The sequence below is a fragment of the Erythranthe guttata genome, chromosome 5 (assembly GCF_056151865.1).
Source record: "Erythranthe guttata isolate IM_541 chromosome 5, IM_541, whole genome shotgun sequence".
Taxonomy (NCBI): Eukaryota; Viridiplantae; Streptophyta; class Magnoliopsida; order Lamiales; family Phrymaceae; genus Erythranthe; species Erythranthe guttata.
In genome coordinates, this window is record NC_142537.1 from 9,704,425 (window position 1) to 9,776,513 (window position 72,089).

The 72,089-nt window shown below is 38.4% G+C and overlaps 1 protein-coding gene and 2 long non-coding RNA genes across 4 annotated transcripts in view; 1 reads left to right on the forward strand and 2 right to left on the reverse strand.

The window, feature by feature from the left end:
• The window catches only part of LOC105957280 (uncharacterized), a 3,359-nt gene extending 1,891 nt beyond the window's left edge, over window positions 1-1,468 (reverse strand). Inside the window, exons 1-2 of the mRNA XM_088817911.1 lie at window positions 748-1,468; window positions 1-644 (exon numbers count right to left, since the gene is read on the reverse strand). The exon at window positions 1-644 is cut by the window's left edge and continues 822 nt beyond it. Of these exons, the coding sequence (XP_088674037.1) occupies window positions 1-644; window positions 748-1,468 (1,365 nt within the window). The remainder of the gene's footprint in view (window positions 645-747) is intronic.
• A 22,242-nt stretch (window positions 1,469-23,710) lies between these two features.
• Window positions 23,711-25,036, reverse strand: LOC105960233 (uncharacterized). Of its 2 annotated transcripts, XR_016031410.1 has the most exons (4): window positions 24,661-25,036; window positions 24,328-24,470; window positions 24,126-24,139; window positions 23,711-24,022 (listed from the first exon to the last, which is right to left on the reverse strand). It is a non-coding gene; the product is annotated as an uncharacterized LOC105960233 (long non-coding RNA). The 2 variants fall into 2 exon arrangements; XR_016031409.1 differs by having other exon boundaries at window positions 24,126-24,470.
• Window positions 25,037-59,421: 34,385 nt separating this feature from the next.
• LOC148770576 (uncharacterized) lies at window positions 59,422-61,561 on the forward strand. Its single transcript, XR_016031411.1, has 2 exons — window positions 59,422-60,322; window positions 61,083-61,561. It is a non-coding gene; the product is annotated as an uncharacterized LOC148770576 (long non-coding RNA).
• Window positions 61,562-72,089: the final 10,528 nt, after the last annotated feature.

The following is a 72,089-nucleotide window of genomic DNA, read 5'->3' on the forward strand; positions in this document are numbered from 1 at the left end:
TAGCTCCGCGTCTCGTGCTACACCGTTGAGCGGTTGTGCCTTAGCGTTAACGGCCTTGAGCCAACCGTCTCGTCTGCTCCACCGTAGGCCAACCCTCTTGGCCTCGTCCTCGCTGATAAAGTTGTGGGTCGCTCCCGTGTCCACCATCACCTTTGCTGGGGTACCGTTGATGCGGGCCTCCACGTACATCAGCCCCTTGCTTGATGTTGCCGGCATCGGATTAGCCTTTAACGCGTTCAGAAGTTGGAGCGATCTCATGTTTCCTAGCTCCTCGTTTGTGCCTTGCTCGGCCTCTTGTTGTAAGAGTGCCGACAATGACCCCATCTTGGGACATTGTCTCATCGCGTGCGGCCCCTTGCACACGAAGCATCCTCCCTTAGGCACAAACGACTTCTTCTTCTCTTCAAGTTGTTGGCGTGAGGATGGCTTGTCTCCTCCCCTCGAGGTTGACGCTCGCCGTGGGTCTCGGTTATCTCGATGGTCCCGACCATGATTGTCCCGTCTCTCTCCTCCGCCTTTAGTCGGGTTCCACTTTTCTTGTCGCAACGAATCTCTCGGTTGATACTCGGTTAAAGACTCGGCAGCGGCAATAGCTTCATCGACGGATTTGATGTCTCGTCGGTGGAGTTCTTGCTTGGCCCAGCCTTGTAATCCATCGGTGAAGTGGAAAAGAAGGTCCTACTCGGAGAGGTTTGGGAATTTGAAGGGTGAGGGTGGTGAACTCCGTCACGTACTCGCGGATTGAACTTCGTTGCTTGAGTTCCCTCAACTTCCTTCGAGCCTCATAAACGACGTTCTCCGGGTAGAAGTGTCGCTTGAGTTCCCTCTTGAACTCTTCCCAAGTATCGATTCGGCAAATGCCTTTCTCGATATCGGCGTGCTTTCTACGCGACCATAACATAGCCGTATCGGAAAGATAAAGGGAAGCAGTTCTTACCTTAGTCGTCTCGTCGACTAGACCGATACCCTCGAAATATTGTTCCATCCTCCATAGGAAGTTCTCAACTTCCTTGGCGTCCCTTACGCCGTTGAATCCCGTTGGCTTCGGGCAGTCCACCCTTGGACTCGAAGTAGCACCAGCACTGCCGTTAGCGGCGGCCTTTTTGCACAAAGCCAAGTCGTCACGCATCCCCTCGATGCTCTCTTGGAGGGATTGGATGATGGCCTCCAATCGATCCAACCGTTCCTCCCGCAACGCCTCATTGTCTCTAGACAAATCGAGTTGCTCGGCGACGTGATTCTCCAACACTTCCGCATCGTGCTCGAGCTTCTCGAATCGTTCGCTAAGCTCCGCTATGGCGACGTTATTCTCGAGCCTCTCGAGTCTTTCGCCATGATCCATTAGCACGGCCTCATTAGAAGTACTCTCCCCACGAGCCTTGCTGTGGTCCCTCTTCTTCTTGTTGTTTACTTGGGCCTCCCTGCCACGTCCCTCGGTTACGTACGAAATATCTTCAACGTTCGCCATCGTTGAGGATTCGATCAACACAAAGCCCTTAGCCATGCTCTGATACCACTTGTCACAAACTTGTTCCCTTAACAAAGAACCGTGCGGCCTTAGCTCCTTCTCGCCCCTCGCGATAGCTAAGTCAGCCTCTCCCGAATTGTGTTGCGAATGCTAAGTGATGGAAACGAAGAAAGAAAGTAAGAAGACAAGAGAGTTGGTAGGAAAAGTACTTTATTGGATTTATTGTTGGATATGTTGGATAAATACAAATGAGGACCCTACCTCTGTTTATACAAGACCACCTCCTCAATGGACGGTGGAGATCGAAATGATCTAACGGTTGGGAGTGAAACAATCCCTTAAATGTCTCTACCTACCACCACCTACTCTACCTACCAAAGAATCCCTACCTACCACTATACAATTGAGCCAACTTGGGCCTAACCCTATTTGGGCTACATCTTGGACTCTTTAACCTCCCAAGGGAAATCGGCAAAGGGTTGGGTCAAAACTAGCGGACCGTGACAACACGGTCCAGATTTTTGTAAAGGACTAAAATAACCCCTCATACTTTAATATGCTCCAATTTCACCCTTAACTTAATTTAACCTCAACTTGACCCCAAATTTCACAAATTATTCAATTTTGACCCAAAACTTTTTTTTTTCAAAATTTTTTTATCCCGCCGGATTCCGGTGTTGACTTTTCAATATTTTTTTCTTCCAGATTTTTTTCGCCGGTTTCCGGCGTTGACTTTTTCGAATTTTTTTTCTTCTTTCTCTAACTATTTTTTTTCGTTTAAACAACAATATTGATGTGATTGACAGTAATATTAACTATATTACTGTAAAACATAGTAAAATTAACTTAACTAAAGTTTAACACAGTAACATTGCTATATTAATCTCTAGCACAATAATATTAACACAACAAAACTCATTATTATTGTGTAATAGAGTAATATTACTATGTTGACCGTTCAACAAATATAAACATAATAAAAAGCCAAAAGAATTAATATTACTATGAGTGAAAGTAAAATTACCACCAACCACAGTAATATTATTATAATAGACAGTAATATTATTACGTTACTCCGTGAATAACTCAAACAAACAAAAAAATCCAAACAAAATAATAATATTGATGTGGTTGACAACAATATTACTATAACAACAGTAATATTACAGTCAACCACAGTAATATTATTGTGTTTACAGTAATATTACAATAATACACAGTAATATTGTTACGTTACTCCGTGAATAACTCAAACAAAACAAAAAACCCAAAAAAATAATAATATTGATATTGTTATATTATTGTGTTTACAGTTATTTTACTGTCAACGACAGTAATATAATTACGTTGACTTGTCAACAAATCAAACAATATAAAAAAATGACAAAAAATAAAAAATAGTAATATTACGTTAATTTACTGTCAATGGCAAAACAATTACATAAATGTATTGTCAACGACATTACAATTACGTTAATTTACTGTCAACGGCAGAACAATTACATAAATGTATTGTCAACGACAATACAATTACGATAATTAACTGTCATTGACAATATAATTACGTTAATTTACTGTTAGTGACAGCACAATTACGGTCAACGTTTAGCGGCGGACGTAAAAAAAAAAACAAAAAAAAACTTAAAAATGAAAAGTCAACCCCGGAGATCGGCGTTGACCGCCAGTCAACGCCGGAATCTGGCGGCAAAATTTGTTTTTTTGAAGAAAATAATGTTTTTTAAATTGAATAATTTGTGAAATTTAGGGTCAAATTGAGATTAAATTAAGTTAAGGATGAAATTGGAGCATATTAAAGTATGCCAAAAAAAAGTCAAAATTGAATTTTTTTGGTCAAAATTGAATTTTTGTGGATAAAATTGATTAAATTGGGGTTACAATTAAGTGAGTATAAATGGTTGATGGTAATATTGACATATTAGTGAAAGAGATATAGTCCCTAAACCTAGAATATTAAAGATGCTTGGTTGATAACTTATGCACAAAAACCCCAACAATAAATCCTGATCCGAAAACTTTAATTCCAAATTTCGATATAAATATTCAGAAAAAACTAAAAGAAAAAAAATATAGGACTACGATTTAAAATAAATGCTCAACCACCATCGGTTAGCATTTATATATTTATTTATTTATTATTGATATTCTTGATAGAGATTAAATTTTGAAGGATCATCGATATTTAATATAAATCAGATTCTACACTCTTAAGTCTTAACTCTTAATAAATCACGTTGATTATAATTAGAGTTAGAGGGGTTATGGTTTATGCTGAGGTTTTTTTTTTTTTTCCAATTATTAGAATCCTAATTATGTTTTCATTTAAACTATCCATGTGTCAATCATCATATGGCATCCGATTTTCCTATTAAAACAGACCATCCAATCTAAATTTGCCCCATTCTTGATAATTACTCAATAATAAAAGAAACACGATACTGTTTAAAAAATCCTGAATTATGACATAATTTCTGTTTTTGCTAAGTCATTTGGGGTAATTTGCTATAGGTCCTGCTATAAGAGATTATATGTGTAAAAATACATCTAATAAATTATAATTTCTAGCAGATTTTATTATTTGTAATGTGTCAAAAGTACCCCTATCAATATATGGTCAAATAAATTCTCAAAATAAAATCTTCTATTTTTCTCCCCATTTTCTTTTGACCTAATAGTTACCAAATCTGCCAATTACTACATATCCGAAAATTAAAATTCCATATCTCTGGAAATCGATTTCTTCACCCTTTCTTTAATACCAAAACCAATGCACAAATTGTGATGCCTTCCACAGGTTACGTTGTCTGAGCGTTTGTAATTTACAAGATCGTTTGTTGTTTGGTTTGCTGAACAGGTTTGCCCAGTTTCCGTTCGCGATTTCTCAACTGTTTGTTGTTTGTAAACGACGGCTGGTGCTTAGTGTTTGCTGTTTGGGATGTATATGATGGTCAAAACACGATTAAGTTTTGGTAAGTAATGATCTTGTTAACTGTTTGTATGATTGGTGTGCGTTTTGAAGTTTTTTGTTATGCGTTTGCATGTTTTCTTTTTCTTTTTTTTTTTCCTTTTATTTTGCCTTTGTTGTTTTTTTTTTTATTTTGCATTTTGTTGTTTTTTTGATTTTGCATTTTGTTGTTTGCTAATTATTTCGAATATTTCGATACTAATTCGATAACCCTTTTTATTCCTCTGACAACAAAGGAGAATAATGACTTCGAATTCCCAAAATCAGGTAAAAAAATTAAGAGATTTGTTAACGTTATAACTTTGGTTATGTTTTTTTCTTAAAGAAAATGTAACTGCATTTTAAGTTACAATTTTTAACTTCTCCATAATAGAGGTTTGTTTGATGTTAGTCAGAATTTTTATGTGTTTTTTGAAACTGGGTTTGTATTATGCTCTTTAAAGTTTGTTACTCTGATTATGTATTTTGCTATTTTGTGGCTGAGTGTTGGTATTCATGTAATCAAAATTAGGAGGAATTACAGTTTATATCCCTAAACTTTACCACTAAAATAATTTATGTCCTCAAATATTTCAATCCACGAAATTTGTCCTTTAACATGCCACTTTTGCAATTTTTTTTTCTGAAATTTTTTACTTAGAAAAAAATATTTTAATTAATATTACTACATCAGATAGTAATATTACTGTTTGGGACAGTAATATTATGAATATTATTTTCCCGAACAATAATATTATTGCATGAGACAGTAATATTACGGTCGGAGACAATGATATTACGGTAGGAGACAGTAATATGGTCGAAGACAACAAAATTGTAGGCCACGATGATAAAATTAATGAGATATAACCCCCTCATTAGGAAAAAATAAGACTAATCACCTCACATTATTTTTAATGGGTCAATCCCCTCACAATTAACAATTACCGAACTACCCCCATAATTTCTAATAGCAATGACTCCCCACTATTTTCCCTAAACATGCATATCTTTAACCATTTCGTCAATATAAATTCTCCCAAATTTCCACTATATTTATGTCAAGGAAATCGCAAAAAAAATCTGCAAATATATCATATCGTTTCCTAGTCGCAACAATGCCCTAGTTTGCTACATTTCTTCAAAAAAAAATAAAAAAAAAATAACATTTGTGTGGGGATCGTTGAGAAATCCAGGTTGACAACAATGGTGAAAGGTAGCAAGAAGAAGACAGGTAGTTTCCTATACATCCATCGCTCCCCTCGACGTCTATTAACCTAATTTATGTACATTTACCACATAATTTCTGTTTTTGACACCCTTCTCAGCGACTCCGAAGGACAAATCGATGTCTCCTACATCAACAGTATGCAACGGTACGCGACGAGCATATGTGACGGTTTAGAATTCTTCCATGGTTGATTACTCCAAAATAGAGTTTGTAAACAAGCTTCTTTTTTATATCTACAGATCTATGGTCACACTATTTGTTGACTCATAAATATTTTTTTTCTATGAAATTTGTTTTATCAGAGTCCACAACAAGAAGAGATCATTGTTGTCGAAAAACATAAAATATTGTAGTCATCTACACTCAGAGTCAACTATAAAATCAGATAGTTCACTATATTTTTTCCAAAGTCAACTTTAAAAATTAGATAGTCAACTATAGAAACTTGGTAGTTAACTATATTGTTCCCAGAGTCAACTAAAAAAATTAGATACTCAACTATAGTTGTTCCGATGTGAACTATAAAAAAAATTGGTAGTCAACTATAATTTTTCCATTAATTCACTATATTATTTTTTAATTTAAGATACTATGGTGTTATAAAATTGAATACTCATGATAAAAATCTCATCTCCGGTGAAAACATGAATTTCATAGAGTAGAAAAATAATTTGATTTCAACGACCAAAAAAGTGATGTAGAAGAAAAGATAAAGTAGTGAGAAGAAATAGAGAAAAATAAACAGAAAAAATGAAATAGAAACAGACGAAAACAGAGGAAATGAGGGAAGAGAAAGAAGAGAGAGAGATGAGAGAGAGATAGAGAATAGAGGAGAGAGGGAGAAAAGAAATAAAAGAAATACGAAGAGAGGAAATTGGGAAAGGGAGAGAAGAGAGAGGAGAGAGGAGAGAGAAGAAGAAGAAGAAGAATAAAAGAACAACACGTCAAAAGTAAGGAAAAAAAGAAGAGAGATAAATGAATGGAGAATATTAAATGACGGATAAGAGAGAAGTAAGGAGAAGAGAGAGAAAGTAGGAGAAAAATATGGACAAAAAGGGTAGGGATGGCCATGGGGCGGGTACGGGGCGGGTATCGCAATCCCCGCACCCGCCCCGTTTAGAAAATCAAGCAACCCGCACCCGCCCCATACCCGTTACGGGTTGGAATTGTAGAACCCGCCCCCGCCCCATTTTGCACCCGCAGGTACCCGCCCCGTTTGACGACCCGTTTTTCTTTTTCTCTTCCATTTCAACTTTTCCTTCTTATTTTGAATATAAAAATCAATTCTAATTATGTTCCTAAAAAAAATAAGCTTTTTTTTTCCAACGCAAATATATATATATATATATATATATATATATATATATATATATATATATATATATATATATATATATATATATATACCTGCTAATTATTAAATGGAATTAAAATATAAATGCAAATCAACAATCATTTTATAAAATAAAATATTACATCAGAAATTAAAAGCAAACATCATTTTCTTTGAACAAGTCACCCGGTCACCTATGTTCAACAATAGTACTTAATACAAAATAAATAGAAAAATAATACATATAAGGGTATTATACGTAAATAAAAAATACGGGTGTTAAACGGGGCGGGTACGGGTCGGGTATGGGGGAAATTTTACTATACCCGTACCCGCCCCTTACCCGTTGCGGGTATAAATTGTAAAACCCTTACCCGCCCCAGCCCCAATCTCTAACGGGGCGGTTATTACCCGTCTAAAACGGGGCGGGGTGGGGCGGGTACCCGCCGGATCGGGTAATATTGCCATCCCTAAATAGGGGCATAATGGACATTAACATAAACTTAGGGGATCACACAATTCAGAAAATAATAAATGAGATTGTTTACAAAGGGTCAATTATAAATTGGGCCCATACTATATTATTTTACCTAATAAGGGGGTTGTCCCTCATTTTCTCTTAACTAATACAATAAAAGTACTGTCTTAGATAGTTAAATAACTGTTGGAGACAATAATTTAGCAGCCACGACAGTAATATTAATTAAAATAATTTTTTTTTAGAAAAAGCAAAATTTCAGAAGAAAAAAGTCAATTTACAGTTAAATTACTGTCTCCGACAGTTAAATTACTGACGGAGACAGTAATTTAACAGCCAAGACAGTTATATTAAATAAAATAATTTTTTAAAAAAAAGTCAATTAACAATTAAATTACTGTCTCCGATAGTAAATAACTGCTGAAGACAGTAATTTAGCAGACAAGACATTAATATTAATTAAAATATTTTTCTTAAGAAAAAAAAATAATAAATTAAGTCAACGCCGAAGACATCAACAACGGTTAACCTACCGGAAAAAAAGTTTAAAAAAGAAAAGAAAAAAGTCAACGCCGGAGATTGGCGGTCAACGGCGGCTGACCGGCGGTCTCCGGTGGTCGCGGGTCAAAATTCAAATTAGGGTCAAAATCGGTTAGGTGAAATTGAGCTAAATTGTGGTGTATATCATGAAATTGGAGTTGAATTGGGTTTCAAGGAATTTGGGGTAATTTTGGTATATATAAAATATTTTCCTTATTTGCAAATAAGTTTGAATTAGTTGGAAATATTTGAAATACAAAAAAGTTGGATGTCCCTTTTTTAATTAAGTGCCCTTGTCATGGGCTTCTTTGCCATGAACCCTATAATTATATATATTGGTCAATTTGATATACACCCCTATCATGGAAAATATATAGGGATAGACTCACCCCTAAAATTATTCCTTTGAGATACCCGTGAAGAGGCAAAAGTACTATTGTGCATTTGTGTGCAATTTCCGTCCAACTGCTTTTTTAGAGTAGGTGACCGAAGAGCCAACTAATTGTTGTGTTTTCTCACGCTACTCGTAAATAATCTATTTCGGAATTATGATAAGACCCCCCTTTGGCATTCTATATCTTTGTCCCTTGCATAAGGATATATATAGTCCTTTTAGTTACTTAATTACTATAAGTAGATCTAGTAGAATCGTGAGATTTTTTAGTTAAGTATAGTAACTGTTAAACATGGTTCCTAGTCAACGGGTTACGCCACTAATGAGGATATCGGTTTTTCCCATTCGAGACTAGGACTTAGTGTATGGGTACTGCGTCTCATCAGTCAACGGTGTTGTGACATCGGCATACATAAGTGGGTGCTCATAAGTCGATGAGTTCACTGAACCCCCTTAATCTAGAGATCTCTAAGTGGTTCCCAATAGTCGAATAGAGATTTCTATGATATAGTTGTACACCATTAATCCTTAAGACCCAGACATCACCGTCACTTCACTAGAGGATCAGCTCTATTGTGACCTGTCCCCGAGTTCCAAGGGCCACTGTTCGTGCAGTCCGAAATCTAGTGGGAGGTCTGTGCATTGTAGTAGGAGATTCGATCGCTTGATTAGTCATGGATATCCTGTGTGTTCTTGCGATTTAAGATCCATGAAGTCTGTGGCCACAACTGAAAGTGTCGTGATTAGAGAAATGTGTTTCTCTAAGTCAAACACGAACGGATTATGTAATCAAGAACGTCCACACAGTTATTGAACTCATAAAGAGGTCTCGACGAACCAATGCCTCTAGTTCAATCGGGATATATGTATAGAAGGGATCGTACTGTACGCTAACTATATCACAAGGTTCTTGCAGGCACTTCATTTGTATATAGGGAATCATGACGCGTAGTTGCTAGACGCCAATCTTGATTCGTTGGGTAGTTAAGTTGAAACTAGATTCAACTTAATTGTAACTCTAGGGACGAGTTTAAACCACAATGGGTTGTGGGCCCACGGCTAGCTTACACCTGAACCATCGAGGGTCACATTGTTCGTGTACATGAGATCCTTAATGCAACGAGCTAAGATTAATTAGTTAATCTTAGTGTAATTGGAAGTCAATATGATTGAGTCCAACATTCGTATTCGTTAATTACGGATGAGAATGAGTAGAGGAAAAGAATCCGACAGAAATTTAGTGAACTTTATATATTGGGAAGTTTCCCAATTTGGCAAGTCCTAAATTAGGGTTTCCAATTTTGGAAATTGGTAAATTACAAAGTGGTACTCGTATCGACGAGATTTTGTGCTAGTTGTCAAAATATAATTGTTATATTTTTGCGAGCATTCGTTTGTTAGAAACGAGCCGAGAAAGAGAATGAACTTAAGCTGTTGGGCCTAGCCCAACTTAAGGCCTGTTAGGGTTTTTATAAGAAGCATATAAATAAGATTTATATGTCTTGTGAAAGACACACGAAAAATTAAAAAAATGTAATCTTGAAACCCTAGCTTCTCTCCCCACGGGCGTCCACCTTGGAGCCAAAATCCTGCCTCCGCCACTAGCCGCGGCGCAAGTCGCCGCCGCATCGACATCTTCCTTTTCCCTTTGTTCTTCTTCTTTGTACTTAGCCTACCACGTATCTAGTGTTTTGTGGATAGTGGATTGAATATACGAGGTGAAAACTAAGAGGAGGAAGATTATTCTTCCGCTAACGCCGACACGAGGGTCGTCTCCACGCGCCACCACGCGCCGCCATAATCCGGTGATGCGAGAAGGCAATTCTGAAAAACTGCTCTCGAATTTTCTACGCAGTCCAGCGAGAAAATTCGCCATAAATCAACCGGTGATCAGATGGACGTGAAATTTTGGCAGAAGCTTCAAAACTCATAAATCTACAATATTAAACAAGTAATTTTCCAGCGAGTAAATAAGAATGGAGATATTGAAGTCGGAGCAAGGCTGTAAATTCAGATCAGCAAACCGGTTGGATCAATAGGAGTGGGAAGAGCAGCTAGCCATCTTCTCGAGTTATCGTTCGGTTCACGCTTCAAGGGTAACATCTCGTTTTCCCTAATTAATATACATACATTAATTAATTTAGATTAATAGATATTAATGTATGTTAATTGATTATTGAATCACATGTATCTATATGTTCGGTTATGTGTTTATGTGAATCATTCGTTGAGCATGTTTATTATTTGATTTAATTTGCGCGAGCATGCTATGATTGTTTAATTTATGTAATTTAAATTAATTATATATGCGAGCATGTTTGACGGTGATTGGAAGCGAAAAGGTACGCAATTAATTGTAATTATTGTGCACGTGTTTGTTTATATAAAAAAAAAAGAAAAATTCGCTGCGTACACGTGCCTCATCCCCAACAGTGGTATCAGAGCTACAGTTGCGCAATTAATCGTCTACCTGTTTATTGCTTTCGATTGCATGTGAATAGTTTATTGAATTGATTGAATTGGTGAAATTAGAATTGAATTAGTTTAATTTGGATTTAATGTTAAAATTGGATTTGATCAATTTTGAAATTGGAATTAGAAAATTAAATTTTGGTTTTAAAATTGGATTTGGTCGATTTTAAAAATGGAATAGAAAATTGGATATAAAATTAAAATTGGATTTGAGTTTTAAATTACAAAATGATTTTCTAAAAACTATCTGGGCCGGACAGCCCGGTCATGCTGGTTCAACCGGTCCGACCGGGTATAACCGGTTTAGATAGCCGAAAAGAAAGAAAGAAATAAATAAATAATTCTTTTTCCAGAAACGAAAATTAAATCAAATTGATTTTTAATTTTTTGAAATTATTTATCAATTAAAGCCCAATCGCTATATTCGATCCATTAGTCAATAGTGTTCAATAAATGAGTGTTTGATTAATTAATTAATCAAACATTAAATTAATTTCATTAATAGAACACATGCATAATAGTGATTATACTTCAACTAAATTAATTGTACCTTAATCTATATTTGATTGATTTATGTTGATTAAGGTCCTTTAATTATTTTGTAACAAATCCTCATAATTAGTTATTGTAATTAATTATAGTTTATGTCGAATGTTCCTCTTAGCACAATATGCTATTCCATATACCTTTAGAGAACATAGTTTTAGGAATCCAGTCTACATGTCCAATAATTCTGATGAGATAACAACAAAACTATAATAAATCCATCATTCTTAATTTATTAAGAATTATTTAAAGCTATAAAGAAAAACCAATATGTTGAATTTTTCTTTCCTTCTACCAACGGTTAAATTATGTGTAGCCCCTTGCAGTAGTGCAGTAAGCCGTGTTAGCGGGGAGTGCTATTGTAGGGTAAGCTGTAATTTAATTGACATAATGATGAAGGTAGCCATGGAAAGGGTTATGCTAGATTAACGTGGTCGGCTAGATTAACTAGGGGCTGCATATAGTTTGGTATAATTATCTCTATTTGCATCTTTGATTGGTAGGTTAGACTTGACACACGAAGATTTTGAATTCGCTAGATTAACTTAGGTCATTATCAAGTGTGAGGAAAATATATCTTTAGGGTCATATAACGATATGATTGATGGAGATCTACCTTTGGACAAATGTAATCGGGCTAGATTAACTACGGGTTACATTTGCATATTGGACCTAAAGCCCATTAAAAGAAAAATAAATTTTCTCGTTTGTCTGCTAGAGGGTAGTGGAATTCGATAACATTTAGTGGGAGTACAATTAAATGATAAAAGTCGAAATCTTTAATTGCAATCATTAATAATGAATTATCTTTTATGTAAGTCTACTTAAAGCTTTTCAGTATAAATGCTAAGAATCCCTTATCGTCAATTCTCGACACCAATAAAACTTAATGGCAACAATTACCTTGATTGGCTCAATAAATATTCGTTTGGTGCTTTTGCTCCAAGAGCAATTGTGCATACTCAAATATACCTGATACTCGTTTTCCTCACGTATAAATTACCGCAAGTATACGGTATCGCATTTTGCAGAACAGTGGTTCCGGATATCGATCCACAGGGACCTTGTAGATTCAAATGCTGAGTAGTGTAATTATATTATCGTTATATTATCTAGCCGGTCGTAAATAAGTGGATTGGTGATAAACCCTAATTTAAAAGCATGCAAGATCATAAACATGCAAATAAAGAATGTACGTAAATAAAGTAACGACAACTCAACGCGGGGACTTCGATTTAAAGGGGACTTCTAGGGCCAAATCCACCTATGTATAATCAACAACGATCTACAAATCCGCTATCTAATGCCACATTCCTATTCGTTAACCCAGACACTAATGTACTCTAACCCCCCGTCTCCAGTGTAGTTAGAGTCTACCCACAGGTCCGGCGTCTCCGTTCAGAACCTACTATTAAGAGAGCATTTAGGTCAAGTCCTTAAGGGCTACCTGAAGTGCATCACGTCTCCGTTTCCACACCCCGAGCTATGTTTTCCTAAGTTCAAACAAGAAATCCTCTCTCGAGTTCATTCCTATTTAATATCAATCTGAGAGCTGATCAACACAATCAGAAGCATTTAATACAGGAAAACATAAACGAAATCAAAACACGACAAATAGATAACAAAAATGACGATCGAAATCAATATATACAAGGCTTCATTGCCCTAGAAGAAAATGTTCTTAGTTCATAACAAACATAGTATCAAAAGAATGTACAAAGGAAATGAAGAACAAAACGTAAAGAAATTGCGTAAGAAAAACCCAAGTCGAAACCGCCGTTGATGATTCCCGCGAAGAACCGTCGAAAACCGTAAAAAGTCGAAGAAGGAATGAGGAATGAAAGGACCTTTCATTTATAGTGAAATGCAAAGCTTCCTCAAGAAGCTTTCCATTTCAAAATATCTTTCTCAAAAGGCGTGCCCAGATCGCGATCCGGGTTGTTTGGATCGCGATCTGGCAACCTCGGGGAACTGCCCACCGCCATGCCAGATCGCGATCCAGGAATGTGGATCGCGATCTGGATCTTAAATCATTTCAGCTCTGTCGGACCCCCCAGATCGCGATCCGACTTCCCGGATCGCGATCTGGATTTGACCCCTATTTCTTCTCTTTTAGCACCCCCAGATCGCGATCCGGAATGCTGGATCGCGATCTGGGTCTTGATCCCTTTTCGTACTGTGACAACCCCCAGATCGCGATCCAGAGATGTCAGATCGCGATCTGTGTCTTCTTGGCCCCAAAATTGGCTTGAAAATTCAGTTTCGCTTTCAAATGGCTCCGACTCAACAAAAATACCTAATAAAACCCTGAAATAGAAATAAAACAAGAAACGCAATAATATTTACAAATAAAGCCGAAACTCGGACGAACGAAGACCAAAGATCGAGGATTTGATAAGCAAAAATCGTGCAAAACGAACTCTTATCACACCCTCAAACTTAGATCTTTACTCGTCCCGAGTAAATCAAAACGAAACAACAACAAAAAGAAAATAAAAACAACAAACTAAACTAGGCCACTAACGTAGGGAATCACGATTGCATTTAGCGTATGCAACAAGCCTTTGAACCCCTGAGTACCACCAAAGGACGAGTTCTGTCTCGTGAGGGTTTTCAGACAACACATCCACAAAGTTGCCGGATTGGTCAAAGCATTGCAATTAATTCCAAAGATAAAATGAGCTAGATAACTTAAAATCTTAGAATGGCATACGGCTAAAGGTATTCGACTTTCCTACCGACGCAATTAGTTGTTTCTACACCAAAATGAAAGATAGACTCAAGAATCCGTAATTAAACAATAAATACAATTATCGAGGGTTTTGAGTGGAAATGTGGGTGAAAAGTAAGTTTTGATTCTGAAATTCAAAAACTCGAGTTGGGCATAAGTAGGTCTATTTATTCAATAAAAGAAATGACAACAACAATATTTTTGGTGATTTTCATCACAATTTTCTCCTTTTTTCATTTTTTTTGAAACGGGCATAATCGTGACTCGTGCAAGGCTCGACACCACTGTGTTATCTCCCTAACCCATTTATCGAACTTTAGTCCAAGAAACCCCCAAGCTCGACAGCTCCGGAGACTTAGGCGACGAGGTGCACCCAACGGGTTAAGCTCGAGTCAGAAAGGCGGGGAAATCAGAGCGTGAATCACAACAATACCACAAATTATTATTTTTTTTTATTTTTTTTTTTTTTTTTTTTAACATCGAACAAAAAATAAAAACGTAAAGACCATTGATAGAACTTTTAGCCAACAACTGGAAATTGTGAACACATAATTCAATTCTAACTCGCCCCCCACACCTCAGACTATTATACCCCTCAGAAAAGTGCACTCAATCTTAATCGGAAAGGATTCGAAAGGCTATCCACACAAGTTGCAAAAACGCAGTCGGAAGGTTCATCTATAATTAGCCGGTTATCCATAATTTCAATTTTAAAATCAACTAGCCCATCTACTAATTCATTAATTGCTTTGCTTCAAAAGAACCCGGAAATGCAAATTACACTCGATCCTAAATGAAATGCATGTGACAAACATAACACAATTACGGAAATCGAAATACATAAACGAAACTAAATTATATGATATGCATGCAAAAGACCAAATCAAAATAAGATAAATAAAATAAAATAAAAACAAAGTCTAGCAAAGATACATCGTAAACGAAATATCAATCCAACGACTTATCCCAAAACAAACGAACTAAAAACAAAAACAAAAACAACGAGGTTCAACAAACACCACCCTCAAACTCAAACTCTAGCATAGTCCCTATGCTCAAAAGCAGAATAAAAAATAAAAGGGATAGAAAACACAACGTCCCTAGAAGTCATGGCCTTCCTCGATAGGTTGGTCCTCGCCCTCTCGAACTCCACGCTCGTGCTCCTCCCAGACGGGCCTCACCAGTGTGGTGGCTGCCGCTCGTGCAGCTTCTTCTGTGGCTGCGGTGGAGGTAGATGCTCCGTCAAAACGAGGCCGTGGTGGGAATGGTCGTGGCTCGACGACGTCGTCCGTCCTGCACTGGGGTGCTGCTGCCATCACTTTGATCATCTTCTTGAACCAGCCCACGTTCTCCTCCATGACATCCATCCACTCGGTCATATATTCCGGAAGTAGCGAAGCTGCTGCTGCTGCTGTCTGCTGTCTTTTGCCGCCTCGTGGTGCGGCTCGGGCTGGTCAGGAATCCTCGGATGGTGGCGCATCTGGCTCAGGGCCATCGCCCTCGCCCTGTGGACCGGAAGCTGGCTGGAGCTTGTCGAACGGGAAGATTGGCTTCGGAGCCTTTGTGACCTTGTCGTCGGCAAACATCGCCACGTTGGCATTTTTGCATAACGTGGTGATGAGGGAGGGGAACATCGGGCCCAAAGAGGTGTCGCCCATGCACCGTCGAATCTCTGCGTGGATAATGGCACCCACGTTCAGAGGGGTGCCCTTCATGATTGCGTATATCAACGTGAGGCGAGTGGCATAGGGCTTGGCCGTTGCAACCGTCGGCATGAGTCGGGAGCAGACGGAATACATCCAAATCTTGGCCTCCCTCGAGAGCTCGGCTCGATAGAACGACTTATCTCCTGATGCCCAATACGATCCTCGGGGGCACAGGGTCTGAATGAGGTCCATGTACGTCGTCTCCATCTTTAGTGCCTGGAATGGCTCGGTCGGGATGTCCGGAACACGAGGGGGGGGATGAGCTTGTAGACTCATTTGTTGGCTTCTGCGTCATAACGAACCTCGACGCCCCGGATGTAAACCACCGAGCCTTTGTACTGACCGGCATTGGGGTAGAAGAGCCGGACCAAGTTCTCGTTGTAGGTGCCCGGTTTGTCGACGAGTGCTCTCCACCACCTTCCGTGGGTGTTGTTGACGACCGAGGGGCATCCAATTGTACGGACACACAACTCACGCTCTGGGACGATCGGACGAGGGAGGCGGTCGATAAATTCGCTCTTTGCTTCGACATTCACATAGATGTCTTCATCGTGTTCGTCGAAGGTGACGTCGCTCACGAGTGTGCGTTGATTGGCTCGGGCGCCGGTGTTGAGTGGCATGTCACCGGTTCTTGGCATGGCTTGCTCGGTTGGTCCCTCCGAATGCGAAGGCGAGTGTGAAGAGCCTTCTCCCCCCGTTTTTCCTTGAGCCTTGCCCTTCTTCTTTTCCGGTGCTTTTCCTTTGCCTTTCGGTTGGGCTTTCTTGGAATTCTCGCCCGTCTTTTGGAGTTTGTTTGCCGGTGAAGTCATGGTGTGAAAGAGGGTGCAAAATGAAACTTGAAACTGGTTCAGGCAATTCGTCGAACACTTGGCGTGCGCAAGTTCTTTGAAACTCCTTGAATGTTAGTTTCTTTCGAAAACTTACCCTCCTACATCAATCACCACAACAACAACAATTAATAACGATCAACGAGCTAAAATTAGCATAATATGACTCGACCCATTCAAAAATTCACAAGAAATTCGAAATTAAGCATAATAGGGCAATTCCTATATCTAAACATTGGTTCAACCAATTAAACAAGCCTTTAAATCCCAAAATCAACTACCTAATTACGTACAAGCAATAAGAATTGAAGAACCAAGGGACAAGACAAGAAAATTTGATGAAATTCGAATTTTCAAGCAAAACTAAAAAAATTGGGTCAAGAACATACCTTTGTTGAAGATTCGTCCACAATTCTCAATATAAACAAGCAATAATCGTTAATAGTTGATGAAAATCTAAGAATATGCAAGTTTGAAGAGGAAATTTGAAAGAAAATCGAAGTTCTAGGGTTGGGCGAAAGGGGGGTGTTCGAATTTTGTAAAAGTAAGAAGTGAGAAAAAGAGAGGGTTTTTTCGAATAAGTACAGTTTTTGCCCCTAGATCGCGATCTAGAAGGGTCGGATCGCGATCTGGGTCCTCTACCTATTTGCTCTCTATAAGACCCCCCAGATCGCGATCCGACTACCCGGATCGCAATCTGGATTTAACCCGAAATTGCTCTCTGTCTGACCCCCCAGATCGCGATGCGACCTCCTGGATCGCGATCTGGATTTAACCCGAAATTGCTCTCTGTCTGACCCCCCAGATCGCGATCCGACTTCCTGGATCGCGATCTGGGTCTGTAATCTGCACAAAAAATTGAAATTTAAACGGGTGAGATAGAGAAATTGAACCCTAAAAAATATAAAAATGCAAGAAAAAACTAAAAAAGAAAACGAAAGCAAGAATAAAAGAAAAATGACAGAGAATGAGCAAAATGGGGTGCCTCCAATTTAGCGCCTGTTTTACAGTCGACGGCTCGACTTCTTTTGGATTTATTGGGAGAAAATTAGTGCGACACGCTCCACTTCCTCGGGAGCACCATTTGGATAGTAATGCTTGACTCGTTGCCCATTCACTTTGAACGACATACCGTCTCGTCCTCGTATTTCGATAACTCCTTGTGGCGTTGCGCTCAGGACAACGAAAGGTCCTGACCAACGCGACTTAAGCTTTCCCAGAAATAGTCGTAGCCGAGAATTGAATAGCAGAACTTGGTCACCTGCCCGGAACTCTCGCTTCGTAATCCTTTTGTCATGCCACTTTTTCGTCTTTTCTTTGTAAATTTTGGCATTTTCGTAAGCATCGTTTCTGAACTCCTCCATTTCGTTGAGTTGAAGCAATCGACGATTGCCGGTGGCTGTTTGATCGAAATTGAGCTTTTTGACTGCCCAATAAGCTCGGTGCTCCAATTCCACTGGCAGGTGGCACGCTTTCCCAAACACGAGTTTGTACGGAGACATCTCAATCGGTGTCTTGAATGCGGTTCGATAGGCCCAAAGTGCATCATCGAGCTTCAACGCCCAATCTTTTCGGTTCGTGCTCACAGTCTTCTCCAGAATCTGTTTGATTTCTCGGTTTGACAACTCAGCAAGGCCATTTGTTTGCGGATGATAAGCTAGCGCAATTTTGTGTCGGATCCCCAACTTATTCGTGAGATTAGTGAGCAGTTTGTTGCAGAAATGAGATCCTTCATTGCTAATGATCGCCCTGGGTGTTCCAAACCTTGAGAATATGTTCTTGTGGAACAATTTGAGGACTGTACGAGCATCGTTGGCAGTGGTGGCAACTGCTTCGACCCATTTGGACACGTAGTCCACGGCAAGCAGAATGTATAACTTCCCGTTCGAAGAAGGAATGGTCCCATGAAGTCTATGCCCCAAACATCGAAAAGCTCCACCTCTTGCATGTTGTTCAAAGGCATTTGGCTTTTGTTGGATAGGTTCCTTGTTCGTTGGCATCGATCACACCGTTTCACGAACTCGTAACTATCTCGGAATAGGGTTGGCCAAAAGAAGCCTGACTGTAGAACCTTGACGGCTGTGCGAGATTCGCCGTGATGCCCGCCACAAGGTGATGAGTGGCAATGTGTGAGAATCTCACGTACTTCTGTTTCCGGAACACATCTTCGGATGACACGATCGGGGCCGGTTGTGAAAAGCAACGGCTCGTCCCATAGATAGAAACAACTGTCGTGAAGGAATTTTTTCTTTTGGTGATAAGATAGATCGTCAGGGATGATTCCACTGGCCAAGAAGTTGGCCACATCAGCATACCACGGAGTGTGAGTACTAATGGCGAGCTGTTGCTCGTCTGGGAATGATTCCTGAATATTTGCTTCGGCTGGAGCTTCGTCTAGTATGAGTATGGAAAGATGATCTGCTACCACATTATCGCTTCCATTTTTGTCTCTAATTTCCAAGTCGAACTCCTGGAGTAGGAGCACCCATCTGATGAGTCTAGGCTTGGCGTCCTTCTTTGCGAACAAGTATCGAATAGCTGCGTGGTCGGTGTAAATGATCACCTGAGACCCCAAAATATACGGTCTGAACTTGTCAACGGCATAAACGACAGCAAGCATTTCCTTTTCGGTCGTTGAATAGTTCTTCTGTGCCTGGTCAAGTGTACGACTCGAATAGTAGATGGCTTTGAAGATTTTGTCCCTCCTCTGTCCTAGTACTGCACCTACAGCATAGTCGCTTGCATCGCACATGATCTCGAATGGTTCCTCCCAATTGGGAGTAATCATAATTGGTGATTGGGTTAGCTTCTCCTTGAGAAACGTGAAAGCCTGCAAACAAGCAGAATCAAAATCAAAGACGGCTTCCTTCTCAAGCAAGTGACATAATGGTTTTACTATTTTCGAAAAATCTTTAATAAATCTACGGTAAAACCCAGCATGCCCTAAAAAACTTCTAACCCCCTTGACATCTTTCGGTGGAGGCAATTTTTCAATCGTTTCGATTTTTGCCCTGTCCACCTCAAGACCCCTTTTTGAGACCTTGTGACCTAGAACAATACCTTCACAAACCATTAAATGACATTTTTCCCAATTTAAAACCAGGTTCGTTTCTGTACATCTTTTTAAAACAAGTTCCAAATTGTGCACACAATGATCGAAAGACGATCCAAACACAGAAAAATCATCCATAAACACCTCAAGAAATTCTTCTACCATATCATGAAAAATAGACATCATACATCGTTGAAAGGTAGCAGGTGCATTACACAACCCGAAAGGCATCCTACGAAATGCAAAAGTACCGTAGGGACAAGTAAAAGTAGTTTTCTCTTGGTCTTCCGGGGCGATTGAAATTTGATTGTACCCTGAATAACCATCAAGAAAACAGTAATACTCGAAACCTCCTAGTCTGTCTAGCATTTGATCAATAAAGGGAAGGGGGAAATGGTCTTTTCTAGTGGCTGCATTCAATAATCGGTAATCGAAACACACACGCCACCTAGTGACTGTCCTAGATGGAATAAGTTCATTTTTATCATTCACAATAACCGTCATCCCACCCCTTTTTGGCACAACCTGCACCGGACTGACCCACGGACTGTCAGAAATTGCATAAATCATACCAGCGCCTAACAGTTTTAAGACTTCTTTTTTGACTACCTCTTTCATTGACGGGTTTAACCGCCTCTGAGGTTGGACTCTCGGTTTATAGACATCTTCCATAAGAATTTTGTGTTGAAGAATAGACGGGCTAATTCCCTTTATATCCTCAATAGACCAACCTATAGCCGACCTATATTCTCTAAGGACCTCCAGCAGTGTGTTTGTTTCGGCCTCGCTCAAACTAGAAGAAATAATCACCGGATAAGTCTTGTCTGCTCCAAGAAAAGCATAACAAAAATAATCCGGTAATTGTTTCAGTTCCAGTACGGGGGCCGTTTTCACACTAACTGGTATCTCGTGGACAATACTTACCTCCTCTATGCCTAAAATCTCGGCACACTCAAGAAACCACACACAATCAAGCACATCATTTTCAATAGGAGTTTCAGGGGAGGCAGAATGCAAATCAATAGAATTAACAATGTAGTGCTCAATAGAATCACACAATTCATACGAATCATAAAAGGAGGAAACACAGTCGTCGATCACGTCTATTCTACTGCAATGCTCAACATGCTCAGAGTGTTTAAATGCATCTGTCAAATTAAAAAAAACTTCTTCCCCATTTACCCTTAGCATTAAAGATCCTAATTCCATATCAATCATCGCCTTACTAGTGGCTAAGAATGGACGACCTAAAATGATTGGTGCTTCATCATCTTCAGGCATTTCAAGTACCACAAAATCAACAGGCAAAATGAATTTATCTACTTTAACTATCACATCTTCTACAATCCCATCGGGATTTTTCAATGAATGATCAGCTAGTTGTAAAGTCATGCGAGTGCGGTTCAAATTTCCTAAGCCCAGTTTTAGAAACACAGACATAGGCATCAAATTAATACTTGCCCCCAAATCACATAAAGCTTTATCGAAAGTAGAATTTCCAATAATACAAGGAATAGTGTAACTCCCTGGATCTTTCATTTTTGGTGGTAGATTCGACTGAAGAATGGCACTGCAAGTTGCCTTGAGTGTCACTGGTATGTCTTCTTCGATCCGAATTTTCTTGGATAGAACTTCCTTCATAAACTTGGTGTAGTTTGGCATTATCTCCAAGGCTTTTGCAAAAGGGATGTTGATTCGAATCTGTTTGATCTTTTCAATGAACTTCTTCAATTGATCCTGGAACTTCTTTTTCTTCTGTCTTTCTGGAAAAGGAATAGGAGTTATCAAAAGAGGGGGATTATCAGGAAAAGAAATGTTATTGGGCTTACTAGCCTCTTTTGTACCACTCCCTTAAATGGTGATTTCCGGCTCGACCGGGGTCGGTCGTACAGCTGGCCTTGGTGACTCGTCCGTCGGATAAGGAGGATCGGTCATTTGCAAACCACTTCGGGTGGTTATGGCTTGACAGCTTTCTTTTGGATTTACTTCGGTATTGCTCGGAAATCCACCTTTGGCCATTGTGGACATGGATTGGGCGATTTGCCCTATTTGCTTTTCCATGTTCTTCATTGTTGATTTCAGGCCCTCCATTTCCTATTCTTGTCGGTGAAGATGCTCGTCATACGTTGGCCCTCGTTGCTCTCTTTGATGGTTGAAATCGGGAGGTGGTTTTAGAGCATTCTTTGGATTGGCGGAGGAGAAGTTCTCGTGATTCCGAATTCCCGGGTGGTAATGAGTAGGGTTTTGGTTCTGATTGTGGGTTCCCCGGAAATTGTTGAATCGGTGGTTCATAAAGTGTGCCTGCTCCCAATCGTCGTTTGTGGCTTGTGAAGTACTTGCTGCTGCTACTCGTTCGGTCTGTGGCCCTCGAACTGAAATTTGGGCGACCTGATTTGATAGGGTCGCTAATTGTGCTGAAACTGCGGCTAGAGGATCTAGTTGGTGGACTCCGGCCACCTTTTTGTATACCACTCCGTTCGGACGGCCAATGGTAAGCATTCTCACACATTCGCTCGACAATGTCTCGAGCGTCTGTGGGAGTTTTGTTTTGCAATGATCCACCTGAAGCAGCATCGACTAAAGATCGGGCTGGTTGATCGAGCCCATTGTAGAATAACTCCATTTGATCCCACGGGTTGAATCCGTGTTGAGGGCATTGTCGTAATAAGTCCTTGAATCTCTCCCAAGACTCGTGCATCGGCTCTTGGCTCATCTGTCTGAAGTTGCCTACATCTCTTCGTAATTGTGCGGTCTTCGAGGGTGGAAAGAATCGTGCCAGAAAGGCTTGTGATAATTCTTCCCAACAGGTGAGTGATCCTGGATTAAGACTCAGAAGCCAACTCTTCGCTTTATCTCTGACAGAAAATGAGAATAGCTTCAACCGGATGGCATCATCAGAAACACCGTTAACTTTGATTGTGTCACAAATCTCCAAGAAATTGGCAAGATGGAGATTTGGATCTGCAGTGGCTGCTCAAGAGGATTGGTTCGCCATGACCATGTTGATTAGCCCGTCTTTAGCTCGAAGTTGTTTGCGGCTATCGTCGGTTTCCTGATTCCCGAATAGTTCTCATTCACAGCTGGAGTTCGGTATTCTCGCATTGTTCGCTCGGGTGGCAGGTTCGGTCTTGGCTGCTCGTGATCTCATCCTGGCTCTCGATCGTACTCAAAGGCCAGGTGCTCTGGATTTCCTTGATCTTCGGCCATTGGTTCACTTTGTTGTTTGCGCGTGGCCCTCCGTCTTCGAAACGTCCTTTCAATCTCGGGATCGTAAGGTATGATTTCCAAATTTCGACTCCTGGGCATAAACAAAGGGATTGGTTAAAATCAAGGTAAAAATCGAAAATAAAACAAGTAAATAGCTAAATTAACAATCAGATAATTGGTAACACTATCAACAAAGATAAACTCAAATTGGTCCCCGGCAACGGCGCCAAAAACTTGATACGCGTTTTCCTCACGTATAAATTACCACAAGTATACAGTATCGCATTTTGCAGAACAGTGGTTCCGGATATCGATCCACAGGGACCTTGTAGATTCAAATGCTGAGTAGTGTAATTATATTATCGTTATATTATCTAGCCGATCGTAAATAAGTGGATTGGTGATAAACCCTAATTTAAAAGCATGTAAGATCGTAAACATGCAAATAAAGAATGTACGTAAATAAAGTAACAACAACTCAACGCGGGGACTTCGCACTACAAGAAAAAGGCCTTTCGACAACAAACAACACGTGTTGTTAAATTATATAGACAACGCGCGCGTGAACGTGGTAGACCAACATGTTGTTAAAGCCTTAGAATTTTAACGACACGCTATGAGTGTTGCGAAGCATGTTGCGGTTGAAGAATAACAACAAGCACATTATGTTGTGATAAGCTATTCACAAGATGTATTTGTATGTTGTAACAAACTTTATAACAAGCCACCATGGCATCTTGCGGTAGAGTTTCAACCAGATCCGTTTGCACCTTGTGGAATGATTTATTATTAGAAAAAAAAATATTTTTACATAATCGTAATCAAAATGTACAAAACTCTGATTTCCAATAAATTTCGATTCAATACAATTTGAAACAAGCGAGAATTCTCTAAACACAAAAATATCCAACCATACTATAATCGCATATCATGTACTAAGAAATAACAAAACTAATTTATTTTATGTCTAACAAATTCTCAAGTCTCCCATTGTCGAAATTCCTCAACGTTGCTTAACTGCACAACTCAATTAGGTTCTTGGATGCGAAGTGCTACAATAGTTTACTAGAATAGGCTGAAAATAGCAACAAGTGTTGTTAACTGGTGCCCAAATAAATTAAAATAAAATTAAGAAAATGAAATAAATTAAAGAATCAATTACGAAAACATTCACTTACTCGATATCCGCTACCTGTAAGCAAAAAAAAGGGTATTTAGTTAAACTTGTTTACTACAATGTAATTATGCTAATATCAATGAAATGTGATGCTATGAAGCTGAACGCGTACAACATGAATCACCTGAAACCATATCATCCGATACACTCACTAGCTCACTATATGTGAATTTTCCTAGCTATAGAAACCATATAAATCTCACCAGATGAATCTTCTTTTTAGAGATTTCTTAGCGAAATTAGAATACTCTGTCTAAGTTCATGTGCATCTACAGATCCATCCTTTGTCGCAATTCTCCTTTCGGATTTGAACAACTTCTACCTTTAGTTTCTCATTCTCTATTTTCTGCTTAAGAAGAAGCAGATTCGCTCAAATTAGTAAAAAGAAAAAGCACTTTTTTTGTGTGGAATTGCATATCAACAAATTACCTCTGAATTTATTGAAATGTACTAAAAACAAGAAAATAATATAAATCATGGCAAGATGATAAATGAAAAAAAAGCTTCAAGATATCATCAAACTTATAAGCAAATACCTTCAAAGTTGTCTGTTTCTTTATCTGCATTAATGAAATCCACAACACCTATCATTCAACGCCTGCTATAATATAATAAATACTCAAATGCAAGAAATTGTGGTAATAGACATAGCTCTTGATAATGAAATAAATAATTTCCCAAGCAAAATGACAGAGGAGAAAGAATACAAACGTGAATCTCAAAACCCTTCACACCAGAATGTGCCATCAGTTCCATTATGCTGCATTTAAATTGTAGATTTAGTTACAAGTAAAATCATTAAGAAATATAAAAAACTAGATTAATTCATGCCTGGACTACATATACACTTATCCTCAAAATTACAAATTCAAGAATTAAAATTAAAAATTAAAAACAAATACTGAAATCTGACACATAGTCGAGAATTAAATTTTAAAATCAATGGATTTCCGAATCTCTAAATTCATTTCAATTCATAAAATCAATTGACTCTCCAATCCAAATTATTGAAAAAAAATTGAATTTTAGTAACAATTTAAAATTTAAGAGAACACATGAGGTAAAAAAGGAGAAATTACCCGAATTGAAGAAACCGGCTGTGGTGGTGAAGGCTGGTTTTTCATAAGGTCTGATTTCTGCGAGAGATAGACAGAAGAGGTACTGGTGGTGGCGGCTCGTGCAGTGCTGGCGTGGTGGTGGCTGGTCCTTGATAAGAGCGAAACTCGGGGAAATAGATTGGCCGTTGTGCGATGCTGGTGGTGCAGGCGGTGGTCGAAATTCTAGAAAGACAGACGAGAACGTGGGAGAAAAATGCAGGGAAAAGAGGGATCGAGGGTGAGAGGGGATAAAACGTTCCGATGAAGAGAAATTAAAAAGAAAAATAAATATAAGAAAGGAAAAATAAAAGCTTACCATATATCGTATTTTCTTAAATTACAACATACTTTGGCAGGTTGTTATATTTAATTTTATTTAACAAATTTAAATTACAATATTTGACAACACACTTATGGATCTTGTTATATTTAGTTTATTTTACAAGACACGAACAAGTGTTGTTATATTTAACCCATTCTACAAGCCGCGTAACTGTCTTGTAGTATGTCATTTTAACAACACACAAACTATGCATGTTGTAATATATATATTTTTCGGATTAATGACAACATGCATTTAAAGCGTCTTGTCAAATATATAATATAACAACATGCTTTCCCCGCACCTTGTTGAATTCAAGTTGTTAAAAGTCATTTTTCTTGTAGTGTCGATTTAAAGGGGACTTCTAGGGCCAAATCCACCTATGTATAATCAACAACGATCTACAAATCCGCTATCTAATGCCACATTCCTATTCGTTAACCCAGACACTAATGTACTCTATGTTAGAGTATGTGACCAATAAGCCAACTAAGTGTTGTGTTTTCTCACGCTACTCGTAAATAATCTATTTCAAATTAATGGTAAAATACCTTTTGGCATTCTATATCTCTTATCCCATGCAAGCAACATAGATATAGTCCTAACGAGTTACTTTATTACTGTGAGTTGATCTAGTAGAATCGTGAGATAACTCAGCAATGTAATGTAACTGTTAAACCTTGTTCCTAGTCGATGGGTTACGCCAATAATGAGGATACCAGCCTTTCCCTTTTGAGACTAGCACTTAGTGTATGTGTACTGCGTCTCATCAGTCATCGGTGTTGTGACATCGGCATACTTGAGTGGGTGCTCATATTAGATGAGGTCACTGAACTCCCTCGCTTAGAAATCTATAAGTAGTTCCCAATCATCGAGTAATAGGTTTCTATGATATAGTTGTGCACCATTAGTCCTTAAGACCCAGACATCACTGTGACTTCACTAGAGGACCGACTGTATCGTGACCTGTCCCTGAGTCCCACCGCGGACCGCTCCAACGGCCAACGTTCGTGCAGTCCCAAATCTAGTGTGAAGTCTGTGCATTGTAGTAGGGGATTCGAGCGCTTGAGTAGTCATGGATGTCCTGTGTGTTCTGTCGGTTTGTAATCCATGCATGGAATCTCCGGCCGGAGTTGATAGTGGGGTGATTAGGGAAATGTGTTTCTCTAAGTCACACACGAACGGATTATAACACCTAGAACGTTCGCACGGTTATTGAACTTAATAAGAGGTCTCGATGGACCAATACCTCTAGTTCAATCGGGATATTTGCTGCGAAGGGATCGTACTGTACGTTAACTATATCATAAGGTTCTTGCACGCACTTCACTTGTATCTAGGGAATCATGATGCGTAGTTGCTAGACGTCAATCTTTATTCATTGGGCACCGATTTGATCGGCGATTAAGTAAAATGAGTTTTACTCTAATCGGGACTCTTGGGAGGAGTTCGTATAAGAACAATGTGTTGTTCGAATCACAGAATTACAAGCATAGATTAATGTGTTAATCTTTGCGTAGTTGGATGTCAATATGATTGAATCTAAGATTCGTAATTGTGGATTACGAGTTGGAATAAACGGAGAGAAAGACATATGCGGAAATTTAGTGAACTTTCTAAATTGGGAAGTTCCCCGATTTTGCAGGTCCACTAAATTAGAAGTTTCTAATTTTGGAAATTGAAAATTTCAAAGAGGCACTCGTATCGACGAGGATTTTATGCTCGTCACAAATATAATTTTGTTATAATTTTGTGGACGATCGTTTGTAAGAAACGAGGCCGATGAAGGGGTGGGCTTAATGGATCAGTGGGTCAAGCCCAATGACTTAAGCCCATGAGGGTTATGAACCCTAGTATAAATACAACTCATATGATGAGTTGAGATCAAGTTTTTACAGCCTCAAACCCTAGCCGCATGAAGCACGGCCGTCCTCCGCCTCACGGCTGCAGCCCTGCCGCTGCACCGCCGCACCGCCGTCGCGCCGCCGCTCCGCCGCCGTCGCCGCCGCCGGTTTGTTCTCTTTTCTTCCTCGTCTCTATTCCCGTTGTTTTTCTAACTCTTATGTATCTAGTGCTGCAGTTAGAGTGGGTCTAGTTGTACGAGGTGAAACCTAATTGGAGAGGAAGAATGCAACTCCACCACCGCCAGCCCCGCACGCGCCGTCGTCGCTGCACCCCATGTGCCGCCGTCGAGATCAGATCGGACCAGCTGCTGTTCGGTCGGTTCTTCGAAGCCTTGGAGTTGTTTAATAGCAGCTTGTACGTGTCTTAGTTTATAGATTTCGATTCGTCGAAATCTCACGCTTCAAGAGGTAAAATCGAAAACCCCTGCGAATTAATTCATAATTGGATTATGTGAACTAATTTGTGAGCGTGAAAATTATATGAAGAATGTATGTTTTCGATTTCATGATGTCGTATGCAAGCATGCCAGTCTTTGTTTTTCATTTTATTTAATTTCGATTAAAATATGAAAAATTACCATGTGTATGGCGGAAGCCTTAAGGTACGTTCAATTAATTGATTTATGCATGTGATCGAACATTGAGTTCGATTAAATTTTTGTTTTCCGCTGCGTATACATGCATCGATCCCCAACAGTGGTATCAGAGCCACGGGTAATCGATTAATTGTCAACGTGTTTAATCGCTTTCAAAAGCATGCTTAATTTGTTGAATTGTTAAATTTTTGGTATTATAGAAATTGGGTGTTTTAATTTTAATTGAATATTTTGAATATTTTCAGAAATTGTAGAATTTGAAAAATCGAAAATTCTGAATTTTATTTTTCTGATTTTCTACAGCTGACCGGTCCGGTCAGCACCGAAACAAAAAAAAAATATTATTTTAAATTTCTGAAAATAAAATTAAAACAAATTGATTTTTAATTTTTGAAATTATTCATCATTTAAGCCCAATTAGATAATTTATCCATTAATTTAATTTGAATTCAAGGAATAGTGTTGGATTAATTTATTAATTTAATTGTTAAATTAATTTTATTAATGGAACACAAATTACATGGCAAATAATTAATGGGTCTCGTTCTTATTTGATTGATTTATGAATGAAAGAGGTCCGTTAATTATTTTGCATTTAATCGTTTTAATTTATTAATTCATATGATGAATAATTGTAATTGAGTACGATGATGATCGTATGTCTTTCTTAGGATCAACATGCGTTTCCACATTAGAGAACATAGTTGTAGGAATCCCAAACGATCATAACCAATAATTCTGATGAGATAACCATTACTTAATAAACATCCCTCATTCTTAATTTCTAAGAATAATTATCAAGCTATAAAGGAGAACCGATTTGTCGTTCTTTCTTCTTTTCTTCTACCAACGATTAGATTATGTGTAGCCTCTCATAATAGTGCAGTAAGCCGTGTTAGCGGGGAGTGCTATTATGGGATAAGCTGTAATTTAATTGACATTAGATGGAGATACGGTTGTAGATAAAATTCTATTGGATTAATGTGGTCGGCTAGATTAACTAGGGACTGCATTAGTTTGATAGAGTTGGATCTATGACATCTCACAGTGGTAGGCTAGACTTGACACACGAAGATTTTGATATTCGCGAGATTAACTTAGGTCATTATCAAGTGTGAGGTAAAACAATCTTTAGGGTCACATAGTGATGTGATAGATAATACTCTAGCTTTAGGCTTATGTAATCGGGCTAGATTAACTACGGCTTACATTTGCGCTATTGGACCTAAAGCCCATTAAGGAAAAATACGTTTTCTCGTATGTCTGCTAGAGGGTGGTGGAATTCGATAAAATTAGTGGGAGAACAATTAAATGATAAAAGTCCAAATCTTTAATTGCATTCATTAATAATGAAATATCTTTTATGTAAGTCTACTTAAAAGTTTCAGTATAAATGCTAAGAATCCCTTATCGTCAATTCTCGATATGAACAAAACTTAGTGGCAATAATTACCTTGATTGGCTCAATAAAATTCGTTTGGCGCGTTTGCTCCAAGAGCAAATTGTGCATACTCAAATAAATACCCCGACCAAACTTCATGATAACTCGACTCACTAGGGAACCACCACTTATTAGAAGTGGAAGAAGGGTGTCCATTACGACGAAGTGTTATACGATAGCACCTAGTCGCCCAAGTTAGCAAGGAACTATGAGAACCACCTTTATGTTATTGACATATAGGCTTGCCTTGAGATCGTGTGTGGTGAGAACATTATGGCAATGAGGTTCGCGACAACTGAGGAGTTGATGTCTCTTAGACTGAGCTAGAGGACTACGGTCTTGAAGCATGGTTTTAAGATGACTCACTCTTAAAGAAGTTGTGTGACCACAACATCGTTCTCCCATCAGAGATCTCGGTATCTCATACTTCCATCACTCACTAACTATTATGAAACGTTCATAATTAGTTTCAACAAGAATATGGTTGAATCTCCTTTTGAAGGAGTTGGTCAACATGTTGTAATAGGAGTCGGTTATAAAGGAAGAGAAGTCTGTTTTGCATTTGTTAGTTTCTATATCTTTTACTATGAATAGTTCAAAGTCGAAGAAGATAGCAAAACGAAAATAGTTTCCGGCCTAGCAAAAGATAGACTAGGGGTAAATCAAGTATTCACAAGGCCAAAGAAAACAAGCATATAAGTGATGCTTGCTTCCAATATGGAAAGACAGACCATTAGGCTCTGTAAACTGTAAGGAGTGTCTTGCTCAGAAATGTTCTGAGAAAGATACATTATTCATTGAACTTATATGAAGTATAATCCAATGAACTTTAGGTTAACCCGAACTCGATATAGAAGTCAAAACCCCGCAAAACTTTGGCACGCCACGACTAGGTCACATCTCTTTAAGAAGGATAAACGAGTTTGTTCGTGAGGGATTATTCACCTTGGATGATGAGAACTCACTTCAAACTTGTGAATCTTGTCTTAAAGAAAAAAATGACCAAGTCGCCATTGAAAGGGCAAATGGAACGTGCCGAAGGTCTCTTGGATTTGATCCATACAGAGATGTGTGGCCCACTAAGTGTTAGTGCAAGGGGTGGTTTCAACTACTTCGTTACCTTTACCGATGATTTTTCTAGGTATGGTTTCGTGTACTTAATGAAGTACAAGTCTGAAATTTTTGAAGGGTTCAAAGATTTAAACACCAAGTAGAAAACCAACTTGTCGCCGTATTAAGAAGCTGCGATTCGATCGTGATGGCGAATACTTAAGCGCCGAGCTTATTGACTGTCTAAATGAGAATAAGATTCTCTCTCTCAATGGACTGCTCCTGGAACTCCTCAATTGAATGGAGTGTTCGAACGTCGGAATCGAACCCTGTTGGACATGGTTCGATCTTTGATGGGGTTCACCGAGATGCCGGCATACCTGTGGGGTCATGCACTCCTAACTGCCGCGTATTTGTTGAATAGGGTTAACACCAAAACAGTTTGTTCCACACCATATGAACTACGGCATACCCGATAATCCACTTACATGAAATGGCTAGTGGGAGACGAGTTGGATAGTCGATCCAACTTATGTCATTTCGTGGGGTATCTCAAAATTGTTTTTGATGCTTATTCTACTATCCCTTGAAACAAAAGTGTTTGTCTCGGGGAATGTCACCTTCTTAAAGAAGAAGTTTCTATGTGATAAAATAAGTGTATGGTAGAACTCGAAGAAATTCGAGAACCACGAATTGAAGTTCCAACACCATAAATAGGACAAGAGCCAATCAAAATATAATCACCCATTAATGTACCTTCTCAACCAACTATGTGGAGATTCGAAATGATCCATAGAGAACTCAATAGGCTTATGATCATCGAAGGTAGTCAAAATGAGTTTGACCACGGATATGATCCAAGTACCTTCAATGTGTCTGTATTTGATGCAGACAAGGGACATTGGCGTCAAGCCATGAAATCCAAAATGGATTCCATATATTCCAACAAGGTATGGACCTTGATGGATCCACCCAAGGGAATTTTTCCCGTTGGATGCAAGTGGATCTACAATCTTTAAGATTGGAATAGATGGAAAGGTATCGACCTATAAAGCTAGATACGTGAAAGATAGTTATACTCTAAGACAAGTTGTTGTCTATGAGATAAAGTTTCACAAATCACTGTGCTTAAAATCCATTAGGACTTTGCTAGCCATTTCTGCGTAGTATGAATACGAGATATGGAAAATGAATGTGAAAACCACCTTCCTCAATGGCGAGATTGAGGGAATCAGAGTGGTACAGCCGGAAGGTTTCACATCTTGTCGAAATTGGCAAAATGTTTGCACAATTCTAGCGATCCATTTGTGGATTGAACCTAGCATCCCATTAAATTAGAATGTTTGATTCCACACGAAAATCAAAGGGATTTGATTTAGTGAAGAGTTCGAAAGAGCCTTAAGTTCACAAGAAGGTTAGTGTGAGCGCCATTACGTTTAATAGTGTTTTGTGTTGGTGGCATTCTACTCATTGGGAATGATGTAGGAATGTTGCAGTCAACTAAAACACGGTTGTCCACACGTTTCTCAATGAATGAATTTAGGGTAAGCTTCCTACGTATTAGAGGATACGTATTTATAGAGATAAATAGAAGAGGTTGCTTAGCTACCCTAATTCATATTATAGACTTGATATGGTTTATGCAGTGAAGCGTCACTGTAGATTTCAGTCTAACCCCAGCCAAGTTAGTTGGATAGATATGAAAGAAATCCTTGAATACTTGCGAAGTACTAAGGACTTGTTCATGTATAGTCTGTGGGGATTCCGAGTTGAAAGTAAAGTCGTTCGACGACTTTAGGGTTTCAGTCGGAAATGGACAACTTTAAAAGGACGTGAGGGATTATATTCATGCTTTATAACGGGGTGCCGTGTGTTGGAAAGAGTTCCAAATGGAACATGACGGCGGATTTCACCTCCGAGGCTTAGAATAATGCGGCATTGGATGACGCAAACGTAGCAGTTTGGATTTGAAATTACATTCAAATGTTGAATGTATTTATTCAAAAGATCTCATCAGAAATCCAAGCAAATACTGAATACAAATTATTTCATTAGTAAGATAATTAATAGAGGCTAACTTTAGTTCGAGAGAGTTGCCTCGGTAGACAACATTCTAGATCCCTTTACTTAGCCTTTACACAGACCGGTCCATGAGAAACATCCAGAGTCGATGGGACTTAGGTAATGAGTAGTTGGCTTTAGGTCAAGTGGGAGATTGTTAGAGTATGTGACCAATAAGCCAACTAAGTGTTGTGTTTTCTCACGCTACTCGTAAATAATCTATTTCAAATTAATGGTTAAATACCTTTTGGCATTCTATATCTCTTATCCCATGCAAGCAGTATAGATATAGTCCTAACGAGTTACTCTATTACTGTGAGTTGATCTAGTAGAATCGTGAGATAACTCATCAATGTAATGTAACTGTTAAACCTTGTTCCTAGTCGATGGGTTACGCCAATAATGAGGATACCGGCCTTTCCCTTTTGAGACTAGCACTTAGTGTATGTGTACTGCGTCTCATCAGTCATCGGTGTTGTGACATCGGCATACTTGAGTGGGTGCTCATATTAGATGAGTTCACTGAACTCCCTCGCCTAGAAATCTATAAGTGGTTCCCAATCATCGAGTAATAGGTTTCTATGATATAGTTGTGCGCCATTAGTCCTTAAGACCCAGACATCACCGTGACTTCACTAGAGGACCGACTGTATCGTGACCTGTCCCTGAGTCCCACCGCGGACCGCTCTAAGAGCCAACGTTCGTGCAGTCCGAAATCTAGTGTGAAGTCTGTGCATTGTAGTAGGGGATTCGAGCGCTTGAGTAGTCATGGATGTCCTGTGTGTTCTGTCGGTTTGTAATCCATGGAATCTCCGGCCGGAGTTGATAGTGGGGTGATTAGGGAAATGTGTTTCTCTAAGTCACACACGAACGGATTATAACACCTAGAACGTTCGCACGGTTATTGAACTTAATAAGAGGTCTCGATGGACCAATACCTCTAGTTCAATAAGGACATTTGCTGCGAAGGGATCGTACTGTACGTTATTTATATCATAAGGTTCTTGCACGCACTTCACTTGTATCTAGGGAATCATGATGCGTAGTTGCTAGACGTCAATCTTGATTCGTTGGGCACCGATTTGATCGGCGATTAAGTAAAATGAGTTTTACTCTAATCGGGACTCTTGGGAGGAGTTCGTATAAGAACAATGTGTTGTTCGAATCACAAAGAGTTGTGAGCCCACGACTAGCTTACACCTGAACCATTGAGGGTCACACTTCTCGTGTAACATGGATCCTTGAAAAACAACAAGCATAGATTAATGTGTTAATCTTTGCGTAGTTGGATGTCAATATGATTGAATCTAAGATTCGTAATTGTGGATTACGAGTTGGAATAAACGGAGAGAAAGAGATATGCGGAAATTTAGTGAACTTTCTAAATTGGGAAGTTCCCCGATTTAGCAGGTCCACTAAATTAGAAGTTTCTAATTTTGGAAATTGAAAATTTCAAAGAGGCACTCGTATCGACGAGGACTTTATGCTCGTCACAAATATAATTTTGTTATAATTTTGTGGACGATCGTTTGTAAGAAACGAGGCCGACGAAGGGGTGGGCTTAATGGATCAGTGGGTCAAGCCCAATGACTTAAGCCCATGAGGGTTATGAACCCTAGTATAAATACAACTCATATGATGAGTTGAGATCAAGTTTTTACTGCCCCAAACCCTAGCCGCATGAAGCACGGCCGTCCTCCGCCTCACGGCTGCAGCCCCGCCGCTGCACCGTCGCAACGCCGTCGCGCCGCCGCTCCGCCGCCGTCGCCCCCGCCGGTTTGTTCTCTTTTCTTCCTCGTCTCTATTCCCGTTGTTTTTCTAACTGTTCTGTATCTAGTGCTGCAGTTAGAGTGGGTCTAGTTGTACGAGGTGAAACCTAATTGGAGAGGAAGAATGCAACTCCACCACCGCCAGCCCCGCACGCGCCGTCGCCGCTGCACCCCATGTGCCGCCGTCGAGATCAGATCGGACCAGCTGCTGTTCGGTCGGTTCTTCGCAGCCTTGGAGTTGTTTAATAGCAGCTTGTACGTGTCTTAGTTTATAGATTTCGATTCGTCAAAATCTCACGCTTCAAGAGGTAAAATCGAAAACCCCTGCGAATTAATTCATAATTGGATTATGTGAACTAATTTGTGAGCATGACAATTATATGAAGAATGTATGTTTTTGATTTCATGATGTCGTATGCAAGCATGCCAGTCTTTGTTTGTCGTTTTATTTAATTTCGATTAAAATATGAAAAAGTACCATGTGTATGGCGGAAGCGTTAAGGTACGTTCAATTAATTGATTTATGCATGTGATCGAACATTGAGTTCGATTAAATTTTTGTTTTCCGCAGCGTATACATGCATCGATCCCCAACACTCTAACCCCCGCCTCCAGTGTAGTTAGAGTCTACCCACAGGTCCGACGTCTCCGTTCAGAACCTGCTATTAAGAGAGCATTTAGGTCAAGTCCTTAAGGGCTACCCGAAGTGCATCACGTCTCCGTTTCCACACCCCGAGCTATGTTTTCCTACTTCAAACAAGAAATCCTCTCTTGAGTTCATTCCTATTTAATATCAATCTTAGAGCTGATCAACACAATCAGAAGCATTTAATACAGGAAAACATAAACGAAATCAAAACACGACAAATAGATAACAGAAATGATGATCGAAATCAATATATACAAGGCTTCATTGCCCTAGAAGAAAATGTTCTTAGTTCATAACAAACATAGTATCAAAAGAATGTACAAAGGAAATGAAGAACAAAACGTAAAGAAATTGCGTAAGAAAAACCCAAGTCGAAACCCCCGTTGATGATTCCCGCGAAGAACCGTCGAAAACCGTAAAAAGTCGAAGAAGGAATGAAGAATGAAAGGACCTTTCATTTATAGTGAAATGCAAAGCTTCCTCAAGAAGCTTTCCAATTCAAAATATCTTTCTCAAAAGGCGTGCCCAGATCGCGATCCGGGTTGTTTGGATCGCGATCTGGCAGCCTCGGGGAACTGCCCACCGCCATGCCAGATCGCGATCCAGGAATGTGGATCGCGATCTGGATCTTCAATCATTTCAGCTCTGTCGGACCCCCAGATCGCGATCCGACTTCCCGGATCGCGATCTGGATTTGACCCCTATTTCTTCTCTATTAGCACCCCCAGATCGCGATCCGGAATGCTGGATCGCGATCTGGGTCTTGATCCCTTTTCGTACTGTGACAACCCCCAGATCGCGATCCAGAGATGTCAGATCGCGATCTGGGTCTTCTTGGCCCCCAAAATTGGCTTGAAAATTCGGTTTCGCTTTCAAATGGCTCCGACTCGACAAAAATACCTAATAAAACCCTGAAATAGAAATAAAACAAGAAACGCTATAATATATACAAATAAAGCCGAAACTCGGACGAACGAAGACCAAAACTCGAGGATTTGATAAGCAAAAATCGTGCAAAACGAACACTTATCAATACCGTAACCAAACTTCATGATAATTCGACTCACTAGGAGACCACCACTTATTAGAAGTGGAAGATAGGTGTCCATATTGACGAAGTGTTGACATATAGGCTCACCTCGAGATCGTGTGTAGTGAGAGCATTATGGCAATGAGGTTTGTAATGACTAAGGAGTTGATGTCTCTTAGGCTACACGAAAGGACTCCGGTCCGTGAGCATGATTTAAGATGACTCGCTCCCAAAGAAGTTGCGTGACTACAATGTCGTTCTCCCACTAGAGTTCTCGGTGAATCTCATGCTTCCATCACTAACTACCTCTTATGAAACGTTCATAATTAATTTCAATGAGAATATGGTTGAATCTCTTTTTTGAAAGAGTTGGTCAACATGTTGAAATACGAGTCAGTTATAAAGGAAGAATCGTTTGTTTTGACGTCGGCACCTTCTATATCTTTTTCTAAGAATAGTTTAAAGTGGAAGAAGAGGGTAAAAGGAAAATAGTTTCTAGTCGAGCAAACAATAGACTAGGGGTGATTCGAGTATTCGTAAGGACAAGGAAAACAAGCATATAAGTGATGCTTTCTTTCAATGTGGAAAAACAGACCATTGGGCTCTGTAAACTGCACATAGTATCTTGATCGGAAACGTTCTGAGAAAGATGCATTTTTCGTTTAACCTGAACTCAATATAGAAGATAACCCAACACAACTTTGGCACGTTAGATTAGGACATATTTCTTTAAGACGAATGAATGAGTTTGCATGTGAGGGATTGTTCATGTTGGATGATATGAACTCAGTATGGGCTCGTAAATTTTGTTTAAAAAGAAAAATGTCCAAATTACCATCAAGGGACAAATGGAGCGTGTTGAAGGTCTCTTGGACTTGGTCCATGTAGACATGTGTGGTCCACTAAATGTTAGTGCAAGGGGTGGTTTTAACTACTTCATAACCTTTGTTGATGATTACTCAAGGTATGGTTTTTGTATACTTGATGAAGTACATATTTGAAATATATGAAATATTCAAAGATTTCGAAAACAAAGTAGAAAAGCAACTCATATGAAGTATTAAGAAACAACGATCCGATCGTAATGGAAAATACTTAAACGATGAGTTTATCGACTATCTCAAAGAGAACGTAATTCACTAAGTTACCGGCGTACTCATGGGGTCATGCACTCCATAGCGCCACGTATTTAGTGAACAGGGTTAACACCAAAGCAGTTAGTTCCGCCCCATATGAACTTTGGCATTCCCGATAATCCACTTACATGAAGTGGCTAGTGGGAGACGAGTTGAATAGTCGATCCAACTTATGCCATTTCGGGGGGTATCTTAAAAATTGTTTTAAATACTTATTCTACTATTCCTTGAAACAAAAGTGTTTGTCTCGGAGAATGAGACCTTCTTAAAGAAGAAGTTTCTATGCGATAGAATAGGTGTATGGTAGAACTCGAAGAAATTCGAGAACCACGAATTGAAGTTCCAACACCATAAATAGAACAAGAGCCAATCAAAATCAAATCACCCATTAATGTACCTTCTCAACCATCTATGTGTAGATTCGAAAGGATCCGTAGAGAACTCAATAGGCTAACCCTCATCGAAGGTAGTCAAAAAGAATTTGACGAGGGATGTGATCCAAAGAACCTTCAGTGAGGCTGTATTTGATGCAGTAATGGACATTGTCTTAATGCCATGAAATCCGAAATGGATTCCATATACTCCAACCAGGTATGGACCTTGATGGATCCATCCAAGGGAATCTTTCCCGTTGGTTGCAAGTGGATCTATAATCTTTAAGTTGGAATAGATGGAAAGGTATCGACCTATAAAGGGAGACACGTGAAAACGACTTATACTCTAAGACAAGTTGTTGTTTGTGAGATAAGTTTTCACGAACTATACTATAATTCCATTAGGATTTTGCTAGCCATTTCTGCGTAGTATGACTACGAGATATGGAAAATAGATATGAAAATCACCTTCCTCAATGGCGAGATTGAGGAAATCAGAGTGGTGCTGTCGAAAGGCTTCATATCTTCTGGAACTTAGCAAAAGGTTTGCCAAATTCCAGCGATCCAAATATGGATTGAACCTAGCATCCCATCAATTAGAATGTTCGATTCGATACAAAATCAAGCAATTGATTTAGTAACGAATTCGAAAGAGCCTTAAGTTTACAAGAAGGTTAGTGGGAGTGCCATTACGTTTCCGATTGCTTTGTGTTGACAGCATTCTACTCATTTGGAATGTTGTAGGAATGTTGCCTTCAACTAAAACACGATTGTCCTAATATTTCTCAACACATGAATTTGGGATAAGCTTCATACGTATTAGAGGATACGTATTTATACAGATAAATAGAAGAGGTTGCCTAGTTATCCCAATTCATATTATAGACATGATATAATGTATGCAGTGAAGCGTCGCAGTAGATATCAGTCTAACCCCAACCAAGTTAGTTGGATATATAGTAGTAATGACCTGTTCATATATAGTAAGGACTTGTTCATATATCCTTACTACTTGCGAAGTAGTAAGGACTTGTTCATATATATTGTATGGGGATTCCGAGTTTAAAATAAAGTCGTTCGACGACTTTAGTGTTTCAGTCGGAAGTGGAAAACTCAAAAAGGACGTGGGAATTTATATTCATGCTTATTAACGAGGTGCCGTATGAGTCCAAAGTGAAACATGACGACGGATTCCACCTCCGAAGCTTAATATATTGCGACATTAGATGACGCAAATGTAGCAGTTTGGATTCAAAATTACATTCAAATGTTTAATGTATGAATTCAATAGGTCTCATCAGAAATCACAGCATATACTGAATCGTGATTATCTCATAAGTAAGATAATTAATAGGGGTGAACTTTAGTTCGAGAGAGTTGCCTCGGTAGACAACGTATTAGAGCCCTGAACTTAGCCTTTACCCATACTGGTCCATGAGAAACATCGAGAGTCGATGGGACTTAGGTAATGAGTAGTTGGCTTTAGGTCAAGTGGGAGATTGTTAGAGTAGGTGACCGAAGAGCCAACTAATTGTTGTGTTTTCTCACGCTACTCGTAAATAATCTATTTCGTAATTATGATAAACCCCCCCCCCCCCCCTTGGCATTCTATATCCTTGTCCCTTGCATAAGCATATATATAGTCCTTACAGTTACTTAATTACTATAAGTAGATCTAGTAGAATCGTGAGATTATTTAGTTAAGTATAGTAATTGTTAAACATGGTTCCTAGTCAACGGGTTACGCCACTAATGAGGATATCAGTTTTTCCCATTTGAGACTAGGACTTAGTGTATGGGTACTGCGTCTCATCAGTCAACGGTGTTGTGAGATCGGCATACATAACTAGGTGCTCATAAGTCGATGAGTTCACCGAACCCCCTCAATCTAGAGATCTCTAAGTGGTTCCCAATAATCGAGTAGAGATTTCTATGATATAGTTGTACACCATTAATCCTTAAGACCCAGACATCACCGTGACTTCACTAGAGGACCAGCTGTATTGTGACCTGTCCCCGAGTTCCACCGAGGACCGCCCCAAGGGCACTGTTCGTGCAGTCCGAAATCTAGTGGGAGGTCTGTTCATTGTAGTAGGAGATTCGATCGCTTGATTAGTCATGGATATCCTGTGTGTTCTTACGATTTAAGATCCATGAAGTCCGTGGCCACAACTGAAAGTGTCGTGATTAGAGAAATGTGTTTCTCTAAGTCAAACACGAACGAATTATGTAATCAAGAACGTCCACACAGTTATTGAACTCATAAAGAGGTCTCGACGAACCAATGCATCTAGTTCAATCGGGATATATGTATTGAAGGGATCGTACTGTACGCTAACTATATCACAAGGTTCTTGCAGGCACTTCATTTGTATATAGGGAATAATGACGCATAGTTGCTAGACGCCAATCTTGATTCGTTGGGTAGTTAAGTTGAAACTAGATTCAACTTAATTGTAACTCTAGGGACGAGTTTAAACCACAATGGGTTGTGGGCCCACGGCTAGCTTACACCTGAACCATCGAGGGTCACACTGTTCGTGTACATGAGATCCTTAATGCAACGAGCTAAGAATAATTAGTTAATCTTAGTGTAATAGGAAGTCAATATGATTGAGTCCAACATTCGTATTTATTAATTACGGATGAGAATGAGTAGAGGAAAAGAATCCGACAGAAATTTAGTGAACTTTATATATTGGGAAGTTTCCCAATTTGGCAAGTCCTAAATTAGGGCTTCCAATTTCGGAAATTGTTAAATTGCAAAGTGGTACTCGTTGTTAAATTGCAAATTTAGTGGTCTTTCGCTTTTTTCTTGTAATAAAACAATCGTTTTTCGTTCGTAATAATAAAATATTTCATTTGGCATTCTATATCTCTTATCCCATGCAAGTAGCATAGATATAGTCCTAACGAGTTACTCTATTACTGTGAGTTGATCTAGTAGAATCATGAGATAACTCAGCAATGTAATGTAACTGTTAAACCTTGTTCCTAGTCCATGGGTTACGCCAATAATGAGGATACCGGCCTTTCCCTTTTGAGACTAGCACTTAGTGTATGTGTACTGCGTCTCATCAGTCCTCGATGTTGTGACATCGGCATACTTGAGTGGGTGCTCATACTAGATGAGTTCACTGAACTCCCTCGCCCTAGAAATCTATAAGTGGTTCTCATTCATCGAGTAATAGGTTTCAAAGATATAGTTGTACACCATTAGTCCTTAAGACCCAGACATCACCGTGACTTCACTAGAGGACCGATTGTATCGTGACCTGTCCCTGAGTCCCACAGCGGACCACTCCAAGGGCCAACGTTCGTGCAATCCAAAATCTAGTGTGAAGTATGTGCATTGTAGTAGGGGATTCGAGCGCTTGAGTAGTCATGGATGTCATGTGTGTTCTAACGGTTTATAATCCAAGGAATCTCTGGCCAGAGTTGATAGTTGGGTGATTAGGGAAATGTGTTTCCCTAACTCACACACGAACGGATTTATAATACCTAGAACGTTCGCACGGTCATTGAACTTTATAAGAGGTCTCGGTGAACCAATGCCTCTAGTTCAATCGGGACATGTGCTGCGAAGGGATCGTAATGTACGCTAACTATATCATAAGGTTCTTGCAGGCACTTCACTTGTATCTAGGGAATCTTGATGCGTAGTTGCTAGACGCCAATCTTGATTCGTTGGGCACCGATTTGATCGGCGATTAAGTAAAATGAGTTTTACTCGAATCGGGACTCGTGGGAGGAGTTCATATAAGAACAATGTGTTGTTCGAATCACAAAGAGTTGTGAGCCCACGGCTAGCATACACCTGAACCATTGAGGATAACAATGAGCATAGGTTAATATGTTAATCTTTGCAAAGTTGGAGGTCAATATGATTGAGTCCAAGATTCGTGATTGTGGAATACGAGTCGGAATGAACGTAGAGAAAGAGAGACATGCGGAATTTAGTGAACTTTCTAAATTGGGAAGTTTCCCGATTTAGCAGGTCCACTGAAGTGGAAGTTTCCATTTTTGGAAATTGGAAATTTCGAAGAGGCACTCGTATCGACGAGGACTTTGAGCTCGTCACAAATATAATTTTGTTATAATTTTGTGAACGATCGTTTGTTAGAAACGAGGCCGACGAGGGAATGGGCTTAATGCATCAGTGGGTCAAGCCCAATGACTTAAAACCACAAGGGTTGAGAACCGTAGTATAAATAGACGACAAACAAGAGTTTGAGATTAGATTTTTACTCCAAAAACCCTAGCCGTCAAACCCTAGCCGCCCAAGCCTCTCGGCCACCGCTGCCCCGCCGCACCGGCGCCGTCCGCCGCCGGAAACTGCCGGTTTTCCCTCTTCTTTCTCTCTCGTATTTCCCTTGTTATCTAACCCCTTTGTATCTAGTGCTACAGCAGGGGAGATCGGTTTATTCGAGGTGAAACCTGATTGGAGAGGAGCTGCTGCCCCGAAGGAATCACCACACCGCCGCTGCACCGCCGCACGCGCCGCTGCACCGCCCACGCGCCGCCGGCGGTGACTCGCACGCGCCTCCGTCGCCTCACCGTCGGACAAGCTTCCGTTTGGTGGTATTCTTGCAGCCCCTAGGAGTGGTATAACGCAGCTTGTACGGGTTTGAGTTCGATTTCGATTCGTCGAAATCTCACGCTACAAGAGGTAACTAAATCGAAACTTTCGTAAATTTAATTCGAACACGTTTGTATGAGTTTTAATTTACGAGCATGTGCGATATGTGATTGGGTGTTTCGATTTTGTAATATGATGAACAAGCATGTTTTATATTTTTCGGTTTTACATGTTTTGATAAAAATCGATAATTACCATGTGTATGGCGGAAGCGTTAAGGTACGTTGGCTATGTGATTAGTTTATGCATGTCATCGAAACTAGTTTGATCTAAAATTTTTAAATTCCGCTACGTATACATGCACGATCCCCAACAGTGGTATCAGAGCCACGGGCTAATCGTTTATTTGTCAACGTGTTTATCGCTTTCGAAAGCATGCTTCGATTTGTTGAATTGTTGAATTTTTGGTGTTATCAAATTGGGTGGTTTAATATTAATTAAATATTTTGAATATTTCAGAAAATATAAAATTTTTAATTTTAAAACTCGGATTATTTTTCTACTGTTTTTGTCGGTTTTCAGCTGACCGAACTGGTCCGGTCGGACCGGTCCGGTCAGCACACACAAAAAAAAAAAAAATTTATTGATTTTCTGATATTAATATTAACATTAATTGATTTTTAATTTTTGAAATTATTTATCAATTAAACCCAATTAGATAACTGATCCATTAATTTAATTTGAATTCAAAGAATAGTGTTGGATTAATTATCGGCTTAATTCCACTTTGCACCCTTGAAATATACCATTTTGGCACTTTGCACCCTCGAAAAATAATAATAGCACTTTGCACCCTCAAAACACAATAAATCATTCACAATGCACCCTCAATTGAATAATAAAGGCAATTTCATTTTTCATTGGTGTTTTTATTTTCCGAGTACAAAATAAAAAAAAAAATTGTTATTTTCTTGAACTTCAAACCTAATTTCGAGCGGACAAAGTGCGAAAAAATAAAAATTACACCGGAGTATTAAAAAAAACTACATTTTCTTACAAAAGAAAAATAAAAAATAAACTTTTATCACTAAATTATTCGATTAATGGATCTTTTATGTAACTGTTTAAAAATATTAGGTGAAAATATTTAGAAGGAAATATGATTTTCAGATAACTTGATAACGGAATAGCTGAATGATTTTTTTTCGTAAAATATTTTATTTTGATAAAAAATATAATTTTTAAATATGTTGATGAAATGTATTTTTATTCTTAAACTTTATAGTTTCAAAATGATTGATGAATAAAAAAAATATTTGACATTTGGCGTTCTAAAAAAATATCACTAAAAATATTAGATTTATATTTTTTAGCTTTAAAAATTCATTTGGGGTGCATTATGCATGATTTATTGTATTTCGAGGGTGCAAAGTGCTATTAATTTATTTCGAGGGTGCAAAGTGCCAAAATGGTATATTTCAAGGGTGCAAAGTGGAATTAAGCCTTAATTATCTAATTTAATGGTTAAATTAGTTTAATTAATGGAACACAAATTAAATGGCAAATAATTAATGGACTTCATTCTTATTTGATTGATGTATGAATGAAGGGAGTCCGTTAATTATATTTTCAATTAATCGTATTAATTAATTAATTCATGAGATGAATGATTGTACTTAAGTACGATGATGATCGTATGTCTCTCTTAGGATCAATATGCGTTTCCACATACCTAGAGAACATAGTTGTAGGAATCACAAACGATCATAACCTAATACTTCCGATGAGCTAATAAAATTTAATAAATAAAATCCCTCATTCTTAATCAAGAATAATTATCAAGCTATAAAGAAAAACCTAATTGTTGAATTTTTCTTTCCTTCTACCAACAATTAAATTATGTGTAGCCTCTCAAAATAGTGCAGTAAGCCGTGTTAGCGGGGAGTGCTATTGTGGGATAAGCTGTAATTAAATTGACATTAGATGGAGATACGGTCATAGATAAAATTCTATTGGATTAATGTGGTCGGCTAGATTAACCAGGGATTGCATTAGTTTGATATAGTTGGATCTATGACATCTCATATTGGTAGGCTAGACTTGACACACGAAGATTTTGATATTCGCTAGATTAACTTAGGTCATTCTCAAGTGTGAGGTAAAACAAACTTTAGGGTCACATAGTGATGTGATTGATAGTACTCTACCTTTAGGCTTATGTAATCGGGATAGATTAACTACGGGTTACATTAGCGATATTGGACCTAAAGCCCATTAAAGAAAAATAAGTTTTCTCGATTGTCTGCTAGAGGGTGGTGGAATTCGATAAAATTAGTGGGAGAACAATTAAAACATAAAAGTCCAAAATTTTAATTGTAACGATTATTACGAAATAAACTCTAATTATTGTCTTCTTAAAATTTTCTCAGCAACAATGTCCAAACATCCCCTTTCCTCTATCCACGACCAAAACAAACTCACCGGTCCAAACTATTTGGATTTGCTTCGCAATCTGAAACTTGTGCTCCAAGTCGAGGAGCGTCTCTATGTGCTCAATGAACGTCCCCCCGCTGCTCTCCCTGCCACTGCTACTGCTGACGAGACTGCCACTTTCGAGGCATGGAAGAAGGACGACCTCCATGCGAGGTGCTACATGCTAGCATCCATGGTGCCAGAGCTCGCGAGGAAGTACGAGTCTCACGTGCATGCTTATGATATCAAGTATCATCTTGAAAGCATGTACAATGAGAATACTAGGGCATCGAGGTACTCAGCTACCAAGGAGTTGATCACCATGAGGCTGCGTGAAGGGGCTTCGGTCCACGAGCACGGTCTCCTCTGAGGACGAGTTTAAATCACAATGTGTTGTGGGCCCATGACTAGCTTACACTTGAACCATCGAGGGTCACACTTCTAGTGTACTTAAAATCCTTGAATATAACAGACTGAGATTATTCTTTAATATTAGCATTCGTAGTTATTTATTATGATTGAGAATAAATGGAAGAAAATTATTAAGCGGAAATTTGAAGAACTTTCTAAATTTCCCGATTTAAGAGGTCCACTGAATTAGAGTTTCCGATTTTAGAAATTGGAAATTGAGAATTAGCACACGTATTGACAAGAACGTTACATTGACTAAGAAAATATAATCATAATTTTTTCTGGTCATTGGTTTGTGAGAAACAAGCAGAGGGAGCTTATTTGACTTCAGTTGTTGGGCCCAGTCCAACTTAAGCCCAATAGAGTTAAATCACAACACACAATTAATACTGATTAGTGGAGTCTTGTGAATAAGAAGAAAGTTGTAGACTCTATCCCCTTTCTCCTCACTCTCGTTCGCCTCTGCTCCCCAACAAATGTCGTCGCCGCCACCGCCATCCTTTTTGTCAGTAGTTCTTCTGCTTTCGTTTTAATTTAGTTTTATTCTAACATCTAGGTGTCTAGTGCCACGTAGGGTGTGGAAATCATAATACGAGGTTAAACCTAAGAGGGGGAAGCATCGGACAACAGTTATTGCCGCCGCATCGCGGCGCCACTGCTGCTATCGGATGTAAATGCGATGTGTCGCCGCTGACGGCCGTAATCTCGGGACCAGATGGAAGAGAAAGGGTATTGCTAGTAATCGTCTGGATCGCCTGCTGTAGTCACGCTTCGAGAGGTAAAAATAGTTTTACCCGAGTATAGTTAGATTTATAATTAAAACAACACTGCTCGTCATTGGTGGCGTGCAGTGAATCAGAAGTGGGCTCAAAACAACACTGCTCGAACTTAGGCTAACTTCGTCCAAGAATTCAATGAGAAGTTCATACCACAAGTGGTGAAAAATGCTAGAGAGAGGGACTTTATGAATCTTACTCAAGACACAATGACGGTGGCTCGGTATGAAGTGTTTTTTTCTGATGTATAGTGATCTTGATGATTATGTTTTTTCCTTTTTTTTTGTTGGGTACTAATTGATTTATAGTACAAGATTCAAATTGTGAATTTATTTGTTAGGTGTAAAAAAACAGTACATGACTACATATAAAAATAAAAAAAAATAAAAAATAATACAAAAGAGGGTATATATAAAAAATAATAGTACATGACTGTAGTATTCTTTTTGAAAAATCTATAAAAATGTTAAATGCAGGTCCATAAATGTGAAATGCAGTTGGTCGTAATGTTCAATGTAGTTGGCGAAAATACTGAATGCTGTTAGGGAACAGGCACGTGTACGCAGCGGAAAACAAAATTTTTATTTTATTTATATAAACTAATTTATATAAACAAACATGTGCACAATAATTACAATTGTCCAAAGGTAGATCTCCATCAATCATATCGTTATATGACCCTAAAGATATATTTTCCTCACACTTGATAATGACCTAAGTTAATCTAGCGAATTCAAAATCTTCGTGTGTCAAGTCTAACCTACCAATCAAAGATGCTCATAGAGCTAATTATACAAAACCAATGCAGCCCCTAGTTAATCTAGCCGACCACGTTAATCTAGCATAACCCTTTCCATGGCTACCTTCATCATTATGTCAATTCAATTACAGCTTACCCTACTATAGCACTCCCCGCTAACACGGCTTACTGCACTGGTTTTTCTTTATAGCTTTAAATAATTCTTAATAAATTAAGAATGGTGGATTTATTATAGTTTTGTTGTTAACTCATCAGAATTATTGGACATGTAGATTGGATTCCTACAACTATGTTCTCTAAAGGTATATGGAAACGCATATTGTGCTAAGAGGAACATTCGACATAAACTATAATTAATTACAATAACTAATTATGAGGATTTGTTTCAAATGAATTAAAGGACCTTAATCAACATAAATCAAACAAATATAGATTAAGGTACAATTAATTAAGTTGAAGTATAATCACTATTATGCATGTGTTCTACTAATGAAATTAATTTAACGTTTAAATTAATTAATTAATCAAACACTCATTTATTGAACATTATTGACTAATGGATCGAATATAGGGATTGGGCTTTGATAAATAATTTCAAAAAATTCAAAATCAATTTGATTTAATTTTAGTTTCTGGAAAAAGAATTATTTATTTATTTATTTCTTTCTTTTCGGCTATCTAAACCGGTTATACCCGGTCGGACCGGTTGAACCGGCATGACCGAGCTGTTCGGCCCGGATAGTTTTTAGAAAATCATTTTGTAATTTAAAACTCAAATCCAATTTTAATTTTAAATCCAATTTTCTATTCAATTTTTTAAATCGACCAAATCCAATTTTAAAACCAAAATTTAATTTTCTAATTCCAATTTCAAAATTGATCAAATCCAATTTTAACATTAAATCCAAATTAAACTAACTCAATTCTAATTTCACCAATTCAATCAATTCAATAAACTATTCACATGCAATCGAAAGCAATAAACACGCAGGCGATTAATTGCGCAACCGTAGCTCTGATACCACTGTTGGGGATGAGGGACATGTACGCAGCGGATTTTTTTTTTATTGATATAAACTAATTTATATAAACAAACACGTGCACAATAATTACAATTAATTGCGTACCTTTTCGCGTCCAATCACCGACAAACATGCTCGCATATATAATTAATTTAAATAACATAAATTAAATCATCATAGCATGCTCGCGCAAATTAAATCAAATAATAAACATGCTCAACGAATGATTCACATAAACACATAACCGAACATATAGATTATACATGTGATTCAATAATCAATTAACATACATTAATATCTATTAATCTAAATTAATTAATCTATATATATTAACTAGGGAAAACGAGATGTTACCCTTGAAGCGTGAACCGAACGATGACTCGAGAAGATGGCTAGCTGCTCTTCCCACTCCTATTGATCCAACCGGTTTGCTGATCTGAAATTACAGCCTTGCTCCGCCTTCAACATCTCCATTCTTATTTACTGGCTGGACAATTCCTTGTATAATGTTGTAGATTTATGAGTCTTGAAGCTTCTGCCAAAATTTCACGTCCATCCGATCACCGGTTGATTTATGGCGAATTTTCTCGCTGGACTGCGTAGAAAATCCGAGAGCAGTTTTTCAGAATTGCCTTCTCGCATCACATGATTATGGCGACGCGTGGTGGCGCGTGGAGACGACCCTCGTGTCGGCGTTGGCGGAAGAATAATCTTCCTCCTCTTAGTTTTCACCTCGTATATTCAATCCACTATCCACACAACACTAGATACGTGATAGGCTAAGTACAACGAAGAAGAACAAAGAGAAAAGGAAGATGCCGATGCGGCGGCGACTTGCGCCGCGGCTAGTGGTGGAGGCAGGATTTCGGCTCCAAGGTGGACGCCCGTGGAGAGAGAAGCTAGGGTTTCAAGATTACGTTTTTTTAATTTTTCGTGTGTCTTTCACAAGACATATAAATCCTATTTATATGCTTCTTATGAAAACCCTAACAGGCTAAGTTGGGCTAGGCCCAACAACTTAAGTTCACTCTCTTTCTCGGCTCGTTTCTAACAAACGAATGCTCGCAAAAATATAACAATTATATTTTGACAACTAGCACAAAATCTCGTCGATACGAGTGTTGGGGATCGTGCATGTATACGCAGCGGAATTTAAAAAAATTAGATCGAACTAGTTTCGATTACATGCATAAACTAATCACATAGTCAATGTACCTTAACGTTTCCGCCATACACATGGTAATTATCGATTTTTATCAAAACATGTAAAACCACATGCTTGTTCATCATATTACAAAATTGAAACACGCAATCACATATCGCACATGCTCGTAAATTAAAATTCATACAAACGTGTTCGAATTAAATATACGAAAGTTTCGATTTAATTACCTCTTGTAGCGTGAGATTTTGACGAATTGAAATCGAACTCAAACCCGTACAAGCTGCGTTATACCACTCCTAGGGGCTGTAAGAATACCACCAAACGGCAGCTGGTCCGACGGTGAGGCGAGGGCGGTGCGTGCGAGTCAGCGGCGGCGGCGCGTGGGCGGTGCAGCGGCACGTGCGGCGGTGCAGCGGCGGTGTGGTGATTCTTTCGGGTCAGCAGCTCCTCTCCAATCAGGTTTCACCTCGAATAAACCGATCCCCCCCTACTGTAGCACTAGATACAAAGGGGTTAGATAACAAGGGAAATACGAGAGAGAAAGAAGAGGGAAAACCGGCAGTTTCCGGCGGCAGACGGCGCCGGTGCGGCGGGGCAGCGGTGGCCGAGAGGCTTGGGCGGCTAGGGTTTGACGGCTAGGGTTTTTGGAGTTAAAAATCTGATCTCAAACTCTTGTTTGAGGTCTATTTATACTAGGGTTCTCAACCCTTGTGGGTTTAAGTCATTGGGCTTGACCCACTGATGCATTAAGCCCATTCCCTCGTCGGCCTCGTTTCTAACAAACGATCGTTCACAAAATTATAACAAAATTATATTTGTGACGAGCTCAAAGTCCTCGTCGATACGAGTGCCTCTTCGAAATTTCCAATTTCCAAAAATGGAAACTTCCACTTCAGTGGACCTGCTAAATCGGGAAACTTCCCAATTTAGAAAGTTCACTAAATTCCGAATGTCTCTCTTTCTCTACGTTCATTCTGACTCGTAATTTACTATCACGAATCTTGGATTCAATCATATTGACCTCCAACTTTGCAAAGATTAACATATTAACATCTGCTCATTGTTATCAAGGATCCGTATTACACGAGAAGTGTGACCATCAATGGTTCAGGTGTATGCTAGCCGTGGGCTCACAACTCTTTGTGATTCGAACAAAACATTGTTCTTATACGAACTCCTCCCACGAGTCCCGATTCGAGTAAAACTCATTTTACTTAATCGCCGATCAAATCGGTGCCCAACGAATCAAGATTGGCGTCTAGCAACTACGCATCAGGATTCCCTAGATACAAGTGAAGTGCCTGCAAGAACCTTATGATATAGTTAGCGTACAGTATGATCCCTTCGCAACACATGTCCCGATTGAACTAGAGGCATTGGTTCACCGAGACCTCTTATAAAGTTCAATGACCGTGCGAACGTTCTAGGTATTATAAATCCGTTCGTGTGTGACTTAGGGAAACACATTTCCCTAATCACCCCACTATCAACTCTGGCCAGAGATTCCTTGGATTATAAACCGTTAGAACACACAGAACATCCATGACTACTCAAGCGCTCGAATCCCCTACTACAATGCACATACTTCACACTAGATTTCGGATTGCACGAACGTTGGCCCTTGGAGTGGTCCGCTGTGGGACTCAGGGACAGGTCACGATACAATCGGTCCTCTAGTGAAGTCACGGTGATGTCTGGGTCTTAAGGACTAATGGTGTACAAATATATCTTAGAAACCTATTACTCGATGAATGCGAACCACTTATAGATTTCTAGGGCGAGGGAGTTCACTGAACTCATCTAGTATGAGCACCCACTCAAGTATGCCGATGTCACAACATCGAAGACTGATGAGACGCAGTACACATACACTAAGTGCTAGTCTCAAAAGGGAAATGTCGGTATCCTCATTATTGGCGTAACCCATGGACTAGGAACAAGGTTTAACAGTAACATTACATTGTTGAGTTATCTCATGATTCTACTAGATCAACTCACAGTAATAGAGTAATTCGTTAGGACTATATCTATGCTACTTGCATGGGATAGAGATATAGAATGCCAAATGAAATATTTTATTATAACGAACGAAAAACGATTGTTTTATTACAAGAAAAAAGCGAAAGACCACAGCCACAAGTTGGCTTGTTGGTCACCTACTCTAACAATCTCCCACTTGACCTAAAGCCATCTACTCATAAATCTAAGTACCATCGACTCTCGATGTTTCTCATAGACTGATCCTGACAATGGCCTGGTGAAGGGATCTGCAATATTGTCCTCCGAGGTGACTCTGTCTAGCTTGACTTCACCTCTCTCTATGATCTATCGGATCACATGGTATTTTCTCAACACGTGCTTGGACTTCTGATGAGCTCTTGGTTCCTTAGCTTGCGCTACGGCTCCGTTGTTATCGCAGTACAGCTGTACTGGATCGCTAGCGTTCGGAAATACACCCAACTCTTGGATGAATTTCCTAATCCATGACCCTTCCTTTGAAGCATCTGATGCTGCAATATATTCAGCCTCGGTGGTGGAATCAGCCGTCGTGCCTTGTTTGGAACTCTTCCAACACACGGCACCCCCGTTGACTTTGAATATATACCCCGAGTTTGAATTCGAGTCATCCACGTCCGATTGAAAACTAGAATCCGTGAAGCCTTCTAATTTCAACTCGGTATCCCCATAGACCAAAAACAAATCTCGAGTTCTTCGCAAGTACTTGAGAATGTCCTTCACAGCCTTCCAATGGGCTGGGCCGGGGTCGGACTGATATCTGCTTGTGACGCTCACAGCATACGCAATATCAGGTCGTGTACATAGCATGCCATACATTATGCTTCCTATAGCGGATGCATAAGGTGTCCTTTTCATCTCCTCGATTTCCTTTTGCGTTTGAGGACGCATGGATTTCGAGAGACGAACCCCATGGGACATTGGCAAGAATCCCTTCTTGGATTCTTCCATGTTAAACCGTTTAAGAACGGTGTCTATGTACATGGATTGGGACAAGCCAAGTAATCTCCTCGATCTATCTCTATAGATCCGTATTCCCAATACGTAGGATGCTTCTCCCAAATCATTCATCGAGAAACGTGTGGATAACCATACTTTAGTTGACTGTAACATCCCTGCATCATTCCCAATGAGTAGTATGTCATCAACATAAAGTACAAGGAAAGTCACTGCACTCCCACTAACCTTCTTGTAGACACAAGGTTCCTCCGGGTTTTTCACAAATTCAAACTCTTTGATAGTTGTGTCGAACCTTTTGTTCCAACTACGGGATGCTTGTTTCAATCCATAAATGGATAGTGGAGTTTGCAAACCTTTTGCTCATCTCCAGAAGATATGAAGCCTTCCGGCTGCGCCATGTAAATTTCTTCCTCAATGTCCCTATTAAGGAAAGCGGTCTTCACATCCATTTGCCATATCTCGTAGTCATACCACGCAGAGATGGCCAGCAAAATCCTAATGGCCTTGAGCATAGCAACTGGAGAGAAGGTTTCCTCATAGTCAACTCCTTGCTTTTAGTATAACCCTTCGCTACCAATCTAGCTTTGTAGGTCGATACCTTTCCATCTACTCCAATTTTCTTCTTATAGATCCACTTGCAGCCTATGGGAACGATTCCCTCGGGTGGATCTACCAAGGTCCATACCTTGTTGGAGTACATAGAGTCCATTTCGGATTTCATGGCATTAAGCCAATGTCCCTTGTCTGTATCCAATACTGCTTCGTTGAAAGTTCTAGGATCACATCCTTGGTCAACTTCATCAACGAGGAATAACCTATCGGGCGCTCTCCGAACTCTTTCGGATCTACGCAGCAATGGTTCATGAGGTATATTAGTGGTTTGTTGAATTGGTTCATTATCTGATTGTTGTGCTTGAACTTCAGATTGTGGTTCTCGAACTTCTTCGGGATCAACTACACTGCCATTTCTATCCGATAGAAATTCCTTTTCAAGGAACACGGCATTTCTCGAGACGAACACCTTTGCCTCAGAAACATAGTAGAATTCGTATCCCATGGAATCCTCGGGATACCCCACAAAATAGCATAAGTCGGATCTTCTATCCAACTTATCTCCCACTAGCCGCTTCACGTAAGCGGGACAACCCCATATCCTAATATGTTTAAACGTGGGTTTCCTGGAGTGCCAAAGTTCATAAGGCGTGGAGTTAACTGCTTTGGTATTAACCCTATTCAGCAAATACACGGCAGTTAGGAGTGCATGACCCCACAGGTATGCCGGTAGCTCGGTGAACCCCATCATAGATCGAACCATGTCTAACAGTGTTCGATTCCGACGTTCGGAAACTCCATTAAGTTGAGGAGTTCCAGGAGGAGTCCATTGAGACAGAATCCCATTCTCTTTAAGATAGTCTATAAACTCAGTATTTAAGTATTCGCCGCCACGATCGGATCGTAGTTTCTTAATACGTCTACCGAGTTGGTTTTCTACTTGGTGTCTAAAATCTTTGAACTTTTCAAAAGTTTCAGACTTATACTTCATCAAGTACACGAAACCATACCTAGAATAATCGTTGGTAAAAGTAACGAAGTAGTTAAAACCACCCCTAGAACTAACGCTTAGTGGACCACACACGTCTGAATGGATCAAATCCAAAAGACCCTCGGCTCATTCCATCTTCCCTTTGAAGGGAGTTTTGGTCATTTTTCCTTTAAGGCAGGATACACAAGTTTGAAGTGATTTCACGTCCTCCAAGGAGAACAATCCTTCACTTATAAATTCGTTCATCCTTCTCAAGAAAATATGACCCAGTCGAGCGTGCCAAAGTTGTGCGGGGTTAAGACTTATATATTTTCGTTTTGCTGATATAACGTTAATTGGTATTTCACTTGGATTTAATTTAGTTCATATAAGTTGTTTATAAGTTGTCCCTTACAAATCATATTTTGATCCTTTTGTATAATGCAAATCGAATTTCCAAAAACAAAAGTAAAACCTTCATTATCCAAAACAGGAATAGAAATAAGGTTTCGAATAAGTGACGGAACAAATAAACAATTGTTCAAAACAATGGAAAAACTAGAATCCAAAACAGAAAGATAAATCGTCCCAATGGCTTCAGCAGCAACCCTTGCTCCGTTGCCCATTCTTAGGTAGGTCTCACCCACATTAAGCCTCCTACTTCTTGTCATGAGCTGCAAATCATTACAAAGATGTGAGCCACAACCAGTATCCAATAGCCAAGAAGATGATTTAACGGACAAATTAACTTCAATTAAATACGTACCCTTTTCGGAACGTTTCTGATCGAGTTAAGCCTTGCAGTTGCGTCGGCAATGGACCTTCTTTCCACAATGATGGCAAGCATCATCAACTTGCTTGGTGACATTGTCATTCTTCACTCCGCTCGACTCGCCCTTTTCAAGTTTCTTGCTCGGGCCGTAACTCCTTTATTTCCTTTTCTTCTGGAAAGAACCTTTCTTCGCAGAAGGAGCAACTAGGAGAACAAATTTCTCCTTCTTGATCGTGGACTCATAGCTGACCAACATGTTCAACAACTCATCCAATGGTGGATCGAGCTTGTTCATGTTGAAGTTCACTATGAACGATTCATAAGAACTAGAAAGGGACAGTAGGATCAAATCCACCGAGAGCTCGGCCGGGAGGGTGACATCAAGGCTCACCAACTTCTCAAGGAGAGTGATCATCTTTTATAATTAAGAAGAAACTAATTTTCACTTAGCTGCCCAAGAAATCAAGATTGACGCCTATCAACTACGCATCATGATTACCTAGATGAAATGAAGTGCCTGCAAGAACCTTGTAATATAGTTAACGTCCAGTACAATCCATTGGATTTATATGTCCAGATTGAACTAGAGGCAATTGTTCACCGAGACCTCTATTGAAGATAAATAATTGTGCGAACGTTCTCATTAATATAATATGTATGTGCATAAGTAAGAGAAAATCATTTGTCTCATCATCACACAATCAGTTCTGGCCAGGGACTCTCTCGATTACAAACTGCGAGAACACATGTGACCCTCGATGGTTCAGGTGTAAGTTAGCCGTGGTGGGCCCACAACCCATTGTGGTTTAAACTCGTTCCTAGAGTTATAATTAAGATGAAGCTCGTTTCAACTTAACCATGCAACGAATCAAGTTTGGCGTCTAGCAACTATGCATCATGATTCCCAAGATACAAATGATGTGCCTGCAAGAACCGTGTTATATAGTTAACGTACAGTACGATCCCTTCGATACATATGCCCCGATTGAACTAGAGGCATTGATTCATCGAGACCTCGTTTATAGTTCAATAACTGTGCGATCATTATATATATATATATCAATCATTTTGTGCATGACTTAGGGAACCACATTCCCTAATCATCACATAGTGAGCTATGGCCAACAACTTAATGATTACAATCTATAAGAACATACAGGACACCCAAGAGTATTCTAGCGATCAAATCACAGACTAAAATGCACAGACCTCCCACTAGATTTCGGACTGCACGAACACTGGCTCTTGAAGCGGTCATTGATGGGAATCAGGGACAGGTCATGATACAGCTGGTCCTCTAGTGAAGTCCATGTGATGTCTGGGTCTTAAGGACTAATGGTGTACAACTATGTTATAGATACCTCTACTCGATTATTTAGAAACACTTAGAGATTTCTAGGATGAGAGAGTTCGGTGAACACATCAACTTATGAGCACGCACTTATGTATGACTATATCATAATACCGATCACTAATGAGACGGAATACACATGCACTAAGTGCTACTCTCGAATGGGAAAGGTTGATATCCCCGTTAACTAGGAACATGGTTTAACAATTAAATTGCTTAACTAAATATCTCATAATTCTACGAGATCAATTATCAGTAATTATAATAACTGTAGGACTACAACTATTCTTATGAAAAGGGACAAAGATACAGAATACCAAAGGGGTTTTTATCATTAATATGAAAAAAAATGATTATTTATCACAATAATGAATGAAAGACCACAACCACAAGGTGGCTTGTTGGTCACCTACTCTAACAAATAGTCCCTATGTCTTCAACAACAACTCTTGCTCCATTGGCCATCCTTAGGTAGGTCTCACCCACTGTAAGCTTCGTACTTGTTGTCATGAGCTGCAAATCGTTACAAAGATGTGAGCCACAACCGATATCCAATACCCAAGAAGAAGAATTTATAGACAAATTTCATTTTATAAAATACGTACCTATCTCAGAACGTTTCTAGTTTAGATAGACTTTGCAGTTACAACACCAATGACCTTTCTTCCACAGTGATGCCAAGCGTCATCAACTTTCTTGTTAACCTTGTCCTGAGACACTCCACTAGTCTCTCTCTTCTCCATCTTGTTGCGTGGCCCGAATCTTCTTTCCTTTCTTTTCTTCTGGAAAGAACTTTTCTGTCTTTAAGGGGCAACAATGAGAACAGATTTCCCCTTCTTGATGGTGGACTTGTAGCTGACCAACTTGTTCATCAACTCATATAAGGGAAGATAGAGCTTTTTCATGTTGAAGTTCACTGTGCATGATTCATACGAACTTGGAAGGGATAGTAGGATTAAATCCAATGAGATCTCGGCTGGGAGGGTGACGTCAAGGTTCACCAACTTGTCAAGGAGAGTGATCATTTTGAAACATTGCTCGTGAACCGAATCCCCTTTGCGTTGTTTCATAGTGATCAAGTCCTTTGTAGATACGCACCTTGATGCTCTAGTACTCTCACTATACATGCTTTCAAGATGAGCCTTGATGTCAAATCATGCGAGTGAGACTCATACTTCATCGCGTGGTCCGACACCATGAATACTAGCAAGTAGCACTTGGCATGGATGTCGTCCTTCTTCCACGTTTCATACGTGGCAGTCTCAGCAACAGTTGCAGCTGCAAGGAGAGCAGCACGGGGTCTCTCATTGAGCACATAGGGGTGCTCTTCAAAGTTAAGCGCGAGTTTTAGGTTCTTGATCCAATCTTTGTAGTTAGAGCCATTGAATATTTGGTCGATGATCGATATTATGGGATTTTTAGACATTATAACTCAGAATGATATAAGAAAACAATTATTAGAGATTATTGGTAATTAATGAAGACAATTAGAAATATTGTTATTTAATTTTGTTTTGCTCTCCCACTAATTTTATCATGTTCTACTACCCTCTTGTGAAAAAAACGAGAAAACATATTTTTCTTTAATGGGCTTTAGGTCCAATAGCCTAATGTAACCCGTAGTTAATCTAGCTCGATTACATTTCTATCAATGATATCAAAATATGGCCCTAAAGTTTTATTTACCTCACACTTGATGAAGACCTAAGTTAATCTCGCGAATTTAAAATTTTCACGTGTCAAATCTAACCTACCAATCAAAAACGTTTATAGAACCAACTCTACCAAACTAATGCGGCTCCTAGTTAACCGGTTCGGTTTAGAACAATCTAGTGGACTGAGTCAGCGAGCTAGGTTAGTCAAACCGAAAAAATCGGTCCAGCTGAATCGTTGCAACATTTACTCGGGTGAAGCAATCGAGCAGACCGGCAGTGCAAAACAAGTGCAGAAAACAAAATTTCGAACCCAATTTTAGACATTAAATCAAATTTAATTTCTTAATTAAATATAAAAAATACTCAATAAAATTTTAAGAATTAAAATCCAAACAAAATAACATAACAATTAATCAATTTAACGAATCAAAACAAGCTATAGAAAAGAGAATAAAACACATAACAATTAATTGCGCAACCGTAGCACTAATACCAGTGTTGGGATCGGGCATGTATACAAAGTGGAAAAAAATTATTTTTATTTATATAAACGATTTTATACAAATACTAACACATGCATATTAAAAAAATAATTGCAATATACCTTGTTTCTTGCAATCACCACAAACATGCTCGCTTTTAATTTAATCTAAATACACATATGAACATGTATATAAATATATTTAATAAATTCATAATTGAATAAATAATTAAACATGCCTATTGGCATACAAGTCAAATCACATAATTACATAGATGATATATTCAAATAGTTCTCAAAGGCATCTAGATATAATTAATCTAATTAATTATAAATTTAACTAAACACGGGTAAAACTATTTTTACGTCTTGAAGCAAGGCTACAATAGGAGATCGAGATGGTTATTAGTAATACCCCTTCTCTTCCAGTAGTTCTCGAGGTCATGGTGGTCGGTGGCGGCGCGTGGCAGCAGCGGTGGCTTGTGGCAGTGATGCTGTGGCGAAAACTGTTGTCCGGTTCTTCCTTCTCATAGGTTTCATATGTACATGATTTATACATCCTACGTGGCACTGGACATGCATATGTTAGAATAAAATGGAATTAAAATTAAAGGAGAAGAACTACTAACATATAGGACGTCAGTGGGGGCGCCGGAAGAAGGCGGCGGCGACAGCTTGTGGAGAGCAGCGGCGGACAAAAATGAGGAGAGAGGGGAGAGCGGTGATAAGTGTTCATTTGGCATGAATTCACTTATCAATTCTTCGAGTTTTGGTCTTCGTTCGTCCGAGTTTTCGGCTTTATTTGTATAAATTATGTTGTTTTTGTTTTATTTTTAGTTTAGGTAAAGATAAGCTATTTTTGCCGATTCGAAACGGTTTTGGAAGTGAAGCCAAAAATCAAACCCAACACGTGCAAAAGTGCATTCTCGCGGATTGTGGCAGTGTTTGGTATTGCAAGCTTAACTTTCGCATACAACCTCCGATTGAGCGGATTGATGCAGCCTTCTGAAGCTAACTTCAAGGTCTACAAATTTTGTGAAATGCAAAATTGTCAAATGTGGGCTTAAAAATGGTCAAAACAGTGTTTGAAGTTGATGCAGAAGCCCAGATCGCGATCCAACATTCTTGTATCGCAATCTCGGGGTCTTACAGAAGGTTTTTTTGATTAGGACCAACATCGCGATCCAGCCTTCCTGTATCGCGATCTGGGGGGACTCATAGAAGATTTTTTGATCAAGAACCAGATCGCGATCTACAATCCCGTAGCGCGATCTGGCAAGGCGGTGCACAGTTTTCTAGGAGATCGCGATTCAAGAAGCCTAGATCGCGATTTGGGCATACAAATCGAGACCATATATTTTTCTTTGTTTTTTTACTTTAAATAGAAGGTCTTTTTTCATTTTTGAATCTCAAGATTTATTTTTAGGTTTTTCTTCAGTTTTCACTATTTCTTCGCGGGAAGCTTCGACGAGGGCTTCGACTCGGGTTTTTCATAAACTTTTTCTTTATGTTTAGTGTATGAATTCTCGTGTTCTTCGTTTTGATGCGATGTTTGTAATGAAATTTGCATATTCTTTTAGGGAAATGAAAACTTGTATATATTGATTTTGATTTCCTAATCAGTGATCTATTTGTCGTTCTTTGATTTTCTGTATTAAATAGTTTCGATTGTTTGGCCAACAATTGAATTGATTGTAAATTGGAATGAACTCGAGAGTGGATTTCTTGTTTGATTTTAGGAAAACATAGCTCGGGTTGTGGAAATGGAGACGGGATGCACCTCGGGTAGCTCTTAAGGACTTGACCTAAATGCTCTCTTAATATCAGGTTCTAAACGGAGACGTCGGACCTGCGGGTAGACTCCAACTACACTGGAGACGGGGGTTAGGGTACTTTAGCGTCTGGATTAGCGAATATAGATGTAACACCCCGTAAATATGTAAGTTGTTTAAGTCAGGGATAATTAAATTTATTTAGTTGATATGTGTCGATATTGAATTATAATATATCCCGAATTTGATGGGAAGTGTAGAATTGTAATTATCTAAACTTATGGCATCTATTGGTAATTAAGAAAACAATTTGGCCTTATAGCCAATTTTCATAATTTATAATGAGATATGGATTGACGTGTGCATCATCAATTGCAGCCACGTTTCTTCATTCTCCCCAACTCCTCTCTCTCCCTCACCGTCTCTCTCTTTCTCTCTATCTTCTTCTCTTCATTCTTTCTCTCTTGCTCACTTATTCTCTATCTTCGCCATTCTCTCTATCGGAGTCTTGGCTGGAATCAAATAAATTGATCGGAAATATTGAGTTTCTAAGTGAGGGTTTGATGTAATCAAGTTTGGGTTGAAGAATTGAGCGGTGAAAGAAGAAAGCCCAAATTGATTCTTCAAAAGTGCTGCAACGTTTTATGAACAGAGTTTCGAGAATCCGGTGGCACTGGTATAAACCATAAGAGATCAGCTTCACATCGGTGGTGGTGGTCGGAATAGGTCGAAGAAGACAAGTTCATTTACAATTCGAAATTCAGCGGTTAGGCCTTCAAAGAAATAATTGTTTAGGGGCCTTTGAGATTGAACCTCGTTGATCAGGATCCATCGTTAGAAAGCTAATGAGTTTGGCTCTCTATTGGTCGTGGTTCTTGATGGTTTGCACGGGCGGCGGTCCCCGGAGTTTGCTGAGAAGTCAGCCTGCTCGCTGCGATTTTGGGGAAGCAAAACCTGCTGCCGCACCTGTTTTCGGAGCCGAAATCGAAGGGTTTCGAATGCGAATTTCGAATCAGTTCCTTCAGGAAACTCGTAGAGGACATCGTAAACTATAAGTAAGTGTTCAATTGTATCGAATTAGAATATTTAATATACGTGTTTAGAGGTCGGAATCCGATGACAGTAATCTGCCGGAAACAGGGCAGTTTTGAGTATCTTCTTGCGGGACTGTTTTCGATATGTTGGGATCATAATTTGGGCTCTGTGCCTTCATGAAACTTGTAGATTAAGTTGTAAGGTTTCATTTGATGTATTATTTAGGCAATTTGGATAACTTTACAAATAGTTATGAATTTTACAAAACTGTACCAGAAAACAGAATTTATCCGAAATTCTGGCAGTTTTCTGTAGTCATCTTTTGGGGCTGTTTTGAATATGTTGGGATCATAATTTGTGATCAAAGCCTTCTGTGAACTCGTAGGATTTTCTGTTATCTTTCATTTGACGTATCATGCGATCAATTTGGATTAGCATGCTAATTGTTATGATTTTTCAAACAAACTGTGCCAACAACAAATTTTCAAAAAAAAAAACCTGGCAGTTTCATGTACTCATCTTCCGAGGCTGTTATTACTGTGTTAGGTCGATAATTTGGGCTCAGAGTCTTCAGTAAACCTGTAGACACTGATGTTAGCTTTAATTCGATATATCGTTTAGGTTATTCGAATAAGTAAGGTGATCGTAACGATTGTTCGAATAAGCTGTGGCAGCAAGACATTCGTAACAAATGTTTCAAGAACTTGACTATGTGATATAGTAGAATAATACGATTATATTAGCATTTGGAATCTTGTTAAGTGATGAATATGTTTATAGGTGTCGAGCGTACTAAAGCTCTCACTCAAGGTTTAAGCTTAAAGATGCACCTATAGAACTAGCATTGGACTCCAGGTGAGAAACTATGACTCCTTATCCAATTTCTTTCCTGCGCATAATATCTCCTTTGTTTGAACCGAATATTTTTTACATATTGAAGCCTTCGATACCTTCATTATATTTGTTCTTGAAATATGATCCTTAATGTTATGCGAGCATATTCGTTTCCTTGGCTCGAACTTGGAACCTTGATCTTGTTCTTTAAATCTTGAACTTGTCAATTCTCTTGGTTGCTATGTTCACGGCTAATTCCTATACTTGATTCCTTGGCCTGAACATTTTCCTTGAATCGATATTGAACTATATTTATTCTCAAAATCTTGTCTTGAATGCTTTCTGAGAATAAATATTTTGTTGGCTCGAACTTGAATCTCATGTTTATTGAATTCATTGAGATCTTGATATACTCGTTCTTGGAACCTGACATGGAATTTATTGTTCTTCTTGAATTCCATATTCACGACAATTCTTCATTGGCTTGAATTGAAATCTGAACTGAACATGTTCATTTTCGTGAGGCTTGATATTCAATTATCATGATCGTGACTTATCTTGTGAATGATTGACTTGATTCTTGAATTGATTCTTGAAATGAATGACTTGATATTCCTAAAAGGAATGATATTGATTCTTGAACCTACTGTCCCCACCCTTGAGGACGCTCTTGGGGGAGCTGGGCCCTAGGACCATTTCGGCAAGACGATCGGGCAGTATTGGGCTGACGATGACTGGTCTCCCGAATGGTACCTCCTGATGGTTCGGACTCACGTTCGTTTGGAGTTAAACGTTCCTGAGCCGGATCGGCACGTTCCAGTCGTGCCTCTTGCCTGTTTCCGACCGAGTGGCCACTCGGGACGGATTGGAGGGATAAGGATGTGATATGATTTTATTTGTTGGGAGTTACAAGGTTGGAGACCCCACCAAATATTGAACTCAAGCCGTACATGTTACACTCTTGTACATGTTACACTTCTGTTAATGAAATTCTTGTTAATGAAATTCTTTTAAAGTCTCTCGTTATATGTTCTGTTATGTTGATTCTCATCATACTCATGGATCATATGTTTTTCACTAAGTCATTCGGACTTATTCGTTTCTCCTTTCTGATATTAATTAATATGCGCAGGTAAAAGAAAGACTTAGACCTAAATTTTCATACTAAGAGTTAAAGCTCTTGTATGCCTCCGATTAGTCTCGTCGAGAGGCATCTCGATTTATGTTCCGTATAGAAATCCTTTGATCGAGAATTTTGTAATCGAGTAAGTGGTGTCGAAGTCGACTTGTAATAGAACCTCCTTTTGTAAACACGATAGTATAGATTGCGGGTTTAATGTTTTGATCATCGCAATTTTGAGGAGCATATTTAGGATCATTGAATGTACTGCATGTTGAGTGGTGTTCCGCCGCGAGGTGCCTGCTACTCGGGGCGGGGCGCTACAATAGAATTGACATTAGATTCAGATTTGTAGATCTTTATCGATAGTACACTGGTGGATTTTACCATAGAAGCCAGCACACGTCGGAATTCCTCGCTTGTACTGGCGGACCGTTGTTTTTATTTCTGTTTCTTTTCTTTTTAGCTTCATCCCCCATTCTTTCGTATGTCTAGATTAAGTTTAGGATAGTATAATTACGGTACTTGGTAAATTTAGGAACTTAATTCCCTGTGGATCGATATCTGGAATTCACTATTCTACAAAACGCGATACTGTACACTTGCGGTTTGTCATACGTAGGTTTTACGCGTATCAAGTTTCTTGATAGGTTTTTCTTCTTGTTCTCAAGACTCCATTAATCTGTATTTATGGGGTCTTGGGATTTAATCCTACTGGGCTTAAGTTGGACTGGGCCAAATATCTTAAGTCCAATAGGTTTCCTTTGCTCGTCTCACAAATCGATGACCAGAAAGATATAACAATTATATTTTCGTTGTCACCATAACGTTCTCGTCAATACAAGGGCCAATTGTAAATATCTAATTTAAAAAATTGGAAACCCTAATTCAGTGGACTTGCTAAATCAGGAAACTTTCAAAATTAGAAAGTTCATTAAATTTTCGCTTAATTTTTTTTTCGTTCATTCTCATTCATAATCAATAATTACGAATGCTAAGATTAATAAATTATTCTCGGTCTTTTATAATCAAGGATATCAAGTGATGTAAAGTACATGAGAAGCGTGACCCTCGAGGTTTAGGTGTAAGCTAGTAGTGGGCACACAACACATTTTGATGTAAAATCATCCCTAGAGTTATTATTACGAATAAGCTAATTTCAACTTTTTAAATGAAGTGCTTACAAGAACTGTATGATATAGTTAACATACAATACGGTCTTGTCAATTCATATGTCCTGATTGAACTACATGCATTGGTCCACCGAGAGAAAATTGTTTCTCTAATCATCACACAATCAACTCTGGCCAGAGACTTTGTCGATTACAAACTTCTAGAACACACAGGACATCCATGACTAATCAAGCGATCAAATCGCTTACTACAATTCACAGATTTCACACTAGATTTCAGAATGCACGAACATTGGCCCTTAGAGCATTCTTCAGTGAGGCTCAGGGACATGTCACGATGCAGTTGATCCTCTAGTCAAGCCACGGTGATGTATGGGCCTTAAGGATTAATGGTGTACAACTATATTATAGAAGCCACTACTCGATAATTGGGAACAACTTTGAGATTTCTAGGATGAGGGAGTTCAGTGAACTTATCTATACGAGCATCCACTTTTGTATGTTGATATCTCAATACCGATTACTGATGAGACGCAGTACACATACATTGAGTATTGTTACTCTCAGATGGGAAAGTTCGGTATCCTCATTAATGGTGTAACCCGTTGACTAAGAACTTATTTAATAGTTAAGTTACTATTATTAAATTATCTTATGATTCAACTAGATTGGGGGTCAGTTGAAACAAATGAAGTAGAAGTACGACTTGTATTGAGGCTTACGTCGTAAATGGGCTTATATGGAGTTTTTATTTGACAAGATGTACCTTTCACTATCTACGCAGGGGCCAGGATGTAAATCCAATGTGTGGAGAAACTTGGCAAGGAGTTCATAAAGATTTTAATGATTTGTTTGATGAGTAGTTTCTAATCCATGGTGGTGCGGTCTGATCAAGTTTCGGTCGAACAGTAAGCAATGACTATTCACTTCAGATTTCGAGTCCAAATGGTTTATGTGATCTTGATGATCAGTTTAAGAAGTCCAATAAAAGAAAATATAAAAAAAGAAAGGTACCATTAGGATAAGTACTTGAATGAGTATTGAAAACAAGGTCGGCTAGACTTTGATGTCTTGATGTGGTGGAAAGTTGAAGCTCATAGGTTTCCAATTCTTTTCAAATGTGGCTCGTGACGTTCTAGCAATTCCAGTCTGTTTTGCTTTAAAGCCTTCATTTAGCACGAGAGGAGATACTCTTGATGCTTTTAGGAGGTCTTTATCTCCTAGAATTGCTTAAGCTCTTCTTTATGCTCAAGATTGGTTTCGATCAAATTGAAATCCAGTATATGTGGAAGAGGACTTATACGAGCTAGATAAACTTGATAAAGGTAAATTCATTTTTCTTATATTTCTCATTTATTTTTCATCCACACTTTTAAATGATATTATGGTACTTATACTTATGATTTTGTTTATTCTTATAGAGTTGGTAGCACTTGGAGCTGATTCGTTTGTTCTCGATTCACAAACTCTTGACTTCAAATTTTAGTGATGTAATTTCATGTATGTAATGAAATATAAATTAATTATATATTATTTTTTCTTTCATTTTTATATTTGTATTAGAATGGTGAACATTAAAACCTCAATAATTAATTATCTATGTTTGCAGATTACAGGATGATATAGGCCCATTGCTATGTTAGAAGTCAAGCATTGTACTATGGTGATCTTGAATTTTTTTTTTTGAATTGAATTTAAGAGGTTTGGAGTTATTAGCTTAATGTTTTGCAATGCATTTGCATTCATAGATTTTGTTATGGTATTTATTTTTGACCTAATCCAACATTTTATGTCTTTGTTAATGAAGATGACTTTATTATTGACATTATTATTGTTTCAATAGTATTAAAGGTTGCAATTTATTTTTATTTTAGGAAATGCAAAAAAAATTGCTCTATTTCTTACGCAAAATTTGGAATTTCCCGGTTCCGATTCCGAATTCTCAAAATATTTAGGGATCCTGATATATTGGAATTAAACGGTTTGGGACGGAATTGAGATTTTCAATTCCTATCCCAAATCCCGAAATCCCGATTCAGAATATTTCAAAATACCGAAATTCCGTCCGGAACTCACCTCTACATTGAAATGCTCTACTTTGATCATAGTATTTAATGGAAGTTTGTGCCGCTGAGAAATATTGCCCACACGCTGGCATCTATCACAACTCAACAAAAATTTCTGAGAATCATTAAACAAAGATGACCAAAATAAACCTGATTGAAGCACTTTTCATGCTGTTCACTCACCTCCGTAATGTCTCGCTTAATCTGAACCATGGCAATGAATGAGTATATCTCTTTGCTTGCTTTCTCAGACGCACCTCCAAATCACCAGGTCACTCCATTGTCTAAACAGAAAGGGTTCTTCCAAAAATTAATAATTCACATCATGTAAAAACTTCTTCCCTTGATGAGAAATAAGCTTAGGCGGAAATACGTGACTAACTAAATAATTCACAAAAATCAGCATACCGTGGAATTTTGAAATTTCCTTGCAAATTCCTTACTATCTCAAAGGCTACCAAAGTTTATGTCAACACAAAACAATGAATTTAAAACCCAGTCCAAATGGAACAAAGTTATTTACGTGAGTAACACTTTGATTTGAACAGTAGACTCTAGACTCACCCTGTTTTAGTGGAGTTGTAGCAAACAATAATTTATAAAAAATCATTCACTCATCCAAATCATGCAAAAGACTTGTCAGGTCACAACCAAGAGATGCAAAGACTCGTAAAATTTCATGATTTAAAAATAAGACACAAGTATGAAAAGTATTTCAAAACTTCGGGACAGTACACATAATAATACTAGATGAAGAGAATTTAAAGATAAGTTTGGTAAAAATTGTTTTCTTTTAAAAAATACAGACTATTGATTACATGTCAAAAACACGGTAATCTGACTTACGATAACACATATTGTGTTTAATAATTCCCAATGATTGGAGGAAGCGATCGATAGTACATACCTAGTACCGTACCAAAAGTCTTCACTATAATATTATTCAAATAGAACAATATAGATACGTTGAGAGCCAACACAATCCACATCCCTTTCATCTGAACTATTCCCAATTCCAAAGCTCAATCACAACTTCACTTCTCAAATCAAAGTTGGGAATACCTACGAATATACAACACCTATATGAGAGTATTTGGGGACTCAATGAGAATCTTGAAGTAATATCGAATACACAAAGCACGAAGCACATATGTATACATATTCATATTTATATATATACTTGCAACATAGTTAAATAAATCATATACTTCCCGTTTTGCATCGAATTCCTCTTCGTTGTTCTTTTCAAGCCCATAGAGTGAGATCACTTCTCACCTTTATAACTCTATGTGTTGATCTTTGTATTAATTACAGAGAGATGTTCTCACCTTTATAACCTTATGTTCCCATCCTTTTATCGAAGACCATAGAGTGAAATTTTTTAACCTTGATAACCCAATGCGTTCGTACGTTGATGAAACATACATGCAATGGAAAAATATGGGGAATCCCTTTGGAAACACCGATCTAAGTTTCCACAAATAACCCATATTTTAAGAGATACTGACATGAAAGCATAATCTAAACCATATGACTACTATTTTCTCATTCTCACACCCAATGATCAATACAAATAAGCAAGATAAGATCACATAACAATTTTCAAATACACATAGTAAGACCATCAAACAATTACACTCAAATAATTAGAGATATTATGCATGAAAAAACATACATATTCTTAACAGAAGTTCTTATTTTATTTTGAAACAAGTCTTTAAGGTATAAAATTCAAGATCATCAAGTTAAAAGGTAGTTTTATAATTCTTACACCAATTAACATAAAAATGTTGGATCTTAATATGCAAGACACTAAATCATCACCCAAGTATTTTTCCCCAAACATTCGAACACTACATATACATGATATATTATTTTCTTTACAAATTCGACATGGATCAACATATTCCTTTCCTTTAAGAAGCAAATACAAAGACTTTCAGTAGTTAATTAAAAAATTCCAATTCTTTTTACCAAACAACAATCAAAAGTTAGATAATCACATGCAAGACACTAATTAAACTAAATACACCATATATGCTATTTTTCCTAAATATCTGAAAATACAAAGATACAAGAATAAAATATTTTCCCTTCAAGATACTAACATGCAAGCATAATCTAAACCATATGAGTACATAATAGACATTTAGAGATCATTAAATTAAAGAGAAAACATAATATTAGTGGTGTTGCATATTTGAGCTGGAATTTAAGAATTCCCACCTTTAGTCTTTAGAAAATAGGACGAGATGGATTGTTAGCTTATTTTTCTCTATTTCCAATGAATAACGAGGATTTAAAATAGGTTTTGCATACTAATGTGTCTAATTGGATCATAACTCCAATTGGTCCATTAAAGGCCCAAATAAGGGAAAAGTTCAATTAGAGCACCACTTCTATAATTTTCTCCCATATTGAATCTCTACAAGAAATTTCACACTTCTACACTTGTCTCACATCGAAACTTTACAAAAAACTAGTAGTCAAGTTCTCCTATAAATAAAAGGTATTTTTCACTTGGTAACATATCTCTAATTTGGGTGATATTTTAGCATTTGCAAAGTATCATTTCTAATATTTGACTTGAGCGTCGAAGTGTAATCATCGGGTCCACCCTAGGCGAGTCAATTAATATTTTTTATCTGTTTTTCAGGATACAAAGTGGAGCCCACCTCTCCACCCCTTCAAGCACGTGGAAAGGATCCCTACTATTCTCGTTCCAGGGCTTGAAGATCGGTTCGATGGACTTAAGACTAGTGAGTTGATTCGTTCGTCTTGAAGCAGCATCATTTTGACGCCATATGTGGAAATGCGTACCAGAGCACGCTGCGTGAAAGAAGGTATCATAATGTCCCAACCCAAGGAGAGAATCCGACATTGCTCAAGGGTTGATGACGTCAATGCAAGAAGCCAACGGAAGGAGGCAAACGAGTCGGCGCCCTTGGCCCTGATGAGAGCGATTCCGGCAATAATAAGCCCATTCATCCCGGCCATTCTAGAAGAAGCCAGGACCATATAAATAACTTTTATGCCAAGGTCGATCTTTACGGTCTCACGGATGCGGCCGACTGCAAGATCTTTCAAACTACCATGAGAGACTATCGACGGATGGTTGCAGCTAGTGGAACAATTCCTTACCTAATATTCCATCAACAAGAAGAACGCCAAGACCGGAACCTACCTTTTCAAGGTCGTCCAGCAGAAAATGAGGCGCTCAGAGATTATATGCAAAAATTTTGTTAACACGGTGCATGAAGTACGCCATGTAAACCACGGGTTCTTGGCTGTAATCTTGATGAACAACTTGAGGCATGAACGGTTTCGAGAGGCCCTAGCGGGCCGACCCCGTTCGACACTATGGGTACATCCAACATATTTTTACTTTTAAAATTCATGACACAATGCACCCAGACATGCACCCATCTACTTACCATTTTCTCATTATCATACCCAATGATCAACACATAAACAATCAAAAGCAAGATCACATAGCAACACACAAATAAAATTTCCATATAGTCATTCCTTCGCATAGTCATTTAGGCATAAAAATAAAATGAATAGTCAAATATAAGCAATAACCGAAATATTAAACATGCAAAGGCAATCCATAAACAATCAAAGGTTCATTAATTATAAAAATATTCAAGAAGAAAGTTCAAAACACTCATTCTTTGCATTTTCTTTAAGTTTTACCACTAGATCTTCACATGCAAGAGTATTTTAATACAACTTTTTAATTAGTTTATCAATCTTTATAGAAAACACTAGATCTTAACATCCAAGACCTTAAATCAACAATCAACCCATAAATTAACACATGGAAGGCACTAATTAACTCAAATAAACAACTTAGGCATGTTATCCCCAAAAAATTGAAACATCACACACAAATTATAATTTCTTTTCTACACAAATCCCACATGCATCAACATGCATCCATACTACTCCTCTCTTATTTCATTAATTTCCTTATTCCATTAGTTAAAGAGGCAAAATTTTGAAAGTTTCATAGTTAAGCCAAAAATTAAATTTATTTTCACAATCAACAATCAATCACTAGATAAACACATGCAAGCGACTAATTAAACCAAATAAGCAATTTAAGACATTTTCCCCAAATTTTCAAAAAACATAGAACTTCAAGAATAAACTTATCTCTTTAAAATACTAACATGCAATCATCATATAAGCAATATAACCACATAATATGCAATTATTAGCCAAGAAATTAAAGAAAAACCGAAATAATAGTGGTGTTGCATGTTTGAGAAAGAATTCAAGAACTCTCACCTCTACTATTTAAGGGAAGGAATTGTTAGCTCTTTTCTCTCTAATACAAGAAGTGATAGTGGGGTATATTATAATTTTAAGAACAAGAAGAACATGAATGTAGAAGAGCTTAGCTCTTTCGGAAAAAAAAAAAGAAGAAAAGAAGAGGAATAAGAAGCTTACTCCTAAGGTTGGTCGAAAATTCTCCTCTTATTGAAATAGAAGGAGACCTTGAACTTATAGATAGTGAGAGTGGAGATTGAGAGTGAATTTTGATCTTGGACATTGGAGGTATTCATAGAGTTTTTGGAGAACTCAAAGCCTATGAGAAGAAAGGAAAATACATGTTTTATTGGGGTGAGTTTGCAATTTGCTGAAAGATGTGTGGTGGTGGTTCTTGGATGACTTAAGCTTGAGAAAATGGTGGCTATGGTGGGGGGTGGAGCTACTGAAAAATGAAGGTGCGAGAGGAAGAAGAAGAGTCACTCTTGGACTTGCTATTAGTTGGAGTTTGGGAGTGGTTAAGAGTGCTAGAGCTAATGATTAGGAAGGCTAGACTTAGGAATTTCTTTTAGTGCACAATATACAAGCCTTCTAATGCTTGTCTTCTTCTAATTAATATGTATTATTTTAAATTTTTGTGTTTGTGTACTAATGGTCGAAAATTCAAGAAAATAAGGGAAGGATTTTCTAGTTTTCTCCACTAATTAATAATCAAAAAATGCATGAGTTAATTTTATTTTCTAAAATTTAGTGCATGCATAAATATGATGTAATGCTCATTTAAATTCATCGTGCAAGAATAAAATTTTATTTCTTGGAAATAATTAATTTTACAAATTTGAGAAATATTTATTTCGACAAAATATTTGCAAATATTTGCTAAGCACATAATTCACATAATTCACATAATCAAATAATTCACGCAATTATTAATCATGCAAGAATTATTCTAAATCTTATTTTAATAAATTTGCACATAGAGGTGGTAAAATATAATACTAATATTTTACCGAAAACGTGGAATGTTAAAGTGTGCATATATATATATATATATATATATATATATATATATATATATATATATATATATATATATATATATATATATATATATAATATATACACACCGCGCGTACGTCTGTATGCATGTATTATGAATTATTATATGCATATACTATTATTATATATACTAATCATAAAAGCACTTAATAAAATTTCACACATAATTAATTAGAACTCTATATATACTATGAAATCCTTAAATAAATATCACTTATAGCACATAAACACATAAGTATTTAATCTAATTGGCATGTAATAAAATACTAATTAATCCTAGCAAATAGAGCAATTAAAGCAATTAAATTAGTCATGTAGTTAAAATTCCTAATAATTTTTACGTAACGATTTTTGAGTTATGGGAATTTGGCTTGGGATTAGGGTTTCGAGAATGTGGGGTGTAAATTAGGGGTGGAAATCGGACGGATCGGATTTGGGTGTTTCGGAAAAATTTCGATTTTTTTCGGAAGTCCAAAATGCCTTCCGATTCTGATTCCGATTTTTTCGGAATTTTCAGAAAATCGGAATTTTTCGGAAATTTTCATTTTTGGAATTTTCAGAATTTTTCAGAATTTTTCGGAACTTTTTCGGAATCTTTCGGAATTTTTCGGAATTTTCCAAAAAAATAAAGGGATAATTTGTTCACCGACATAGTAGCTAAATTGCAAAAAAAAAAAAAAAAAAATCAAACAAGAAATCTTAAAAAATAGAACAGGGAGGCGGTGATGGCGGTGGTCGTCGTCAGAGAATTGGGAGGCGCTGATGGTGGTGGTCGTTGGAAAGTCGGGAGGCGCTGGTGGTGGTTGTGGTGGTCGAAGAACCGGGAGGCACTGGTGGTGGTGCGGGAGAAAAGAAAAACCACATAAACAGAAGCGATAAGTTGATGACTGCTGAGAGACAGAGAGTGTGGGGAAGTTAAGGTTTCAATGTAATTCTAATATATTATGAGTTTTGACTTTTATAGTTTTAGAAAATTAATACATAATAATATGTACAAATATATATATATATAAAATCACAACTCGCACCATCAACCAAAGCAAAACCACCACCCATCCAAATCCGATTTCTGCGACAAATCGACAATTTTACCTCTTTTCGCCGCCGATGTAGCAATCCTAGCATTCGAATTCAGAATCACAATTAAAATTATTTATAATGTTTGATGGGGGCTTCCTCTTCTTTCTTTCTCCATCTTCTGGCGACGGCGGCGGCATCGGCGGAGATGCCGGAAAAAAACAGAGAAAAAGAAAACGAAGAAAACAGAGAAGAGAGAAAATAGAGAAGAAGTGAAGAG